General features: G+C 42.2%; 2 long non-coding RNA genes across 2 annotated transcripts; one reads left to right on the forward strand and one right to left on the reverse strand.

Moving 5' to 3' along the window:
• Nucleotides 1-13,329: 13,329 nt before the first annotated feature.
• Nucleotides 13,330-15,917, reverse strand: LOC141374017 (uncharacterized). The gene is made up of 2 exons (XR_012380561.1): nucleotides 15,788-15,917; nucleotides 13,330-13,481 (listed from the first exon to the last, which is right to left on the reverse strand). It is a non-coding gene; the product is annotated as an uncharacterized lncRNA (long non-coding RNA).
• Nucleotides 15,918-44,785: 28,868 nt separating this feature from the next.
• Nucleotides 44,786-45,769, forward strand: LOC141374018 (uncharacterized). Its single transcript, XR_012380562.1, has 2 exons — nucleotides 44,786-44,881; nucleotides 45,400-45,769. It is a non-coding gene; the product is annotated as an uncharacterized lncRNA (long non-coding RNA).
• Nucleotides 45,770-69,032: the final 23,263 nt, after the last annotated feature.

The following is a 69,032-nucleotide window of genomic DNA, read 5'->3' on the forward strand; positions in this document are numbered from 1 at the left end:
GCTTGGGCTGGTGTGACCTAGGGGCCCAGAGCTCACTGAGGCAGTAGGTCAGCTAGGGCACCTGAACCTGCTCCTATCCATGCTATCAAGGCAGAGGGGAAACATAATCTGTGCCCACCAGGCTCTCTGACCTGGAGAGCATTCCAACAGCTCCCCTGCCACTTGGTGAAGTTCTAGGGTGGGTCTTTTTGTATTCTATCTGGTTTTTGTTTGTTTGTTTGTTTGTTTTTTTCCTTTACCCAGTGTGTCCAGGCTGGCTGTAGCAATGGAACTTGCTCCTGTCTAGCAATTTGAATTTTAAAAAAGCCTCTTTTTTTTTTTACCCTTTTAGTCTCAGGTGATTGTGGGCTGTGTTTTCATTTCAGTGGCATGATAAGATGTATAACTTCAACAGACAGAGAAAGAATGTAAGTTCTAAGAAGGACTTTGGTTTTCTAAAACAACAATTTACAAGCCTTCTAAGATAAATAGGGGAAGTTTTGTGATAGGTACGGGAATAGCTAAAGTTTGAATTGCCTCCAGAGCTGACTTTTGTTTTACAAAAGATTTGTAAGATAAGGATAGTTGCTCTCAATTTCTCAGAGACTTGTAACTTAAATTACATCGTAAGTTGGTCCCCCTATCTAACTACATTATTTTTAATGTACTTCTTTTCCACTGGGTACATAATTTTAATTTAAAAATTTTTTGGCAGTATTGAATAACTACCCCCACCTTGGGTGTAAGATGGGTCCCCAAAGAGGGTGCAAAAGATAGTACCTTCTCAAGATCCAGAGTCACTCCCAATGATAGCCAAAGGAAAGAACCAACAACTTGCATGTACCAGGCAGGCAGAAAGCCAAGCCCAGTTATGTAAAATGAGACAAGCAAGAAGGCAATGACTATCTCTGAGAGAGAAAGGATTAATTAACCAGTGGGTTTGGATTTGGAAAGGAAAGGACAGTGTAAAATTTTATCTTTACCTCTTGCCTGGGTGCTACAGACAGAGATTCAGAAGAATTGATTCTGGTAAGAATTTTTACTCTTTGCTGGCTTCTGTCAGTTTTTCTAGGATCCCCTCTATAGGCTCTGGTATCTACCAGAGTTCCCCCTTGGCTATTTAAGGAATAATAGAATAGTTTACCAAAAAATCCCTCAGTGTCATCAATTTTGGCCGTATGAGGACTCTCCTGTCCTTCCATTAACTTGAAAGACATTTGTTTATGGTTGTATAGTCTTTCAGAGTGGACAAACAATTTAGAGTGAGCACTCAAGAGAGGAAAGAGGGCAATAGTAGGCATTACATCAGTTTTGTAGTCTTTTCTTAGGTACCTCTTACATCTTTAAATTTTCTTTAGCCTTTTGTAATCTTTCAATGAAACTATTTTGGAATTTTGAAACATTCTAGAGGCTTTTCCTTGCCAATTAAAATGGGTATCCCATTCTGTTTAATATAGGAACACTTGCTTTTACATACATTTTTTTTTAAAGATTGTATTTATTTATTTGTCAGAGAGAGAGCACAAGCAGGGGGGGTGGCAGAGGGAGAGGGAAAAGCAGGCTCCCTGCTGAGCAAGGAGCCCCATGCAGGACTCGATCCCAGGACCCTGGGATGGTGACCTGAGCTGAAGGCAGATGCTTAACCAACTGAGCCACCCAGGCGTCCCTTTTGTTTTCTTTTTAACACCACTGTGGAGTCAGGCCAGCTGGCCATCTTGGGTATTCTTCACTAAGAAACATCTGGGAGTCTTGATTACTGGTAAGCCTGGGACCCCATTATGCAGTCATCCAAATGGGGACTGTCACCAGTCTAAAGCTTTCACCTCAGAAAGATTTTCAAGGATGGGTTCCCTTCAATCTGGGGATGGGCCTCAGATGCCCAAGGCAGGATGACAGGGCTCATTCTATACATGCTCAAGTCACACAGGTCAGGTATGCCAGGGGCCTGGAACTGGGCAAGTGTCAGGAGAGGCTAGGTCTGAAGAATGGGTTCCAGAGTGTCCATGACATCTGCCTAATTCCAATCCCTGTGGGGGGTTACATTACACAATGTGCATATTCCCCCTGAAGGTAAAGATGGAGGATACTGGCCTCTTTTGCCTGAGCAGGGCCAAGAGGGCTAGCTGGGGTAAGCTTATGAATGTATCTAGTAAGTTCTGGTTGATGGAGAACTCCAGGACTCCTTGAGGCAGTAAGTCCAAATGCAGCTTTAGGGTGAATTTAGGGGGTGGTCCCCCTCCACACCAAAGCTTATGCAGGTGTTTGGGGCTAGGCCCTGCTCCATCAGCCTGGAGGGCCCTTGAGGCCTCAGGCCAGCTGAAGGGGTGCTAACTATGCATGCACGGTCAGAACAGTTCAGGGGAGCTAGGAATCTGGAAAAAAGGCACAGATCCAGGGAGGCTGAGTCATGGAACAAGATCTTTTGGACAAAAGGCATCTGCCTCAGTTCAAGCTCTCACCTATACCTTTGTGCATATTCCCTTTGACAAGAGGACTGGAGGATACTGGTCTGCCTTCCTAGGGCAGGGTGGGTGTGCTGGCTGGGGTATTAACTAGTAAGAGACATTTGGGATCCTGGTTGCTAAAGCCCAGGACTCCGTCAGGCAGCAAGTCCAAATTGGGACTGATAGTAGCCAATTTGCAGCTGTAGACTCTTGGTGAATTTTGGTGGTGAGCACCCTCCACTCTATAGCTTGTGCAGGGCTACCAACTGTGCATGCCCTGGCAGTGCAGTTCAGGGTAAACAGGAAATTGGAACCGCTCAAGACTTGGGAGAAGCCAGATCTCAACAGTGGAATGTTTGGGGTACCTGGCATCTGCCCAAGTCGAAGGCCTAACCTACACAAATGTACTTCTGTCTTCTGAAGGCAGAGCTGAAGGAATCTGGACCTCCTTGCCAGGAAGGGGCCAGTCATACTGGCCAGGGTATCCTTCAATAAGAGACTCTGGGAGCCCTGATTACTGGTAAGCCTGAGAAACCAGCCACAGTAAGTCCACATGGGGACTGACTGTCACCTGTTTCAATTGCTCCCTCAGAGTGATTTTTGGAGTGTGGGCTCCCTCCAACCTTGAGGCAATGCAGGGGTTTGGGGATGGGCTCTAGCTCCACGGGTCGGGAGGGCCTAGGCAGCCCAAAGTGGCTGAAGTGGCACTTACTGCATATGCATGGGCAGTGAAGTCAGGTTAGTCAGGGACCTGGAATGGGGCAAGTATCAGGAGAGGTCATGTCACTGGTGCAGGTTCCTGGGGTACAAGGTATGGACCTAATTATAAGGCCTACCTACCCATTATGCAATATTCCCCCTAAAGGCAGAGCTGAAGGTTTTTCAACTGCTCTGCCAAGGAGAGGCAGGGTGTGCAGGACAGAGTATCCCACCGTGAGGAGCCACGTGGGAGTCTTTGTTCCTTGTTCAGGCCAGGACCCCCTCAGGCAGCAAACCCACAAGATGACTGACTGTTGTACATTTGCAGCTTCTGCCTCAGAGCTTTTTCCCATAGGTGGGCTCCCTTTACCCCCAGAGGATCTGCAGGTGGTTGGGGCCTGGCTAGAGTTCCATAAGCTTGGAGGGCTGGGTCTGCACAAGCTGGCTTCTGGGTACAAACATGTGCAGTCCACACAGGCAGCGTAACCAGGAACTATTACAGGAAAAATATTGGCAGAAGCTGCTCATGAGAGCAGGCTGTTGGGTTTATGAGGCATCTGCCTGATTCCAAGTTATAACCTAAACAAGCGTGCTTATTTCCCCTGAAGGCAGATCAGCAGGAAGCTGGACCACCTTGCCAGGGTGGTGCCAGGCAGAGTGGCTAGGGTAGCTGCCTGTAAGAGACACTTAGGAGCCTTGATTGCTGGAAAAGCCCAGGACCTCATCGGCCAGCCAGTCCAAGTGTGGTCTCTTACCTATGTGAAGCTGCCACCTTGGGAAAGGGAAAGGATCCCTCCCCACAGGAGGCTGTGCAAGTAGTTAGGTACTGGCTTGAACTGGAGGGCCCTGGCAGCCCATGGCCAGATGATGGGGTACATACAGTGCGTATGTGGGCCATGTGGGTCAGTGTAGCCAAGGAACAGGGCAAGTGTCCAGATAGGCTGTGTCCTTCGTGAGGGCTTTTGTGGGTCAAAAGTACCTGCCTAATTTCAAGCCCTCACCTTTACAAATACACACATTTCCCCTGAAGTCAGGGCTGGAGGAAATTGGATGCCTTTCTAGGGGAAGGCTGGGCAGATGGGCAAGGGTATCTTTCAGTACGAGACACCTGGGAGACTTGGTTGCTGAAGGAGTCCAGAACCCCATCAGGCAGCCAGTCAAATGGGGACTGAGAGTTTCAAGATTAAAGTTGATGCCTCAGAAAGATTTTGGGAGTGGGCTCCTTCTACCCTGGAAGCTATGTCAGTAGTTGCAAACTGGCTCAAACTACACAGGTCTGGAGGGCCCAAGATGCCCAAGTCTGGCTGTCCCAGTGTGGGCTGCACAAGCCTAGGAAACCAGGGACCCGGAACTGGGCAGTGTCTGGAGAATCCAGGTCTCAAGAGTAGTCTCTTGGGGGTTCATGGCATCTGCCTTATTCCAAGCCCTAACCAATAAAGATGCACCTGTGGAGGCCAAGGATAGGCTACCCCAACATGTGCCACTTTGGTATATTATTTTGAATCAACATTACTTAAGAAATAGCCAGTGCAAAAGGTCACCCAGACCCCCCTTTGTCTCCAGATGGCAGGAAATAAATCTCACATGTGCAAGGTACCCTCCCTGAACCAAGATCTAAGAGACATCCTTATCACCAGAGGTAGGAAATTCGGAGTTGAGAAGGCTGTATAAACAAATCTTGTTACTTTTACTAATTTACTACCTCAGCCCAAATTCTGTTTAGAATTCCTTGCTAATTGAAGGTCCCAAACATAAGTGTTCTTTGTTCTGTCAACTTCTCACAGATTTATTATTTCTTTGTCTAAAAAGTATAAAAGCTGCCTGCCTTGGTCATTTCTTTGGGTCTCAATTTTATCATGTGCAGTTAAGTAAGCTTTGTTTTCTTCTCCCATGAATCTGCCTCCTGCCTCTTTAATTCTTAGACAAGTTAAAGGAACTTTGAGGGTGGAGGAAAATTTTTCCTCCTCAACAGTTGGCATAGTCAGCAGGATAAACTTCCATGCCTGGACAGTGTTTGCTATGAGGCTGCCGCCGCTGAGAAATCCTGGAACTTCTGAGAAACGGCTGGCAGAGGTAGGAATCCTTACATGTCAGCCCTTGACTCTCTGCCTGCAGGGTCTAATGGAATGAGAGGGGGAAGAGTCCATTTTCTCTCACTTTCTAAATCTAGATTAGGAAGATACATCATTTGTGGAACTAGTTTCTTGGGTTTAGTGACTCTGGCAAATTTGGTAGAGTACTCTTGGTGTGACTGATCCCTTTCCAGAGATGGTCACTATTTTTCTTTGTCTTTCATGTCATTTGTCATAAAAAGGAATTACCACAGGGAAAAGAGCACAAGTCTAAGCCCTTATAAGCCTGCTGTCCAAGCCAGCCTCACAGAGTGGTGAGTTCATAGTTCTCAGAAGACTGGTGTCTGTTTAGACAAACTTAGCTGTGGGTCCTCTCTGTAAAAACAAGATGTTTTCCCTTTCATCTTGTTCTATGTCCTAAGAGCTTGGCTTTGTGACCAGTGAGAATATCCTCTCTGGTCTGTATCCTCTCTGACGTACTTACTGGGGTGCACCAGGTGGCCAATGGAATAGAGTGTGGTTCTGGAACACAAGGCTACCAGCAGCACTCTCTGTCCAGCCATGCCAGCTCTCAGTGGAGTTTGTCAGAAGAGGTCCCCAGCCCATAAGGGACGTTTGTCTCCCAACCTTCATTGCTTGTTAATACTGGAAAGTCCCATTCTAGTAGTGCCTGCCTGGTGTCATGGATTAGCAGGTCTGTGACTGGAGGTGTCTCACATTTTTATGAGAGAACAGAGACACTGTCTTCACTACACCGTCCCTACTGCTTGTGCAATGAACACCTTTTGCTTTCTCAGAGTATTTCTGGGAGTAAACTTTTGGATCATGCACCCCTTCTCTAAGCATGCCTCTTGCATCCGTGGTCTAAGCCTGGAACATTGACTTTGGATCTTTCCATTAAAAGGTGTGTTATTTTGAGTAGTCATGGAGGTTAATAAGCTCCTACTTGTTAATGGCCAGATGATGGATCCTTTAAATTTATTATATTTGAAAGAAGAGAAATTTCTTGGTAGAGAGCTCTCAATTATCTTATTAGTTTAACAGTTAGCCTTAGGGACTCCCTTGATAAGACGAAAGAACAGAAATTAGACTTAAGACCAAATTTAATGTCCACATCCAGTTTAAATCCCCCTTCTCACAATTTGGCCCCATCTACATGTTTTAACTTCCTTTTCCCTATACGATTTACAGAGAGCACTCTGGCCTAATCTCTAGGTTCAAAGTACACAGATTACTGGGAGCGCCTGGATAGCTTAGTTGGGTAAGCGGCTGCCTTTGGCTCGGGTCATGAGCCCAGCGTCCTGGGATCGAGCCCCGCGTCAGGACCCCTGCTCAGCAGGGAGTCTGCTTCTTAAAAAAAAAAAAAAAGTACAGAGATGACTCATGTAAGTGCTGAAAGCTAGGAAATGAATTTCACACAAGCTCCTGAGACTGGTAGTAAGGCCGGATTTGCTCCTACTTTCCAGGGCTCTGTACTCAGGCTCTGCCAGTTTCAGGCATTCCTATGCGATGTCCTTTGCACATACATCCTAGATGTCCTCCAGCCACCAGCACCAAAAGGAAATTCTTGTCCCCTGAACAGCAGTAGGTCTTTTCAATCTTAAAGCTCTTTACCTCCATTTTCATAAGATCTTCCCAAATTTAGGGAGAAATTATATCAGTGGCCATTCACAACACCCCCTCACAGAGAAAACAGGTGACCAAAATATCTTCTAGGTCTGCCTAAAAATGATCAGCAGAAGGGCTGATGTTCAGGGACTGATAGAAGCCAATGCGGAATTGTGTACTCAGAAACAAGACTTGTTAAAATGCAGACAAAATGAAAGCAGGTGGAGCACAGAGAACTCCAGCTAGGGTCTGGTTATTGATAGATTAATTAGCTGGAATTTTCTGTTGACCCATTCAAGCAATGGGTCAGAGGAGTTGTCATGGCATTCTCTGAGAGGCTATGCTTCCTAGAGGGGTCTTTTCTAAACTCCTTGTAAAGAGGTATAAATCCATTTCTATTTCCCTTGGGTGCAGGGGAACAGATGGTATTTAGGTAAGAAAAAGAATGTGGGAACAGGAGTCACACAGTTGACAAAGGTGGAGGTATTTAGTTGAGCTAATAGGTTGCAACTGGGGAAAGGTTGAAACAAGTTATGAGAACACCTGGTCATAATAATCTAACCTGATAGGTAACATCCATAGGCTTATATTCAGCTGTGGCATTTGGGACTACAGAGAAATTAGTTACAAGACCAAGGGTTCTCTGACATTGTGAATAAATTGGAGTCTCTGGTGGCAGATCTAACACTCAGAGGTTTTCTCTTTTTGCAACAGACTGAGAAATGTCGAGAAGAGTATTACCTCTCGAAGTGAAAGAGAGGGGAAAAACTAGGTAAGAAGGAGCAATAAGAGGAAAAAGATTGAAAAGATTGCTCTACTAAAGCATGATTATTTTTAATAGAGAGCAACTGGGTTTTTTACAAAATTAAAGTATATTTCCTTTCATCCAAGTATATCTTACCTAGTTGTTGACAGCTTAAGAGAAAAGATTTCCTTAAATCTGGAAAAACAAAAGATTAAAAACCGATAATACTTTGGACAACAAGTCAGAAAATTCTAATTCTCTTCATCAGTTCATTCCTATGTAATTAATACTTGTTCTGCTTCAGTCCAGTTTTATTCCCATCTGTTTTGTTGACCTTACCTGATGATTGACAGTGATATTTTTAAGAAGTTTGTAAGGTTTTCATTAAGGCTCACATAATTTTCCCAGTGAAGTGGGTGCCTTGATTACTGGAAGTTATGCCTCATGGGAAACACATTTAAAAATATTTAGAATATTTGGAAGAATATTTAGAATTCTAAATATTAGAAATATTTAGAATAATTAGAACACTGCCCATTGTACATGGCAGTTGAATGAGGTCCAGCTGCGGGTGTTCAAAAAATCCAGAGGGACAAGATCTGAGGTCTCTAGGGACAAAAATAGTTTTTCTTAAATGCACGAAGGCAGGTGAAAGAACGCAGAAACAGAAAATGGGGTTTGCCAGGGAGATGGGAGAAGCCAGTTGGCTTATCTTGGGTTTCTCTTAGCCCCAAATATTTGTTTAATTTATAGCCCTTGTTTACCCTCCTTAATTTCACTGATTCAGGAACAGATTGTTGCTATGTTACAAGGATATTAGGATGGCAAAGTTTGGCAAGGGGTGCCTGGGTGGAGTAGTTGGTTAAGCATCGACTCTTGGTTTTGGTTCAGGTTGTGATGTCAGGGTCATGAGATTGAGCCTGCATTAGGCTCCATGCTCAGCGTGGGGTCTGCTTGAGATTCTCTCACCCTCTCCTTCTGCCCCTCCTGCTCAGCTCATGCCCTCTCTCTTTCTCTCTAAACTAACTAAATAAATATAAAAAAAAAAAAAAGAATGACAAAATTTGGCCATAAGGGGCCATTTTTTTTTTTTTTTTTTTTTTTTGCAGAAGTGGAATGAATGGACATTATCCACATGTACCACAATTTTTATGGATTCTGTTGCCTTTGCATAAGAGGCAGCTGGGGCATTTTCCTGATTCTCAAGCTTTGTCTTTTCAATGTGAGCCTCAATTTTGATGATAGCAATTGCAGAAGGCAAAAGAATTTCACATAATTTTTATAACACTTATATACCTATCTATACAAATACAACATAGAGAAAGCTTAGTATTCTTATTTGGCAATGATTCCCATGTAATTTAACATATCAAATAAGCCTAATAAGCTTAACTATCCTTCCGAATGTTCCAGAGAATCTTCTGGAAAAAAAAAAAAACAGAGTTTCTTCCAGGTCAAAAAACTTCATTTAGAATTTGATTTTGTAGTTTGTCAAAAGCATCCAAAAAGATTTTAAAGGTCTTGGTCACATAGGATCATATGTCACTGTGAAACAGTATTAGTTATCTATCTACTTAATCAAAGTGACAAAAGATTTTAAAGGCAAATACAAAAGATTACTTGGTGTTGTTAGCAAAACTTAGCTCTTTTAATATTGAGAAGATATAGTTTTCTTCAGTATACGAAGACCTGATAAACACAGGAAATTATTTTGGTCTTTTTTATAAAGGGACAACTTCCTATGTCTATTTTAGTTTGTCCTTTTTTTCTTTCCCATTCAGTAATAATCAGCTTTACTTTAGGACAAAGTTACCTTTTTTTCCATCAACAAAAATGCATCTCCATTTTTCAGTATTATATTTTCATGGCAATATACGTACTTGCATAAGTTCAAAAAGAATCTGTTCTCCTTGTAACAGGACACAATTAGAAACATTGGTTATATTACCAAGGCTTTGACTGAAATATCATCTTTGGGAGAAACACACATAGACTCAGATATGACCAGACAGCTTTAAGGAACCAAAGTTGACTTTTTGGAGCCAATAAAGCCCTTTGGAAAAACAAAATGATTCCTTGCTTACAGGTTCCCAGCAGCTTTACCAGATAAGTAAAGATCACTTCCTGGCAGGTCTGAGAACCTGAGGATATTTTGGAGACCTTGAGAAGAAAGGAAGGAACCCAAATGTATAGGTATTGCAGGGAAAGTCTGATGGCAAATATTGAGCTTCTTAGCCTCAAAAGACTGTTAAAAGTTCAATCTGGAGATTTCTTATGAAAAGTTTTAGCAAAGCAGATTCAAAAGAGCCTATATGATCAATTACTGTTCTTGCTGCATTTATGTAAATAATCAGGCCAAGTTTATTAAGACTAAACTTATTTTTACAAATAAATTAGTCTTAATTTGAGCAACTTTGAAAATGAGGGTGACTTCAGAGAGAAAAATTTTCTCAGTAACACACTTTCATGGATATTAGATTCTCACTCTATTAATTGACTTTGAGGTTTGTTTTCTACCTGTAAACTGGACCAGATCTTGAATTCTAGTTTCTATCAGTATCTGGCCTCAACTTTCCAAATAGAATTTCCAATTTTCTCACAACTTTTTTTTTTTTTTAAGATTTTTATTTATTTATTTGACAGAGATAGACACAGCAAGAGAGGGAACACAAGCAGGGGGAGTGGGAGAAGGAGAAGCAGGCTTCCCCCTGAGCAGGGAGCCCAGTGCGGGGCGGGGTTCGATCCCAGGACCCTGGGACCATGACCTGAGCCAAAGGCAGGCGCTTAACGACTGAGCCACCCAGGCACCCCTTCTCACACCTTTTTGACTTCAAATCATTGAGAACTAAAATTGCCCTCCCCCACCCTAACCCCTGCAAATTGAATATGAATGCCTTGCTGTAAACTTCAGGGAAATCCCCACAATAGCTCATGTATAGACAATCTTCATGCCTGTTATGCTGGGCCACTCAATAAGATCACTAGAGACAAACTGCCAACCAGGAAATTCTCTCAGATCGCTCCTGCCTGCCCTCATACTCTCTGACGATGCTTTGAACCTTACATTTATGCAGGTGATTGTAAATAGCCCCAAGTTCCACACTCCTAGAGGGCCCTAGCTCCCCAAGGCCAGCAAATTGGGTATATATTGCACTTGCATGAGTCATGCAGATCAAGCTAGGCAGAGATCCAAGTTCCACATGCCTAGAGGGCCCCAGCTCCCCAAGGCCAGCAAATTGGGTGTATATTGCCCTTGCATGAATCATACAGGTCAAGCTAGGCAGAGATCCAAGTTCCACATGCCTAGAGGGCCCCAGCTCCCCAAGGCCAGCAAATTGGGTGTATATTGCACTTGCTTGAGTCATGCAGGTCAAGCTAAGCAGAGACCCAAGTTCCACATGCCTAGAGGGCCCCAGCTACCCAAGGACAGCAAATTGGGTGTATATTGCACTTGCTTGAGTCATGCAGGTCAAGCTAAGCAGAGCCCTGGAACGGGGCAAGTGTTGGGAGAGTCTGGGTCATGGGAATGCAGTCTTGGAGGGCCATGAAGTTCTTGTTTAAGACAGTCATGGAGGCTCAATGGATATACCAGTGGGAGGCCACTGATTTGTTATGGATGTTGATAGGGACACTTAAATATCCCAATATGCATTGATCTCCCATTTACCAGCTATCTATTCATATGCCCACAGGAAATGCTGTCTACTGCAGACAAAAATGAAACCAGGTGGAGTGTAAGGGCCCTAGGTAAGGTCGGGTTGATTGATCCTTTCCAGCCATGAGTCAGAGGAGTTGGAGTGCTATTTTGTGAGAGGCTACTCCTTCCCAGAGGAGTCTTTTCTAAAGTTCTTGCAGGTAGGTGTAAACCTGTTGGTATTTCCCTTGGGTGCAGGGGAACAGAGATGGTACTTGGGTAAGGAAAAGAACAGGGGGAGCAAGGTTGTACAATTGACAAGTAGGGAGGTGTTTAGTTGAGCTAGTATGGTTATGACTGGGGAAAGGTTGAAACAAGCTATGGGAACCCCTGGTTGTAACAACTTCACCTGACAGGTAATATCCGTAGGCTTGCAGGTATAACTGGCAGTGGAATTTGGGACTAAAGGGAAGTTAGTTTTAAAGGACAGACCAAGGGGTCTCCAACATTATGAACAGATCAGAGTTTCTGGTGACAGATCTAATACTCAGAGAGGTTTCCCCCTTTTGCAACAGACTGAGAAATATAGATAAGAGCACTGTCTTTTCAAATGAAAGAAGGGGCAAAAAGCAGCAGCAGGGAGAAGAGGGTAGACAGGCCTGTTCTGATCATCTTGGGAAAGCTCTCTCCTTCAGCTGTCTGCTTGGGTTCCTGGAGATCTTTGCTTTGAGGTCACCAGTTGGTGTGCAGGTCTAGTCAGGGTTTGGTGCTTTCTTTAGATGTGACACATGAATCCAAGAGTCTATTCTTCGGAGTTTGGTGGCGCAAGAGTTGGTATAACAGTACCTGATTAAGGTCTTTCCAATGGGATTGAAGACACTCTTTCCGGAGATGTCTTTTCCAATAGATAAAGTCACTAATTTATAAAGGTGATGTTTGAGGTTTCTGTCTTCCAGAGTGTGCTGTGGAATGATTGCTCTACAAAAGCATGATTATTTTAATAGGAGGAATTAGACCTTTATAATAACGAGGTATATCTCCTTTTATCAACTGTGGGTCAAAGCAGGGGTTTGGAGTATCGGGTTCCTGTTTCAAAGAGGACAGATTCTTACTGAGAATTATGTAACTTATGAAAATGCATACATTGTCATAAATAATAAGAATACTTAATAAGAGTTTAATATTTAATATTAAATATTTAATATGAATTTAATAAGAGTTTCAGAATTCTGGAGAGATCAGGTAGGGAGAAAAAATTAAAGGCTTTAATTTTCATTTAAAGATATACTTTGGGGGCACCTGGGTGGCTCAGTCATTAAGCATCTGCCTTCTGCTCAGGTCATGATCCCAGGATCCTGGGATCGAGCCCCACATCGGGTTCCCTGCTCTGCGGGAAGCCTGCTTCTCCCTCTCCCACTCCCCCTGCTTGTGTTCCCTCTCTCACTGTGTCTCTCTCTGTCAAATAAATAAATAAATAAATCTTCAAAAAAAATTAAAAAAAAAAGATATACTTTACCAAATTGCTGTGAATTATAGATAGCTTATAGAAGAAATAAAACAGAGGTCCTTTAAATCTGGAAAATGACACATTAAAGCAATCTGTTTTCCATTAGAGTTTTAGAAATTCTTACCCAGTTCAGTGTTCATGTCTTGAACTTATTAAAACCTGTCAAATCTATCTCATAAATCTCCTTGAGGATGAAGTACTTAAGACAATAACTGTAAATGACAAAAGATTTAAAAATAGCAATGGTTAGAGATCTCATGAGAGTTTATTATGATGTAATTGGCAAGAGAATTTGGTTATTTCTGTGACATACTTTGAGATAATAACAGAAGAACATATCAGATTTTTAGTTTCATACAATTTATAGAACACTTATTTTAACATGTATCTATACAAATATAATCAAAGAAAGTTTAGCATCACTTCTTTCACACTACTTGTCATGTAATTTAACATATCAAATAAGCTTAATTAGTATAGTGTAACATTTCCCTTTTTATAAGGAGAGGGAACAAACCTTTTGAGAAGTTCTAAGGATCTTGTGGAAATACTCATAGTTACTTTTAAGATTTTATGTATAATTTGATTTTGGGAAGTTGGTCAAAAACATCAAAAGGTGTTGGATGATTGACCAAATAAGATTACAGATCACTATGAAGCAGTATTTAATTACCTATTTGGCCAAAGTGACAATAAAGGATTTCAAAGGCAAATACAGAGGGTCACAAAGTTGTAAGAAAAACTTAGCTTTTCTAATATCCAGAAGACTTGGTTTTCTTGAGTACTCAAAGGCCTGTTGAAGACACAATATAGAATCTTTGTTTTCTATGCAGATTACATTAAAGGTAAAGAAAGGCCTTATTGAGAAGAGACCTATAAGAAAACTTGGCTCTTTTATGCATGTGTATTTTTTTTTTAAGATTTTATTTATTTATTTGACAGAGAGAGACACAGCGAGAGATGGAACACAAGCAGGGGGAGTGGGAGAGGGAGAAGCAGGCTTCCCGCCAAGCAAGGAGCCTGACAGGGGGCTCAATCCCAGGACCCTGGGATCATGACCTGAGCCGAAGGCAGACACTTAACAACTGAGCCACCCAGGCACCCATGCACCAGTGTATTTTTGATATTAAAACTCTTTTTTTAACTTAAATAAATCCATTCTAATTTTAGGTTGACTACATATAGAATTCCTTCCTCAATATTTATTTTCCATAAACCTTCTACACACCTTTTTATATCTATTTAAAATTAAAAAAAAATTCCGGAGCAATCATTTTACTTTAGAACAAAATTATTTTTTTCTTTTAACTTTACTACCACCACCACCACCACCAACAACAACAAACCTCATGTCCTTCATACCTTTCCTTATCTAAAACACACATTCTACTTCTTTAAACCTATTTTTCATAGACAGTCATTTTTCTTTTACTTTTATCATTTCTAGTAGTTTTATTAAAAAAACATTTTTTGGTGACAGTTTTAACTTTGTCAGTTCAAATGTCATTTTCTCATTTTCAAAAACTTACAAAGCTTATCTAGAAAAGAAATGATACAAGGCAGTTGTTACAGAGTAATTGTGGGTTTACTCTTAGAGGATAGCATAATTGCTTGCATTACATTAAAAAATGTAAACTGCTCTTACATAATATATTTATAGTAAACCATATGCTTTTTGGAAATTATGGTATGAGGTTCACTCGTGTTTATAGGCTCATCCTCACTTTGCTTTGTTGCACCGGGAATGATAGAACAGGCAGGGGCAACAGGATCCCCACATTATTGTTGAAGAGGGTCCCTCGTCATTGAGTCGCAGAATCAAGATTTGGAAAAATAAGGCAACTTTTAAACTGATGGCAGAGCTATAAATATCTGGGAAGCCTTCACCAGAATTCCAAGCCTTGCCAGTAGTGATAAGAAATGGGGGAAAAGTCTTTTAAATAGATTGCTGCCTGGGTGCAAATCTGAAAAACCATGGCAACAAAGTGTGAGCCTACCGAAGAGTGAGACAATTTGCCACTGTGTCTGTACAGGGCAGAGAGGGGGTTTGTTTCTGCACTTCCCATTTCAGCTGGCGACGCAGACACTTTTGTTGCTCAACTGTGATATAAGAGCAGTGGTCTTCAAACACGCTGGATCATTCCACAGCAAGAATAAAGTGTATATTTTGGCCCATCATATACCTCCATATGTAAAACTATGTAAGTAACTGGGAACCCTGATTGCTAGAGAAGCCCAGGACCACATCAGGCAACCCATCTAAGTGGGGACTGACTATTGGCTGTTTAAAGCTGCAACCTCACGAAAATTTTCTGGAGGAGGGCTCTCTTCACCCTGAGGCCCCTCAAGGGCTGGGAGTCAGCTGGAGCTCCATTGGCCTGGAATGCACCCTGGAACCCAAGGCTGGCTGACAGGGGGTACTGCACAGGTGCCTGCCATGCAGGTCAGGGTAGCCAGGGACCTAAAACAAGATGCGTATGCCTCCAGTTAAACCTCCTACCAGTCCAACAAGGAACTGCAAGGGGTTCTTAATTTTTTTGTGAATCTGTTTCTTGGCATAGGTTGTAAATTGGGCATAAACAAAGATACATAAAACTGAGCACAATTTGGGGATCTGTATCTAGGCTTGAAAACCCTACATATTAAACTTCAAGGCATAGCCTATTATTGTAGGTTCCAATAAGACCATGACAAGTTTTACTAATAGAGGTTCCCATATTCTAGGGGTAGAAATATGTGGTATAAAATAGAAGCCTCATGTATTCCATGAAGGACAGTGATATGTGTTATATGCTAAGTTTCCTATACAAATTTTACTATACACCTTATAAGGTGTCCCTGTTCATTTAAAGTCTGGATGTGATGATATCCATGGATCTATTGTTCATAGGTGATTATGGATTAAACTGTGTTAACTGGGACTATAGCAAATTATCAATTTTTTGGCTTATTTATACTTAAAGATATAATTGCCCATTCTGCATCTTAAGCAGCTGCTCTCTTACAAAATGCTAGCACACAGAATAAGTCAGGAGTTCAATCTGGGTTATGTATCCGATGTTGAACTCAACAGTAAGGGAAAAGTAGAAAAGTCAGTACCTGGTTGTCTTGATATATACACTGGGTTATAATAACAAAGGCCAGTTAGTAATTCAGGTGAATCTTCAACCTCCAAGTCAATGTCTAGTAGAGAGTGTTGTTCAGGATCCTTATTGATTCTTGTGGAGATTTCCACTGCTTCATCAGCTTGCCTCATGTATTTGGTTTCTCCATTGATTGAAGCAGAGAGTTCAGACGCTTAACGACTGAGCCACCCAGGCACCCATGCACCCATGCATTTTGGGAAGTTGGTCAAAAACATCAGCTGCAATAAGGTGACCAGGATGGTGATCTGTAAAGAATGTAGAGGATGTCACAGACAATGGAGTATCTGGACCAGAAGGTCATATTCCGCTTTGGAACTGTGGCACAACTATTCTTGCTGGAGCTGTCAGAAGGGTATCCATAGCTGCAGTGAGTATGGGAACCAACAGTAAGCAATAGGCAGAATAGTATAGCCAGCAGGCAGCACGCTGCACTGACCAGCTTAGTTAAAGATGCATAATGGATTCATGCCTACAAAATAAAGGTAGGTGTCCTATAATTTTCTATTCTTCCTTGTTGCTCTTGCCACTCAAGGACATCTATAGTTATTATGGCCATTATTGTCAATATTCCTCCAAGTACAATCATCCTGCTCATGCTAGGCTAAATATTAGGCATCTAGTATAGATAAAATAAAAGATGTTCTTTCATCCTGAAATTGTTATAGAGATATCACATTATTTTCCTTAATTTCATATGATATTCTTTTTCCTTTGGTCACCCAGTAGGTTTTGCTTGTGGCCGGTGCTATTTTCCCCCCATACTGTATATATTAGTATGTTTTTAATTAATGCTTTTCATTTTAATTTAGATTCTGTGGAATTCTTAGCTAATTCTTAGCTCTGTGGATAACTGCAATATTCATTCAATAGTTTTTCCATCCTTTCTATAACTATGATTTAGAGATCTTGCCACCCCCAGATTATTTTAGTCCAAGCTTTCATATCTGGATTGTTAGCAAGTGCTCTATAAGCTTTTGCTTGAGTAAGCCATTCTACCTTTCAATTGATCCAGAGGCAATTGGATTGCAGGGTAAGTTGAAGTTCCAACTTCCTTAGTTCATTCTTATATTCACTTTCCCGTGAAGTGGGTGCTATAATCTGATTTTATAATGGTTGGAATACCATAGGAAGCATCAACATTTCTATCCTGATGGTGGATTTTTAAAAATAATTTTCCTGCAAGGATAGAGTGCTCCTGTTTGTGATCATATGTCTACAATGGTGTATGCATATATTCTTTGATATAGGCAAATGTCCTGTATTAATCAGTTTGTATAATTTTGAAGGGTCTGTCTGCTTTAACCTCATCTGGAGTATTCATTAATGACCCCCAAGCTTTAAACTTTCAGCAATTCTATTTCTTAATTTGAAATGGGAGGTATGTAGTAGGTATATACATATTTCTTTTCTCTAACCATATTCTAATGCCATGTGTGCCAGCATGACCTCTTTGGTGAATGTGCCCATGCAAGGACCCTACCATTTGGCATATTTGTGTATTTGGATTTTATATTTCAGTGTCTTTCTTGTTTATGGTTATGTTTTGAATTGGTTACCTCCTTAGCCATGAGTCATTTTTGTTTTTCTGTTTTAAGGTAAATTTTAGGATTCTTTGCTTTGTTAGTTCTCTGGATGAATTTGTCTGCCTGGTTATTAAATTTGGCTACTTCAGAGTTTTCCTGATGTGTAGAGACATGTATGATGAATAGGGAGATGTCAGCCAGTGATATTTTCTGCCACATGTCCTTACCGCATATGTTCTTATTTCCCATTTTCCAGTCATTTTCCTGCTGTGTTCTTGACCCAAGAGCTACTTTTAGCTCTATTAGCTACTGCCTATGGGTCTGATAAAACATATGTCTCATTCTAATTTTCCCTGAGTGTTCAATCATCAATTTTATAATTAGTTCAGTGTTTTGTGCTGATTTTCCAAAGCCTGATTCTGCCAGGGTTAGACCATCGCTGTCCTTAAGGTTACAGCCTGCCAGAATAATTCAGATGACATCATGAGGCTGATCCATCTGTAAACCATGCAATGTTGAGTGCCAAGGACCAGGGTGCCCCCTATCATCCAAGTGCTCATGCTTGGATAAGCTCACCCCTTGGAAATTCCAGCAACTCTACTATTGGCGTTGTAGATATTTCTTCAGTTCATGCAGGTGGTCAAAACTCCATCCATTAGTCCTGTTTGGAAATACACAATTCCCATGTTAGGATTTTATGGTCAGGAGCAGTTCCCCTCTGTTTGTCAGAGGTCTGCTTTACCCACTCCAGAATTGGCTATTGGAGTTTCAGTATAATTTGTTTTTCTGTTAGTGGTGCTGTGATTTGTAGGGTCTCATAGGGTTCAATTGGTTGGTATCTGGTCTTGGACTATGGGAACTTCTTAGTCCTAAATGCAATCTGGTAAGATTTGAGGTCTTGCAATGTTTTAGTTCACAGACACCATGTTGCAAACCCTTGTGAATATAGACACTTTAGATTATAGGAGTCCTCACTAGCTGATGCCAATGTGTTAAAAGTTTGAGAGCTTTTTGAAATAAGTTAAGGCTGTCTCTTGAGTCTCTGTCCATCCGAATTCCCTATCTTCCTTGTTATTTTTCAAGTGTGTTTTGATATTATCCCCATTTAGTGGCACATACTGTTTCCAATATCCAAACAGTCCTATCATTTTCTGAGCTTCTTTTGTGGTAGGAATTGGGGTGCAGTGTATCTTGTTTATGACTGGGTCAGTTATTTTTCTGCCTTCAGAGGACCAAATTGTACCTAGAAATTTTCCTGTAGTGTGGGGTCCTTGGACATTACTTGGGTCAGTTGTCCATCCTCTGAGTATAAGGAACTCTGTTGTAACCCTAGTCTGTTTTTCTAAGTTACCATAAATAAGCATGTCATCAATACAAGAAATGCTGGTTTGTGTGTGTATTGTGTTTTCCTGAAAGGCCTGGAATTCCCATGTTAGAAGGTTGTGGGCTATTACTGGGTTGTTCTTCTGTGAAAAGATCCACAACAGCCGTGTTTCATTTTCAAAAAGGAAGGAAAACTTTACTATTATTATTGTAGAAACCTAATAGAAAAAGAGGAAAGGAATCTGCACACAGATGAAGGTAATAGGCAATAAATGAGAAGGCAAAGTCACATCAGATCAGGTACTTCTAACATCCAATCTCATCAGCTGGAAAGCCCGGTGGAAACAGCCAGGCTGGAGTCCCGAGAGGCCTGGACAGAGTGTCCTCTCCTCAGGTGAGCCTTCCAACTGACCATCCCCATAGGGCCATATTCATAGGCCAATAACAGGGTTTGAAGTTAAACATTTGTTTGCCTATGTGCAGTATGGTAAGAGCTGCATTTCTACGTTTTCATGTTATTATATTTTTAAGGAGCCTCGGCTATGTGTGTCTGCCTCAGATTCCATTCCAGGGGGCCAGCCCAGCCTGGAGCAGGAGGGGATGTGAGGCAAGATTTATAACTTTTGGCACCCAGAACAGAAGGGCCAGTTCTGACCTGGAGGCCAGATAATATATTTTAAGTACCCAGGCTCCCAAGGTTATTCACATAGCATGAGTGTCACAAACAATTCTTAGCCTGCTTGCATACATGTAAGTCCAGATGATCAGTCATACAGGACAAATCATAGAAACATCCATCCACAGGGAACAGTTGTTAAGGTATTCTGTTGCTAACCTAGTAAATATATTTGCCTTCCCACGTGAATGCAGTCATGGGTTGGCTCTCCTTAGCTACTGGAATAGCAAAGAACACGTCAGATAAGTCTATCCCCATGCAATCAGTTCCAGATCCAGTGGTGATATTGCTTATGATAGCACCTCTATCTGGGAGTGCTCCCTCAGCTTGGGGAGATTCTCTGTTTAAATTCCTAAAATCTGTAAATCTATATGACCTGTCTGGCTTTTTGATAGGCCAGACTAAGCTATTTATATGGTGAGATAGTAGGCACAAGAATTTGTTCCTTTACAAGTTCCTGAATGTTTTCCTTATTATTTGTGTCCTATTATATCCATTCCAAGAATGTTTTCTAAATTGGGACTTATAAGGCATTTAGTTTTAAAATCTGTCCTCATTGTTAGGAATCTATGTACACATGTGTGTGGGGTCAATTTTCCTTCTCATCCTTCAATCGGTCCCTTTTTGTTTAAATTTCCTAAATTAGTAGGATATCTTTGTATCATTGTTATTAGGACCCTGTATCTAACGACATAGTGGTATATGTAGTATTTTTATTTGCAAAAGAGGTTTCTATTGATATGGCCGGTGTAACATATGAGCAATTGTCTCTGGCTTGAGCCAAGAGGAGAGACTGCTGAATCCCTATGGGGAGCTCATAGGATTTGCTCTCTTTGGCTAGCAGTGATTGTTAATGGGATTAGGTTTCATAAAGGGACAGTATTTACAGGAAATGGACTAGTGGGTATATGTGGGTTTATTTTCTGTAGGTCTATTTACTGTACAAGGTGGTTGTTTCTGTTTCTCTCTCCTATGTAGTTTGTGGGGTATCTATTTGAGTTTCTACTTTTATCATTTGTTTTCAAGGGTGGTGGTCTAAATAGTGTAGGTGGCCAAAAAGGCCTTGTAGATTTGGGTCTAGATGATCTATTTTGATTTGGTCTATTTTTATTAGGTGTAGGTCTGTTTTGTCTACATACGTAAGTGTTAAAGCTATAGCCTTTATCTTTTGCTCTTAAAGTTTATTTTTTTTTTTAGCAATCTGTACACCCAAAATGGAGCTCCAACAACTTCCAACCCCAAGATCGAGAGTCACATACTCTTCCAACTGAGGCAGCCAGGCGCCCCTCTAGCCTTTATCTTGACCTACTTCCTTAGCTGTTCTTAACAGTTTTCCTGTATTTCTGGTGCCTGCAAATACCGTAAATAATGCTCTTCTGTGGGCGTGCAGCTTTTAGACTTTTTAATTTGTTCTGTTGCTTCCACATCTAGCAGTGTGGGTGTCTATTCCTATCACAAATCACAGTTGATAGTCTTACTTTCATCATATTAGTAGCTTCCCCTGCTGTTTTCTGTGGAGATGTGGTAAGGGATGATTTATTTGGAATAGGCCATCTTAATCTCCAGGTTGCTGCTACCAAAGATTTTGTAAATTACTATTTTTTCCAGATGCTCTAAGGGGTTGATTCAATGTAGCATAACTAGTAAGGGGTTTGAGGTGCACAATCTCTGCTCCTGTGAGGACCAGGTTTTGTCCTCCTTTGGACCATAAATCTAATAGTCATTGACTTTTTGTGTCACAATCAGTATACTGGAATTCCATTTTAGTTTTTGTTATTTCTTCTCTGGTATAAGCTTTCTCTTTAGTGACTGATTGGTTCTATATTATCATTTGTTATAGTTTTATCTGTTTTCATAGGCCTAGCTTCTAGTTAGTTAAACAGGGTCAAAAGGGTTAAAATAATTGTTAGCTCTGGGTGTGGGTTGGTACCCCAAGGAGCAAAAGGGTCTCCCTCCCCTGGAGATAACTTTTTGTGCTAGCACTTTTCCTTTCTGCCTGTAGGCATCTGTGTAACTTAATGCTCCTAATAAGAGTGCTATAATGTCTTCTTTAATATAGGATATAACTCATTGGGTTGGGTGATCCAGACCAACATCTGGAGTCTCCTTAAGCTTTGTCCAGCCTGTTTTCAATAGGTCTCTATGCATCCTCTGAAGTTAATATATAATCTATTTTACCTCTAAACCACCTCTTGAGTAATTTTGGTGGGGTTAGTGACCAAGGCATATTTTCTATTTCCTCTTGCCCTTCACAACTGTGTTCAAAATAGAACACATATTATAGAAGCCTGCTGATGGGGAAGAAATAGGCAAGTCAGCTAGGGACCTGTTTCAGAAAAACTGTCAGGAGTAGCCGGGTCATGGGAGTGGGCTGCTGTGGGTACAGGGCATCTTCCCAATTCTAAGCCCTAACCTACACCAAGGTGCATATTCTTCCTGAAGACAAAGCTGAAAGAACTTAGACTGCCTTGCACAGTTTGCCTATGCAAACTGGCCTGAGTATCCTCCCATAAGGGGTACCTGGGTGCCTTGATTGCTGGGGAACCCCAGAACTCATCAGAAGACAAGTGAAAATATAGACTATCACCAGTTTAAAGCTGAGACCTCAGGAATATTTTGGGGGTTGGTCTCTCACTGCCGCAGAGGTGATATAGGGAAGATGGGGGACCAGCCAGAGCTCCACAGACCTGGAAGGCCCTTGCATATGCCAGGCAGGACAGTGTAGCCAGGGACCTGGAACATGGAAAGTATCCAGAGAGTCCAGGTGTCAGGAGCAGGCTCTTGGGCGTCCATGGCATCTGCCTATATCCAAGACCCAACTTACACTACTACATATATTCCCTCTGAGGGCAAAGCTGGAGGAATCTGAACTATCTTGCCCGGGTAGGGCCAGCTGGGGTGCCTTTCATTAAGAGGTACCTGGGAGACTTGATTGTTGGTTTGGGGGGAGGAAGAATTTTCTTCTACCCTTCAAGCTGGTCTAAGAATTAAACTGACATGAGATAGATTAACACAAGAAAAAAAGTTATTTTGTACACACAGATGCCCAATAATGAAACTGAGACCCCCCCCATGACCAAAACATGCAGCTTTTATAGGTTTAGGCAAAGAAACATAAATCTGTGAGGAATGAACAAAACAGAGAAAACTTAAATTAGCTTTAATTAGTACAAAATTATAAACAGAATTTGGGCTAAAGTAGTAAATTAGTAAAAGTAGCAAGACTTGCTTATTTATACAATCTTGGCTCTGAATACCTATTTCAGGTGATAAGGTCTTTCTATCTCCTGATGTAGGAAGGGTATCTTTCCTATTGGAGATTTATTTTCTGCTATCTGGAGATAAAGAGCGTCAGAGTGTTCTTCCTACACTGGCTGTTTCTTAAATAACTGTAATTCAAAATAACAGGACAAAATGGCATATTTTGGGGTGGCCTGTCCTGGGCCCCTAGAGTTCCCTAGAAACTTCCCTAGAGACTTCACATACTAAAATCTGAGCTGGTCGATTGTTCTATCTCATGGAACCAGTCTCTTAGTGTTGACAATAAGTCAGTTCTGTTAAACCCCTTTCAGGAGGTAGTGATGCATGTGTGTTCCCAAAGTTAGGCTTACAATTCAGTCAGGTATTAAGAGGCATTTCTGTGGAAAGAAGAAAAAAACAATGGTTAAGGATTGGAGCAAATTATAAGCCAGTTTCAGAGTGCCGAGAGTACCAAGTTGAGAAGAGTTTTAGATGTCAGAGTCAAAGTATCTTTAGATGAACTGAAAACAGGCAGAGGCAAGCTTAGAGATTTTCTTGGTTTTCAGTTTGAATGTCTCTGGTGATCCTTCGAGTGGCCACATAGCAACCTGCACAAAGATCATCCATACATGTGCTGTTGTGATGATTTCCCTGAAGTTTACAGCGAGTCATTCATACTCAGTTTGGAAGGCTTCAGGAAAAACGGCAGATTTAGGTAGGTTTCAATGATTTCAAGTCAAAAGGACGGGAAATTGTGAACGTTAGTTTTGAGAACTGTAGCCAGAGTTTGGATGAAACCAGAACAGTTCAGGATCTAGTTGAGTTTACAGGTAGAAATAGAATCTAATATCCAAAAATAAATATTGTTTTAAAGGAAGCATTTTTTTCTCTCTACAATGACCCCATTCCTCTCAATGATAATCACAGTTAAGTAATTTGTTCGCAGATTAAGCATAGTTTCAAAAAACTTGATTATTTACGTAAATGCAGCAAGAGTAGCAATTGGTCATATAAGCTCTTTTAAATCTGCTTTGGTATAAGGAATCTCTAGACTGAACTTTTAGTAGCCCCTTGAAGCTAAAAAGCCAAGCCAAACACTTGCCATCAGACTTTGCAATACCGATGGAGTTGAATTACTTTCTCTCTTTTCAAGATCCCCTAATCTCCTAAGGTTTCTGCATCTGTCAGGAAGTGACCTTTACTCACCTGATAAGGCTGCTGAGATCCTTGTAAGCAAGATATTGGGCTGATATTTCCAAGGGGATTTATTGGTTCCATAATGTCATCTTTAGGTTCATAAAGCCGTCTGGTCATATCAGAGTCTATGCATGTTTCTCTCAAATATGACATTCTAGTCAAAGCCTTGGTAATATAACGAATGTTTCCAATTATGTCTTGTCACAAAGAGAACAGATTCTTATTGAACTCAGGCAAATATTTCTATGAAACTATAAGAATACTCACTGAGAGAGATTCCAAATCCTGGAGAGATCAGGTAGGGGAAAAAGATAGATGTTTCAATTCTGCTTCCAAAGGTACAATTTATCAAACTGCTGTGAGTCATTAGCTTAAGAGGAAAGGCCTTCCTGTATCTTGAAAACAAAAGATGAAATAACAAGCTCTATTTCAAACAAAAAGTCATAAAAATTATAATCATTCTCAGTTTATTCAGAACCATGTGGTTATTTTTTGTTGATCTTGATCTTTTGTTGGTAGTTTTATGAAGCCTTCAGTTTCTCTGTTAGAGTTCTATAAATTCTTACCCAGTTCAGTGGTATGGTCTTAACGTTATTAGAGACCTGTATTCTAGAGTACTTGTCAGAGTCTTTTCCCTGAATCTCCGTAAATGAAGGACTTTTGCAAAAGCATCAGAGTAAATCTTTTGTCTGTAAATGCCAAAAGTCTTAAAAATTGCAGCGGTTAAGGATCTGATTAGAGTTCATTACAATGCAACCAACAAGGTAGTTTGGTTATTTCTGTGACACACAGCACTTCAAGATTAGAACTAGAATTGCAAGTGATAACATACCAGGACATATCAGATTTCTAGGAGTTCCATACAATTTCTAGAACACTAATCTTAACATATATTTAAATATAATCTAAGAAAGTTTATCATCACTTATTTGACAATGCTTCCCATGTGATTTAACAGAAATAAGACAAATTCTTTTATAAGGAGAACAAATCCTTCAAATATTCTAGGAATCCTCGAATATTTTAAAGTTAGTTTGTGGTCAAGACTTCATTTTAAAATTTGATTTTGGGAAGTTTGTCAAATATCAGAAGCTTTGCATATTTGATTAAATAGGATCACAGATCATTATGAAACCATACTTCGCTATCAATTTAACCAAAGTGCCTTAAAGACTTCACAGGCAAACACAGAAAGTTAAATAGCTGTAAAAAGCCTTAGCTCTTTTAATATTAAAAAGAGAAAAAAAAGTAACAAAGACCTGATAAAGACAACACACAGAATCTTTGTTTTTCTAGGTAGGTTGCATTAAAGGTAAAGAAAAACATTATTTAGGACACCTGGGTGGCTCAGTTGGTTAAGCGACTGCCTTTGGCTCGGGTCCTGATCCCGGAGTCCTGGGATTGAGTCCCTCATCGGGCTCCCTGCTCGGCAGGGAATCTGCTTCTCCCGCTGACTCTACCCTCTCTGTGCTCTCTCTCTCTCTCTCTCAAATAAATAAATAAAATCTTTAAAAAAAAGAAAAATTATTTACAATTTTTTATTAAAAGCAGACCAATAATTTAAGTTTATCCTTTTAACAGAAAAACCAAATTTTAATTTTGTACGAGCTTACTTTTGATATTAACTCATTTTAAATAAATTCATTTTAATCTTCCTCAGTTGAGCACACATTAAAGTCCCACTTTAAAAATTCCTGTTTCACAAGGCTTTTACAATGTTTGTTTTTCCTCTTTAAATAATAAGCCTCACTTTAGGACAAATTACATTTTTTTTTAAAAGATTTTATTTATTTATTTGACAGAGAGAGAGGGAGAGCAGGAACACAAGCAGGGGGCAGTGGGAGAGGGAGAAGCAGGCTTCCCTCCGAGCAGGGAGCCCGATGCGGGGCTCGATCCCAGGACCCTGGGTATCATGACCTGAGCGGAAGGCAGATGCTTAACGACTGAGCCACCCAGGTGCCCCACATTTTTTTTTCCTTAAAAAATAAAAGGTATGAGGAATAGAAATAAACTCTACCCCCTATGTGGGGCTCAAACTTATGACCCTAGATCAAGGGTCACATGCTTTACTGACTGAGCCAGCCAGGTGCTCCTACTCCTTATACCTTTTTTTTTTTTTTTTTAATACCAACAACACACATACTTTTCTTGCATATGGAGATATTTCCTTTAATTTTAGTAGATTTAACCACATATATTAGAATTTTTAACACTTAGATTTCACTAAAGTTTAGAGTCTAAGTGGTAAGAAATTATGAATTGTTGCACCAACATTCTTTAGATAGGTAAATTTATGAATACATTTCATAATTTCTAGAAACATGCTTTTTCATAGTACAAAATTCAGTAAAGCACAAAAAATGTTTACTAACAGACCAAATTTATCTTTAGTTTTTCTGTAATAAGGAAGGTAAAAGTAGATAAACCCAGGTTCAGTAATAAATGTTTCATTATTTAAAGAAGATCTAGATATTCAATGTAATTAATTTAACTCATTACCTAACCTGAAACCTTAAAGTTTTTGTTAGCAAAACATTTTGGAAGCTATTTAGAAAGTTTACCTAAAACTTTTAAATTTATTTTATTTTTTTTTAAAGATTTTATTTATCTGACAGAGAGCACAAGTAGGCAGAGCAGCAGGCAGAGGGAGAGGAAGAAGCAGGCTCTCTGCTGAGCAGGGAGACTGATGCGGGGCTCGATCCCAGGACCCTGAGATCATGACCTGAGCCAAAGGCAGACGCTTAACCCACTGAGCCACCCAGGCACCCCAATTTACTTGTTTTTAACAATTATGGTTAGATTACCCACAAGCACTTCATGATATACCCCACAAAGTCATCCATTCTTCCAAGCTATTCTGTTCTTGTTGAAAAATTTTGTAACCTAAACATGAACTTACTTGACTTTCAGTAAACCCAAGCAAAATAAGAATTTATTTTAAAGCTGATAAATTCATTCTATTGATTATTTTCCTAGATCATGTGAACCTGAAATTCGTTTGGACTGTCTCTATTTTGACAATTTTCATAATACTAAATTTTTATATTTTCATAATACTAAATTTTTATAAGCATTTAATTTTTAAGCCAATTAAATAGAGTTCTTTACAAATGAACTCTGGAAATAACATTGAGAGGTAGAAAAACACCCATTTATAACGCACATACATACACAATACAAAACTCACTAGTTTATAAACAGTTGCCATAAAGTTTACTTGCTCAGATGGCTGAAGTGTTTTTACTATTTGTGGAAAAGACTTTTAAGATTGGTATTTGTCGATGAGGAGCAAGATGGCGGAGGAGTAGGAGACCTAGATTTCGTCTGGTCTCAGGAATTCAGCTGAATAGGGATCAAACCATTCTGAACACCTACGAACTCAACAGGAGATCGAAGAGGAGAGTAGCAACAACTCTCTGAAGAGAGAAGCGACCACTTACTGGAAAGTAGGACGTGCGGAGAAGTGAATCCGCGGCGATATTCGGGAGGATAGACGGCGGGGGAGGGGCCTCCGTCGGCCGCTTCTGGCAAGTGCTAGAGCCGCGGAGCACAAAATCGGACCTTTTAGAAGTTGGCTCCGCTGAGGGACGTCGCTGCAGTGGCTAAGCGAGGGGTGGAACCCTCGCGGGACAGTGTGGTCTCAGGATCCTTGGGGTCACAGAAAGTCCGGGGGTGCCTGAGTGTGGCAGAGCTCCCAGGTATCGGAGCGGGGAAGCCGGCTGCAGAGACGGAGCCGAGGCGCGGGCTCTCAGCTTGGGGTGGCCATAAACTGTGATCCGCGGCCCAGTCGGGCCACTGCTCCTCCAGCAGGGACCCAACAAGCGGCAGATCCTGGGAGACTCCCCTTCCTCCCCCAGGGAGGAGCGGAGCGGGAGCGCACCGCAGGGATCTGCTGGGTTTGGAGACTCCACACGGGGTCGGGTGCCAGAGATAGAAACACTTGGTCACAGGCCCGGTGAGCACGGAGTGTGGCCGGAGACCGGGGAGACGGGAGTGACTGCTTTTCTCTGGGGGCGCACTGAGGAGCGGGGCCCCGAGTTCTCAGCTCCTCCAGGTGGAGATTGTGAGGCCACCATTTTCACCCTGGTCCTCCAAAGCTATACCGAGAGCTTGCAGGGAACAAAATCTCCTAAGAGCAAACCCGAGCAGCTTCCTTAGCCCGGACCGACAAGGGCGGGGCAATTCAGCCTCCGGCAAAGACATTTGGAAACCACAGCAACAGGCCCCTCCCCCAGAAGATCAGCACGAACAGCCAGCAAGCCAAGACCAAGTTTACCGATCAAGGAGAACGGGAGAACTCCAGCGCTAGGGGAATACTGCACAAAAAAATTTTGGGGTTTTTTTTTTTTTACCATGATTCATTAGTTCATCAAAGTTAATTTTTGTTAACTGTTTTTTTTTTCTTTCTTTTCCCCTTTTTCAACCAACATCTTATCAATCCCTTTTTAAAAAAAAAATTTTTTTTTTATTTTTCATTTTTAGAGTCATATTTTATCCCTTCATAGTAGTTACCCTTATTTTTGGCATATATATATAAGTTGTTCTCTCTTTAAAATTTTGAGATACGGTTTCTTCTAACAGATCAAAATATACCCTAAATCACTAGTGTATGGCTTTGTTCTAGTCTCCTGCCTGATCACATTCTCTCCTTCCTTTTTTTCTTTTCTTAAATCTTCTTTCTTTTTTCAAACAACTTCTTATCAAGTCCTTTTATAAAATCTTTTATAATTTTCATCCTTACAGTCATCTTCCATCCCTTCATTGTATCAACTCTTATTTTGTACATATATGTCTTTCTTCCTTTAAAATTTTAGGAGGCACTTTTTTCTAACAGACCAAAATACGCCCAAAATCTAGTGTGTGGCACTGATCTATGCACTAGCCTGATCATATTTGATCATATTCTGCTTTTTTTGTATTGTTCTGTTTTTGTTTTTATCTTTTTTTACTTTTTTTTTTCTCTTTCTTTTTTCTCTCTTTCCCTTTCTTTTCCCCTGGTTTCAGGTCTTTTCTGATTTGTATACAGTATATTTGATGGGGACGTTGTAAACCTGTTAGCATTTTGTTCTCTCATTCATCTATTCTCCTCTGGACAAAATGACAAGACGAAAAAAATCACCTCAGCAAAAAGAACAAGAAGTAGTACCGTCAGCCAGGGACCTACTCAATACGGACATTAGTACGATGTCGGACCTAGAGTTCAGAATCATGACTTTAAAGATACTAGCTGGGCTTGAAAAAAGCGGGGAAGTTATTAGAGAAACCCTTTCTGGAGAAATAAAAGAACTAAAATCTAACCAAGTCAAAATCAAAAAGGCTATTGATGAGGTGCAATCAAAAATGGGGGCACTAACTGCTAGGATAAATGAGGCAGAAGAGAGAATCAGCGATATAGAAGACCAAATGATGGAAAATAAAGAGGCTGAGAAAAAGAGAGATAAACAACTACAGGATCACGAGGGCAGAATTCGAGAGATAAGCGATACGATAAGACGAAACAACGTTAGAATAATTGGGATCCCAGAAGAAGGAGAGAGAGAGAGAGGGGCAGGAGGTATATTGGAGCAAATAATAGCAGAGAACTTCCCTAATGTGAGGAAGGAAACAGTCATCAAAATCCAGGAGGCACAGAGAACCCCTCTCAAAATCAATAATAATAGGTCAACACCCCGACATCTAACAGTAAAACTTACGAGTCTCAGAGACAAAGAGAAAATCCTGAAAGCAGCTCGGGAGAAGAGATGTGTAACCTACAATGGTAGAAACATTAGATTGGCAACAGACCTATCCACAGAGACCTGGCAGGCCAGAAAGGACTGGCAAGATATCTTCAGAGCACTAAACGAGAAAAATATGCAGCGAAGAATACTATATCCAGCTAGGCTGTCATTGAAAATAGAAGGAGAGATAAAAAGCTTCCAGGACAAACAAAAACTAAAGGAATTTGCAAACACGAAACCAGCCCTCCAAGAAATATTGAAAGGGGTCCTCTAAGCAAAGAGAGAGCCTAAAAGCAGCAAAGATCAGAAAGGAACACAGACAACATACAGTTAACAGTCACCTTACAGGCAATACAATGGCACTAAATTCATACCTTTCAATAGTTACCCTGAATGTAAATGGGCTAAATGCCCCAATCAAAAGACACAGGCTATCAGATTGGATTAAAAAACAAGACCCATCGATATGCTGTCTGCAAGAGACTCATTTTAGACCCAAACACCCCCACATTGAAAGTGAGGGGGTGGAAAACCATTTACCATGCTAATGGACACCAAAAGAAAGCTGGGGTGGCAATCCTTATATCAGACAAACTAGATTTTAAAACAAAGACTGTAATAAGAGATGAGGAAGGACACTATATCCTACTTAAAGGGTCTATCCAACAAGAAGATCTAACAATTGTAAATATCTATGCCCCGAACATGGGAGCAGCCGATTATATAAGGCAATTAATAACAAAAGCAAAGAAACACATTGACAACAATACAATAATAGTGGGGGACTTTAACACCCCCCTCACTGAAATGGACAGATCATCAAAGCAAAAGATCAACAAGGAAATAAAGACTTTAAATGACACACTGGACCAAATGGACTTCACAGACATATTCAGAACATTCCATCCCAAAGCAACGAAATACACATTCTTCTCTAGTGCCCATGGAACATTCTCCAGAATTGATCACATCCTAGGTCACAAATCAGGTCTCAACCGGTACCAAAAGATTGGGATCATTCCCTGCATATTTTCAGACCACAATGCTTTGAAACTAGAACTCAATCACAAGAGGAAAGTCGGAAAGAACTCAAATACATGGAGGCTAAAGAGCATCCTACTAAAGAATGAATGGGTCAACCAGGAAATTAAAGAAGAATTAAAAAAATTCATGGAAACCAATGAAAATGAAAACACAACTATTCAAATCTTTGGGATACAGCAAAGGCAGTCCTGAGAGGAAAGTATATAGCAATACAAGCCTTTCTCAAGAAACAAGAAAGGTCTCAAATACACAACCTAATCCTACACCTAAAGGAGCTGGAGAAGGAACAGCAAATAAAGCCTAAACCCAGCAGGAGAAGAGAAATAATAAAGATCAGAGCAGAAATCAATGAACTAGAAACCAAAAGAACAGTAGAACAGATCAACGAAACTAGGAGCTGGTTCTTTGAAATAATTAACAAGATTGATAAACCCCTGGCCAGACTTATCAAAAAGAAAAGAGAAATGACCCAAATCAACAAAATCATGAATGAAAGAGGAGAGATCACAACCAACACCAAAGAAATACAAACAATTATAAGAACATATTATGAGCAACTCTATGCCAGCAAATTAGATAACCTGGAAGAAATGGGTGCATTCCTAGAGATGTATCAACTACCAAAATTGAACCAGGAAGAAATAGAAAACCTGAACAGACCTATAACCACTAAGGAAATTTAAGCAGTCATCAAAAATCTCCTAAGAAACAAAAGCCCAGAGCCAGACGGCTTCCCGGGGGAATTCTATCAGACATTTAAAGAAGAATTAATACCTATTCTCCTGAAACTGTTCCAAAAAATAGAAATGGAAGGAAACCTTCTGAACCATTTTATGAGGCCACCATTACCTTGATCCCCAAACCAGACAAAGACCCCATCAAAAAGGAGATTTACAGACCAATATCCTTGATGAACATGGATGCAAAAATTCTCACCAAAATACTAACCAATAGGATCCAACAGTACATTAAAAGGATTATTCACCACGACCAAGTGGGATTTATCCCTGGGCTGCAAGGCTGGTTCAACATCCGCAAATCATCAACGTGATACAATACATTAACAAAAGAAAGAACAAGAATCATATGATCCTCTCAATAGATGCAGAAAAAGCATTTGACAAAGTACAGCATCCTTTCTTGATCAAAACTCTTCAGAGTATAGGGTTAGAGGGTACATACCTCAATATCATAAAAGCCATCTATGAAAAACCTACAGCGAATATCATTCTCAATGGGGAAAGGCTGAGAGCTTTTCCCCTAAGGTCAGGAACGTGGCAGGGATGTCCACTCTCACCACTGCTATTCAACATAGTATTAGAAGTCCTAGCCACAGCAATCAGACAACAAAAAGAAATCAAGGCATCCAAATCGGCAAAGAGGAAGTCAAACTCTCACTCTTTGCAGATGATATGATACTCTATGTGGAAAACCCAAAAGACTCCACCCCAAAACTGCTAGAACTCATACAGGAATTCAGTCAACTGGCAGGATATAAAATCAATGCACAGAAATCAGTGGCATTCCTATACACCAACAACAAGACAGAAGAGAGACAAATCAAGGAGTCGATCCCATTTACAATTGCACCCAAAACCATAAGATACCTAGGAATAAATTTAACCAAAGAGGCAAAGGATCTGTACTCAGAAAACTATAAAATACTCAGGAAAGAAACTGAAGAAGACACAAAGAAATGGAAAAACGTTCCATGCTCATGGATTGGGAGAACCGACATTGCGAAGATGTCAATGCTACCTAGAGCAATCTACACATTCAATGCAATCCCCATCAAAATACCATCCACTGTTTTCAAAGAAATGGAACAAATAATCCTAAAATTTGTATGGAACCAGAAGAGACCCCGAATAGCCAGAGGAATCTTGAAAAAGAAAAGCAAAGCTGGCGGCATCACAATTCCGGACTTCCAGCTCTATTACAAAGCTGTCATCATCAAGACAGTATGGTACTGGCACAAAAACAGACACAGAGATCAATGGAACAGGATCGAGAGCCCAGAAATGGACCCTCAACTCTATGGTCAACTTATCTTTGACAAAGCAGGAAAGAATGTCCAATGGCAAAAAGACAGTCTCTTCAACAAATGGTGTTGGGAAAACTGGACAGCCACATGCAGATGAATGAAACTGGACCATTTCCTTACACCACACACAAAAATAGACTCCAAATGGTTGAAAGACCTAAACGTGAGACAGGAGTCCATCAAAATCCTAAAGGAGAACACAGGTAGCAACCTCTTCGACCTCAGCCGCAGCAACTTCTTCCTAGAAACATCACCAAAGGCACGGGAAGCAAGGGCCAAAATGAACTATTGGGATTTCATCAAGATAAAAAGCTTTTGCACAGCAAAAGAAACAGTCCACAAAACCAAAAGACAACCGACGGAATGGGAGAAGATATTTGCAAATGACATATCAGATAAAGGGCTAGTATCCAAAATCTATAAAGAACTTATCCAACTCAACACCCAAAGAACAAATAATCCAATCAAGAAATGGGCAGAAGACATGAACAGACATTTTTCCAAAGAAGACATCCAAATGGCCAACAGACACATGAAAAAGTGCTCAACATCGCTCGTCATCAGGGAAATCCAAATCAAAACCTCAATGAGATACCACCTCACACCAGTCAGAATGGCTAAAATTAACAAGTCAGGGAACGACAGATGTTTGCGGGGATGTGGAGAAAGGGGAACCCTCCTACACTGCTGGTGGGAATGCAAGCTGGTGCAACCACTCTGGAAAACAGTATGGAGGTTCCTCAAACAGTTGAAATTAGAGCTACCATTCCATCCAGCAATTGTACTACTGGGTATTTACCACAAAGTAACAAATGTAGGGACCCGAAGGGGTACGTGCACCCCATTGTTTATAGCAGCAATGTCCACAAGAGCCAAACTGTGGAAAGAGCCAAGATGTCCATCGACAGATGAATGGATAAAGAAGAGGTGGTATATATACACAATGGAATATTATGCAGCCATCAAAAGGAATGAGATCTTGCCATTTGCAACGACGTGGATGGAACTGGAGGGTCTTATGCTTAGTGAAATAAGTCAATCAGAGAAAGACATGTATCATATGACCTCACTGATATGAGGAATTCTTAATCTCAGGAAACAAACTGAGTGTTACTGGAGTGGTTGGGGGTGGGAGGGATGGGGTGGCTGGGTGATAGACATTGGGTAGGGTATGTGCTACGGTGAGCACTGTGAATTGTGCAAGACTGTTGAATCACAGATCTGTACTTCTGAAACAAATAACGCAACATATTTTAAGAAAAAAGAAAAAGAAGAAGATAACAGGAGAGGAAGAATGAAGGGGAGTAAGTCAGAGGGGGAGATGAACCATGACAGATGATGGACTCTGAAAAACAAACTGAGGGTTCTAGAGGGGAGGAGGGTAGGGGGATGGGTTGGCCTGGTGATGGGTATTAAAGAGGGCACATACTGCAATGGAGCACTGGGTGTTATGAACAAACAATGAATCATGGAACACTACATCAAAAACTAATGATGTAATATATGGTGATTAACATAACAATAAAAAAATAAAAAAAAAAGATTGGTATTTGTCCTGGGAATTAATCTTACAGAGGTTGTGCTAGAGTTCGTGCATGAGAGCTATTTTAGCAGTTTTCATTTTAGAAAGTGCTCTTCCCTTTTTGCCCCTTCAGTCTCAGGTGACTGGGCGCTGTGTTTACATTGCAAAGCCATAAGGTTTATAACTTTAAAGGACAGAGAAAGAATGCCAGTTGTTGTTGTTTTAAAGAGATTCAGTGTAATTGTTATCTTTTTGAAGCACGGGGCAATTTTGTTCTAATATCCTGATCTTTTGTAATATCTACAAGCATTTTGAGAGAAATAGACCAAGTTTGGGGTTATTAAAGACCAGCATTTCTGGTGTTGTAAAGATCTGCAAGGCAGAGGCTGTTTTTACTTCCCTCCCAGGAACTGGATTACAGCCTGAATACTAAGTGACTGAGTCACCTTTTTAAATTAAACTAGATACTTCATATCAGGGAGATTTTACCTAAAATGGGAATCAAGAGACTTAGGACTTTGTAAAGTCTGTATAAAGTATTTTAACAAAAGCCTTCTTTCTGAGTACACAATTCAAACTTGGCTTCTATTAGTCCCTGAACATCAATCTTCTGCTGATCATTTTTAGGCAGACCTAGGAGATGTTTTGGTCACCTGTTTTCTGTGTGTGGGGGGTGAGGGGCGGTGTTGTGAATGGCCACTAATCTTCCTAATTCCTCTCTAAGTTTGTGAAGGAGGAGGATGGAGGTAAACGGGCTTTAGGATTGGAAAGATCTGCTGTTGTCCAGGGGACATTAATTCTTTTGTGTTGGGGGGGGCGGGTCTAGGATGGCAGAGCCTGAGTACAGAGCCCTGGAAAGTAGGAGCAAATCCGGCCTTACTACCAGTCTCTGGAGCTTGTGTGAAATTCATTTCGTGACTTTCAGCACTTACATGAGTCATCTGTGTACTCTGAGCCTAGACATTAGGCCAGAGTGCTCTCTGTAAATCATATAGGGAAAAGGAAGTTAAAACAGGGAGGTGACACCAGAGGGTGAGAAAGATAATTTGTTAGATGTAGATCCTAATTTTTGTGTTAAGTCTAATTTCTGTTCTTTCATCTTGTCAAGGGAATCCCTAAGGCTGTTATACCAATAAAACAATTGAGAGATCTCTGTAAAGAATTTTTTCTTTCAGATATAGCCACTTTAAAGAACTCATCTTCGGGCCATTGATACGTAGGATCCTACTAATCCTCAATTGCTACTCAGACCAATACAAATTTTTTATGGAAAAACATGGAAGCAACGTTCCAGACCATGGACATAAGAGGTAGCCCTAGGAAGGGCACAGATGATGCAGGCCCTGTGATACACAAGGTATACTCCCCAAAGTAGTTTACAAAGCAAAAACATTTTTTTTTTGCATAGGCAGTAAGGATGGTGTAGTAAGGCAGCATCTCAGAGGTCTCCTGAAATTGTGAGACACCCGTAGTCACAGACCCACTCATCTGTGACACTGGGCAAGCGCTAGTGGAATGGAACTTTCCAGTACTAACAAGCAACAAAGATTAAGATGATAAAGGTCCCTTAGGGGCTGGGACTTCTTATCACAAATTCCCCTGACAGCTGACACAGCCAAACAAAGAAAATGCTGCCTGTCATTTTGTGTCTCAGAACCCCATTCTATTCACCTGGCCACCAAGGCAAACCTAGGTCAGTGCACCCTCTGGATTGTGGAGACCAGAGGGAATAATCTTCCTGGTGATAAAGGCAAGCTCTAAGGACACAGGAGACAAAGGAAGAACTTCATTTTGTTTTCACATAGAGGACCCAAACAGCAAATCTTGTCCAAACAGATGCCAGTCTTATAAGAACCACGAACACACCATTTTCTGAGGCTGGCTTGAACAGTAGTCTTCTAAGGGCATAAGACCTGTGTTCTTTCTCTATGGTAATTCCTTCTTATAACAAATGACTCCAAAGACAGAGACAAAGAAAAACCATGACCATCTCTGTGAGGAAATGGATCAGTCATACCAAGAGTACTTTACCAAATTTACCAGAATCACTAAGCCCAGGAAACTAGTTTCACAAATATTTTCTCCTTCTGATCTAAATTTAGAAAGAAAGAGAAGATAGACACTCACCAATCTCACTCCATGAGACCAGGCAAGCTGAGATCAGGAGACTGATGTGATAATGATTTCTACCTTCTGCCAAGGATTCTTACTTTCTGCTGGCTGTTCATCAGATGTTCTAGGATTTCTCAGCTGCAAAAGCCTCAAAGCAAATAGTATCCAGTGAGGGAAGTTTATCCTACTGACTATGCCAAATGTTGGGGAGGAAAACTTTTATTCTACCCTTTGAGATTCTTCTAGGTGGCCTAAGAATTAAATTGATATGAGACATTAATAGAATTAAAAACCCCAAAGTTTATTACATATGCACAGAGGCCCAATATTAAAATTGAGACCCAAAGAAATGGTCAAGTCATGCAGCATTTTTTTTTTTTTAAGATTTTATTTATTTATTTGACAGAGAGAGACACAGCGAGAGAGGGAACACAAGCAGGGGGAGAAGGAGAGGCAGAGGGAGAAGCAGGCTTCCCACTGAGCAGGGAGCCGATGCGGGGCTCGATCCCAGGATCCTGGGATCATGACCTGAGCTGAAGGCAGATGCTTAACCGACTGAGCCACCCAGGCACGCCACGTGCAGCTTTTGGGTGTTTTAGTCAAAGAAATCTAAATCTATGAGGAAGTGACAGAATAAAGAAAACTTATGTTCAGGAGCTTTGATTAGTAAGGAATTCTAAACAGAATTTGGGCTGTGGTAGTAAATCAGTAAAAGTAACAAGGGTCATTCACATAGGCTTCCTTGGTCCTGAATTATGATAAAGATGTTTCCAAACCTCCTGGTACAAGGAGGGTCCTTCATGTGAGAGATTTACTCATTGGTTTCTGGGGAAAAGGAGTATCAGAGTGTTCTTCCTGCACTGGCTGTTTCTTAAGTAACTTTAAATTATTAATATGCAGTTGTTGAACATTTTGGGGTGGGCTGCCTTGGAACCCTGCTCTGGTAAACCTGTGACCCCACCAGGCAGATCAAATGAAGACTGTCCAGTTTAAAGCTCCCTTCCCAGAAAGATTTTCTTGGTGTGGATTTTCTCTATGCTGGAGAGTAAGCAGGTGGTTTGGAAAGGTTGCAGCTCCACAGCGCAGAGGTCCTAGGCTGCCCATTGCCAGCTAATAGGTAGGTACTCTGCATGCGTAGACTACACGGATCTGTTAAGGTGTCAGGCAATGCCAGTCACAGAAGTGGGCTATTAGGGGTATAAAGTATCTTCCTAATTCCAAACTCTGACCTACACCAATATGCATATTCTCTCAACAGCAGAGCTGTGGGAAACTGGACCACCCTGCTTGGGTATAGCCTGGCAGACTGATGGAATATCCTCCAACAAGAGATAACTGGGAGCCTTGGTAACTGGTCCCATTCTGGCAAGGCAGACTGGTTTCCTCCAGTGATGCCTTCAGGCGGAATATGGGCATTTGTTTAGGTTAGAACTTGGAATTAGGCAGATGCCATGGACCTCCAAGAGCCTGCTCTTGACACCTAGACTCTCTCAACATTTGCCCCATTCCAGGTACCTGGCTTCCCTGGCCTGTGTGGCTGGGACATGTGCAGTATATACCCTGTCAGCCAGCCATGGGTAGCCAGGCCCCCAGCCGTGTGGAGCTGGGGCCAGTAGCCAACCATTTACATAGCTTCCAGAGCAAAAGAGAATCCACTCCCAGAAAAATCTTTCGGAGGTGGCAGCTTTAAAATGGCTACACTCAGTACATATTTGGACTGGTTGCCTAACAGGGTCCGAGGCTTCTTCCATGTGTCTATTATTGGAGGATACCTGGTCCAGTCTGCTCAGCCCCATCTGGCAAGGCAGTCCAGTTTTCATCAGTTCTGCTGTCAGGGGGATTCTTCACATTTATGTAGGTTATGGCTTGGAATTAGGTGATGCCTTGTACCCCCAAAAGCCCTCTTCAGTGACCTGGCCTCTCAAGACCTGTGCTCTATTCCAGTTGTCTACCCTGAAGTGAACTGCACCACATGCTCAGGGCACATCCTGTTGGCCAGCCTTGGGGAGCTGAGGCCCTCCAGGCCTGAGGAGCTGAGGCCCGTGCCTAATCATCTGTATAGTCTCCAGGGCAGAGGAAGCCCACTGGTCATAAATCTTTTTGAGACAGCAACCAATTCCCATTTGGATTGGTTGCCTAATGAAGTTCTGGGTTTACCACTGATTGAGGCTCCCAGGTGTTTTTTAGTGAACGATCCCCTGGCCGGCCAGCCAGCCAATTGGCCTCATCCTAGAAAGGCAGTCAGATTCCTCCGTTGCTGTGTATTGGTCTGATACAATTTCAAATCTACTTGTTTATGACAGACAAAAAGTGTTTTCAGAGGTAAAGTTGTTTTGATATAAGAATAAAGTGAAATGTGTCAGGAAGTCAACATCTCATCTGTTCTCACTGATAAGAACTAGTAGCTCAGCAGCTGAGGGGCCCCACCGAGGGCTTATCAATAAAAACACATGAAGAAGTAAGTATGGCAAGGGTACATTAGTCTATGAATACTGAGAGTTTGTGAGCTTGATCTGCACAAGGGTATACTTTGCTGATCTAAAATAGCTCTCAGAAAACACTGGGGCAATTAGTTCTTGCCATGATCAAGGGTATTCCTTTACTGATGGTGGCAAAAACCATGCAGAGGCCTTGCTAAGGACATCATCTTGCCCATCAACACTCTGGCCATCAATCCCTAGCAACCTGCTCTAGCAACACAGGACTCTCTCCGCTGCGGCGGCAGCTGGATGTCAGCTCTCAGTCGACTAACCTGTCTCTCTCCAGTATCAACTCCTATCAAGTGTTAAAAAAAAGAAACAAGTAGTCCAAAATGGAGTCCTTTGCCCTCAACCACAGTAAACCAAGACTTAATGAATTTTCACCATATCCCAGGAGTGTGATCTTCAATTTGAAATTTCCTGATCAGCACCAGTGAGGTGACATGGTAACAAACCCCGCGGGTCCCTTTCCCCTTAAAAGAAGATGTCTTGGCCTGAAACACAATCCTTTCTTTTGCTAATGACTTCCTTGCTCTCCCCTCCTTCTTATAAAAACCTTTCATTTTGTACAACTCCTTGGAGCAGCTCTTTGCTAGATGGGAGGATGCCTTATTCATGAATTGCTTAATAAAGCTAATTAGATATTCTAATTTGCTAGGTTGAATTTAGTTTAACAAAATGTTCACTTCGCCTAAATTTAGACTATTCCTTTCATTGCCCTTTGCCAGGAACAATAGTATGATTAATCTATCATTGATTTGGAATATATTTCTTTGTTGGCTTATTAAAAGACATTATTGTATATGCTATTGGCTTGTAAAATTCCACATTGAAATATAGAACACTTAAAATTTGGTGCTAATGTTGCCCACAATAGTTCCTTTTTTTTTTTTTTTAAGATTTATTTGGGGGGTGGACAGAGGAAGAGGAAAGAACGAATCCTCAGGCAGACTCCCCACTGAGCACAGAACCTGACATGGGGCTGAATCCCAGGACCCTGAGATCATGACCTGAGCTGAAATCAAGATTTGGCTACTTAACCGACTAGCCACTCAGGCACCCCCACCCAATAGTTATCTTAATACTGATTAACCATATTAAAAACCATTTGGAATGCTCTATTAAGCAACTTGATAAAATATCATAGATCTTTGTGACTGGCAGGAGTAAATAGTAAATGTGTCTTACTCACAAACCCTACCAAAATTACTCAAGAGGTGGTTTAGGCATAGAATAGGTTGTGTGTTAACTTCTGAAGATCCCTAGAAACCTATTGAAGACAGTCTGGGCAAAACTTTAAGGAAGCTCCAGATGTTGGTCTGATCATCCAACCCAGTTATATCCTGTATTAAAAAGAAAGAGCAACTGGAAAAAAAAAAAAAAAGAAGAAGATAGCAGGAGGGGAAGAATGAAGGGGGGTAAATCAGAGGGGGAGATGAACCATGAGAGATGATGGACCCTGAAAAACAAACTGAGGGTTCTAGAGGGGAGGGGGTGGGGGGATGGGTTAGCCTGGTGATGGGTATTAAGGAGGGCACGTTCCGCGTGGAGCACTGGGTGTTATGCACAATGAATTGTGGAACACTACATCAAAAACTAATGATGTAATGTATGGTGATTAACATAACAATAAAAAATTTAAAGAAAAGAAGAGCAACTAAGGAAGACCTTATAGAGCTCTTCTTAGGAGCATTAAGATACATAGACACCTACAGGTAGAAAAGAAGAGTGCTAGTGAGATAGGGAAACTGAAGGACTCTATAAAAATCTGTTTTTCCTCCTTCTCCTGCTTCTATTCTTGCTAGAACATTCACCCCCACTTCACACATGCCTCATAATGCAGATAGTATAGGTCTTCTTTATAAGGGACAAGCAGTTAATGATTTCTCTAGAATAGATAACATCTAAAGAAGGACAAGATAAAGCCATCGTGCACATATTCTAGAACACCAGCACTACACATCTCAATGCCAAGACCTCCTGGCTCCAAGGAATAACATATATGCCCTCGTCTTTGTTCTAACCAGTTCCTGGATGCCTGAGAGGACACATATAACAAACTCACAATCCTCAGTAAAAACCCCAGATCCCAAGCAAAGATGAGACTCTCTTTTGCTTTCTGAGTCTCCCAGATACTTCGTCTGTATCTTTATTCTCTATATACCTTTGGTTAACTCTGTTTTCACTCTTGTAGCTCACATGTCAATTCTATCCCGTGTGCAGTCATCACTGGCACAAAAAGGTATCTCCAGGGTAGACAGAAACACAGATCCTTTTGCCTCTAAGGGCACTAATCCACATCCTGAGGATGATAATTATTTTAACTCTTTTGACACCAGTAACATTAACTAGAAGCTAAGCCCATGGTAATAGACAAAATGATAAATTTGATAATATGGAACCAATCAGAGTCACTGGAGAGCTTATACCAGACAAGAAATGGTAACAATTAAAATAGAATTCTAACAGACTGATTTGGTCACAGAAATTCAGTGGCTATTAGATTTATGTTTCAAAGGAGGACAAAACTTGATCCTCACAGAAACAGAGGTTGTATACCTCAAACCCATGACCACTAATGCTAAATTGAATTAACATTTTAGAGCATCTGGAGAGGATATTAATCTACAAAGATCTTCATTTGGGTAGCAGCAACCTGGAGATTAAGATGGCCTATACCTAATATATTATCCCTTAAAACATCTCCATGGAAAACAGCAGGGGAAGCTACTAATATGATGAAAGTAAGACTATTAACTGTGATTTATGATAGGAACAGACACCCACACTGCTAGATGTGGAAGCAACAGAACAAATTAAGAGGTCATCTTCTAAGCTGCATCCTCATAGGATGGATCCACATTATTTGCAGGCACCAGAAACACAGGAAAACTGATTAGTATGAACAGCTCAAGAAGTAGGTCAAGATAAAGGCTAGAGGAGCACCTGGCTGCCTCAGTCGGAAGAGTGTGCGACTCTTGATCTCGGGGTTGGGAGTTGGAGCCCCACTTTGGGTGTAGAGACTGCTAAAAAAATAAACTTTAAAAGCAAAAGATAAAGGCTGTAGCTTTAACCCTCATGTATGTAGACAAAACAGGCCTACACCTAATAAAAATAGACCGAATCAAAATAGATCTAGACCCAAATCTACAAGGCCTTTTTGGCCACCTACACCATTTAGACCACCACCCTTGAAAACAAGTGATAAAAGTAGAACCTCAGATACCCCACATACTACATACGAGAGGCAGAGAAACAGAAACAACCAGCTCATACTAACAGACCTACAGAAAATAAACCCACATATACCCACTAGTCCATTTCCTGTAAATACCGTCCCTTTATAAAACCTAATCCCATTAACAGACAATCACTGCTAGCCAAAGAGAGCAAACCCTATGAGCTCCCCATAGGGATTCAGCAGTCTCTCCTCTTGGCTCAAGCCAGAGACAATTGCTCATATCAACAGAAACCTCTTCTGCAAATAAAAACACTACATATACCACTGTGTTGTTAGATACAGGGTCCTAATAACAATGACACAAGGATATCCTACTAATTTAGAAAACTTAAGCAATAAAAAGGGACCGATTGAAGGATGAGAAGGAAAATTGACCCCACACACATGCATACATAGATTCCTAACAATGAGGACAGACTTTAAAACTAAATGCCTTATAAGTCACAATTTAGAAAACATTCTTGGAATGGATATAATAGGACACACAAATAATAAGGAAAACATTCAGGAACTTGTAAAGGAACAAATTCTTGTGCCTACTATCTCACCATATAAATAACTTAATTTGGCCTATCAAAAAGCCAGACAGGTGATATAGATTTACAGATTTTAGGAATTTAAACAGATAATCTCCCCAAGCTAAGGGAGCACTCCCAAATATAGGTGCTATCATAAGCAATATCACCACTGGATCTGGAACTGATTGCATGGGGATAGACTTATCTGACGTGTTCTTTGCTATTCCAGTTGCTAAGGAGAGCCAACCCATGACTGCATTCACATAGGAAGGCAGATGATATCAGTTTTCTAGGTTACCAACAGGATATCTTAACAACCCAGTAATAGCCCACAATCTTCTAACACAAGAATTCCAAGCCTTTCAGGAAAACACAACACACACACAAATTAGCATTTCTTGTACTGATAACATGCTTATTTATGGTGATAACTTGAAACACCTGGGTTACAACAGAGTTAATTCAATTCTCTACACTCAGAGGAAGGACAACTGACCCAAGTAATGTCCAAGGACCCCATACTACAGGAAAATTTCTAAGTATAATTTGGTCCTCTGAAGGCAGAAAAATAACAGACCCAGTCATAAACAAGATACATTGCATCCCTATTCCTACCACAAAAGCAGCAGCTCAGAAACTGATAGGACTGTTTGGTTGCTGGAAATAGCACATGCCACTAAATGGGGATAATATCAAAACACATTTATAATAGCAAAAAAGATAGGAAATTCAGACAGACAGAGACTCAAGAGACAGCCTTAACTTATTTTAAAATGCTCTCAAACTTTTAATATATTGGTATCAGCTATTGAGGACTCCTAATATAAACTAAAGCGCCTAGGGGTGCCTGGGTAGCTCAGTGAGCATCTGCCTTTGGCTCCAGTCATGATCTCAGGGTCCTGGGAGGGATCCCCCTGTTGGGTTCCCTGCTCAGTGGGGAGTCTGCTTCTCCCTCTCCCTCTGCCCCTCCCCTCAGCTCATGCTCCCTCACACTCTTTCTCAAATAAATAAAATCTTTTAAAAAACCAAGAAACTAAAGTGCCTATATTCACAAGGGTTTGCAACATGGTGTCTATGGACTAAGACATCGCAGGAACTCAATTTTACTAGATTGAATTTTGGACTAAGATTTTCCCATGGTTCAACAGGTATCAGTGAATTGTAAGACTCAACTGGCACAGTATGAGGCCCTGAAAACTACAGAGCCACTAACAGAAAGTAAGTTAATTATACTTAAATTCCAATAGCCTGTTCTGGAGTTAAGCAGACCCCTGAAAAACAGAGGGGAATTATTCCTGACCATAAAGTCCTAACATAGAGAATGTCTGTTTCCAAGCAGGACTAAATGACAGAGGGTCAGCCCTCTGCATGAACTGAGGAAACCTCCAAAATTCCGGAAGTGGACTTTACAGAATTTCTGAGGGATGAACCTATTTAAGCTTGAGCAGTTGGGCAATGGAGACAACTCTGGTCCATGGCACTCAATGATGAATGGGTTTTAGATGGATCGGCTTCCATCACACCATCTAAAGAAGGCTGGCACACTGTGGCCTTGAGGACTAATGATGGTCTTGACAGAATCAGGTTCTGGAGAACACAGTATGATGAACAAATAGCCACAAATTGATGAATGAATAATCTGTTAAGGGAAGTGAGTGAGGTATATCTTTTCTCAGACTCATGGACAGTAGCTAATGGAATAGGAATTTTGGACATGAACATGGTGGGAAAATTACTATAAAATACCAAATAAGAACATAATGAGGTAAGGACATAGGGCAGAAAATAGCACTATCTCCTTATTTATCACAGATGTCTCTACACCTCAGAACTCTGAAGTAACCAAATTTAATAACCAGGTAAACAAACTCAGTAGGTAAAGAGGTAGAAATGTGTCAGAGTTTAACTTAATTAACCCAATAATTTATGGTTAGTGAGGAAACCAATTCAAAGCATAACTTTATATAAGCAAGAAGGACAATGGGCTTACAACCTGAACACACAGCTATGCCAAATAACAGAATCATTCTATGGGCACAGCATCAAATAGGTCATGCTGGCAAACATTGCACTAGAATATGGTTAGAGGAAAAAGACATGTATGTACCATTAAATACCTCCAATTTCAAATTAAATATGAGAATTGCTAAAAGTTTAAAGCATGGAGGTCATTAATAAATACTTCAGATAAATAAGACTATTCGAAATTATACAAATGATTATATAGGACACCTGCCTATATTAGAGAATAAACTGTATGCATGCATCATTGTAGACACATGGTGAGTACGATTACCCTATTCTTTCAGGAAAATAAATAAAAAATCTACAATCTGAGCATTAGAAATATGGATGCTTGCTCTGGTATCCCAACCATCATAAAATCAGAGCACCACTTTATAAGAACGTGAATATAAGACTGGGCAAAGAAATAAGGCACAATGTGGAACTTCCACTTATCCTATAATCCTACATCCTCTGGGTCAACTGAAAAGTATAATGATTTGTTCAAGCAAAAGCTTAGGTTGCTTCCTAACAATCTAGATGTGAAAGCTTGGACTAAAACAAAATGGGAGGTGACAAGATCTCTAAAGCATAGATATACAAAGGATGGAAAAACTCCTATTGAATGTAAATACACACACACACACACACACACGTTCCCTAGAACTTTAGGCCTACACAATAAAAGCCACTATGCATCTTCAACTCTAACAATATTATGAAGTGGATCAGTGCACCATTCTGCTTGCTGGCCATACTATTTTACCTATTGCTTAGTATTGGATATCATACTTATTATATGTATGGGTTTCTCTTCTAACAGTTTCAGCAATAGTAGTTATGCTATCATTCCAAAGTGGAAGGCACCTTCCAGTCCCAATACAACTCCACTGTCTGTGATATCCTCTACTTCCTTCGCAGATCACCATCCTGGGTCACCTTATTTTAAATGAGGACTCGACAGCATCACTAGCATCATCTATACTACCAAGCCCAACCTCTCCATCTCACCTGTCAGGATCAGCACTATCTGCTCACTGAGAAACCTTTAATCAATGGAAAAACCAAAGACTCAGGGAATCTGATGAAGCAGTGGAAGTCTCCAAAGAATCTCTTAAATGATATCCCCTACTAGAGACTGACTTGAAGGATGAAGACTGGCCTAAACTACTAATTGGCCCTTGTTATAACCCAGCTTATATACCAAGACAATCAGATATTGACTTTTCTATGTTCCTTATCATATCTTACTGAATTGAGTACGCAGATACATGGCAGACTGTGAAAATAACCTCAATTTCATTTCTGAGATACTTTCTGTGCCAGTATTTTGTAAAACAGTAGCTGCTGAATAAGCAGAATGAGCAATTGTATCTTTAAATATTAATAGGCCAGAAATTGATCAGTTACTACACTCAATTAACTGAATCCATATTAATCTATTAGAAAACAATCAATCAATCCATGGATACCATGTTCAGTCTTTACAAGAATAGGGACAACCTGTTAGGTGTATAGCAACATGTAGAAAACTTAGCATATAACACATATCATTATCCTTTATGGTGTACATCAGGCTTCTCTCTCACACCACAAGTTTCTACCCTCAAGAACATGGGAATTGAAGTTAGTAAAACCTATCCTGGTCATATTGGAACGTACAATAGTAGGCTATGCTTTGAAATTTAGTATGCAGAACTTTCAAGCCAGATACAAATCCTGAAATTATGTTCAATTTTATCCATATGCCCAATTTATAACCTATGTCAGAAACAAATTCACTAAAGGAAGGAAATTCTTGCAGTTCCTTGTTGGACTTGCAGGAGGTTTACCTGGAGGAACGATGGCAGTCACTTTTTTATTAACATACTTAATTGTGAAAAACTGAATACTTTTCTATTAAGATCAGGAATAAGACAAGGAAGTCCACTCTGTATTTTTACTCACATAGTGCTGGAAGTCCTGCTGCACCAATCAGATATGAAAAAGAAATAAAGGGCATACACAATGGTAAGGGAGAAGTAAAACTGTCACTATTTGCAAATGACATGATTCTATACATATAGAAAACCCCAAGGACTCCAACAAAAAATTATTAGAATAAATGAATTCTGTAACGTTGCAAGATAAAAAAATAACATACAGAGCCCTGTTATATTTCTATGCACCAATAGCAAAGTAGAAGAAATAGAAATTAAGAAAACAACTTCCCTTACAATTATACCAAAAAAGGATAAAATACCTAGGAGTAAATTTAACCAAGAAGGTAAAAGACCTATAGTCTAACACCATAAAACACTGACCAAAAAAACTGAAGACACAAACAAATGGGAAGATATACCATGTTCACAGATTGGAAGAATATTGTTAAAATATTTGTATTACCCAAAGCAAAATCTATAGATTCAATACAGACCTATCAAAATACCAATTTTTTATAAATAATCCTAAAATTTGTATGGAACCACAAAATACCCAAATAGAGAAAGCAATCTTGAGAAATAACAAAACTGAAGATATCACATTCCCAGATTTCAAGATACACTACAAAGCTACGGTAATCCAAACAGTGCGGTACTGGCACAAAAACAGACACATCTATGGAACAGAGGAGACCTGAGAAACCCATGCTTGTATGATTAATTACTCTATCAGAAAGAAGGCAAGAATATACAATGGGTAAATATAGTTTCTTTAATAAATGGTGTTGGGAACACTGGACAGCTACATGCAAAAAAATGAAACTGCTTTCTTACACTATACATAAAAATAAACTCAAAATGGATTAAAGACCTAACTGTGAGACCTGAAATCATAAAACTCCTAAAAGAAAACATAAGTAGTAATCTCTTGGACATCAGCCTTAGCGACATTTTTCTAGATATCTCCTCAGGCAATGGAAACAAAGCAAAAATAAACAATTGGGACTACTACACAAAAATAAAACCTTTGCATAGCAAAGGAAAACATCAACAAAACTAAAGTCAGCTTACTGAATGGAAGAAGATATTTGCCAATGATATATCCAATAGGGGATTAATAGCCAAAATAAATAAAGAACTTATGCAACTCAATACCAAAAAAAAATTGATTAAAAAATCCTAAGACGACATACAGATGGCCAACAGACACATGAAAAGATGCTCAACAACACTAATCATTTAGAAAATGCAAATCAGGTGCACCTGGCTGCCTCAGTCCATACAGCATGTGATTCTTGATCTGAGGGTCATGAGTTCAAGCCTCATGTTGGGCATAGAGCCAATTAAAAAAAAGAAAATGCAAATCAAAATCACAATGAGGTATCACCTTACACCTGTCAGAATGTCTAGTATCCAAAAGACAAGAAACAACAAGAATTAGGATATGGAAAAAGGGAACACTTGTGCACTGTTGATAAGATGTAAATTGGTGCAACCACTATGGAAAACAGTATGGAGTTTCCTAAAATACCAAATGGTCCAGTAATTTCACTACTGGGTGTTTACCCAAAGAAAATAAAAACAATAATTTGAAAAGATATATGCACCCCTATGTTTATTGCAGCATTATTGATAATAACCAAGATATGGAAGTAACCTAAGGATATGTTGATAGGTGAATGTATAAAAAAGTTGGTATACGTACATAATGATGGAATACTACTCAGCTATAAACACTGAGATCTTGCCATTTGTGACAACATGGATGCACCTAGAGGGTATGATGCTAAGGGAAGTAGAGAGAAAAAGTAATACACCATTTGATTTCACTTTTTATGTGGAATCAAAAAAACAAAACAAATGAACAAACAAAACAGAAATAGAACCATAAATACAGAGAATAAACAGGGGATGGGCAAAATAGGTGAAGGAGATTAATAGGTACAAACTTCCAGTTATTAAATAAGGCATAGAGATGGAAAGTACAGCATAGGGAATATAGTCAATAATATTGTAATAACATTGTATGACTGTGGTGGCATAATGTATAGAACTGTTGAATCACTACGTTGTACACCTGAAACTAATATAACATTGTATGTCAACTATAATAAAGACGGACATAAAATATGTTCCTCTAACTATAGATTGCCAGTTGTTACAATAAAGATATGTTGATGTGTGGAATACTCTTAGAATAGCTATCATCTTGGGGTAATACTGGTTGCCTGAGATAACAGACAGCCCAACAAGAAGTAAAGTAGATACCACATACCCTAATGGCTATGATTCCTTGGGCAACTGAAAATTAAAATATTGGCACTTAAAGGAAAAAAAACATGACATTGGGGTGCACACTTTTACAATATCAACAGGGAGAGTAGAGCCTACAGGCCACAGAAAGCTCCCTTAGGGTAAAAGGAAAACATGTTCCTAAGTACATGTTGTTGGAATGGAACCATAGTACCTTTCTTACTGCTGGACTGTGGATATACCTATGGTGTAAGGACCTACAAATATGGCCTTGAAGCTTTCTCAACCAGTTATGTACAATATGGAACACTGGACCAGGATAGAATGTTCTAAGCCAACGCTCACCCTAACCTATTGGCGTTCAAGGGAAAAATAAGGAACACAACATGATGGGATGTGTAAAACTATAACAGGTAATGAATCTCACAATAGAAAGAGACTATCCCAGATCGGTAGAAGATGAAGCAACTATTAAAATAACTGTAGACATATTTCACATTAGACCTCCTCAAATCAATCTGATAAATGTAAATATATTAGAAAACTTAGGATAAGTAAAGGCACGTTTAGAAGAGACTAATAAAGTCAAAATAACTTTGCAGGAATTGAAAAGGGAACAAAAACATGCAGCCCTAAAATAATGACAGGCTTGAATTCTGATGTTATGACAACTAAGTACGTATTTAATAGTGCTATGCAAGCTTGTAACCCTGGAGCTTTATAAAAATGGTCTCCACTTGGGTACATATTTGTCAAGGAAGTTCAACAGAGTGGTTTAAGGTTAAGTTTTTGTTCTTTGGTCTCTCAATACGGTACCATGCTAAAGAATTCTTTATTATGTTTATATTGATAGTATTAGGAATATGGTCATTAAACTCTGGTGTAAAAGAATGTGCATCAAAGGAAAAATACTCCCCAAATATGATTAACATTATGTAATACAGAATCACAGGGTGGATTAATATTTTGGTGAACTTAGATTTGGAAATCACAGGGTTCAGTGTTGTATATATGATTTCCTATACACTTGTTTATGACAAAGACAAAAAATGCTTTTGGAAGCAAAGTTGTTTCAATATAAGAATAAAGTACGTTGTGTCAGGATGTCATCATCTCAACTGTTCCCACTGATAAGAACTCAATAATAGCTCAGCTGCTGAGGGGGCCCAGTGTTTATAAAAACATATAAAGAAGCAATTATGGCAAGGGGGCATTAAGACTATAAACACTAAGAGTTTGTGAAGATGATCTGAGAGTGCTTGGTCCGAGCAAGATGACACTTTGCTGAACTGACAGCTCTTAAAGACCTTGGGGCAATTAGCTCCTGCTTGGGAAAAGCCACTCTTTCACAAGCAGTGGAGAAAGTTCTACAGAGGCCTCACAAAGATGATCACCTTGCCTGTTAACACTAGCGTGGTCGTTCGCTAGCAGTCTGCTCTAGCAACACAGGAATCTTACTTTTGTACTGGCAGGTGGACTTCAGCTCTTGGTTGGCTTAGCCGTCTCTCCCAGATACCAACTCTGATAAAGATACACCTCAACTAAATTTCGACTTTACTACTTTCATCTCTCCTTGCCTAGAACCATAGTGTGATTCATCTAACATCGGTTTGGAGTATATTTCTTTATGGGCTTATTTATTTTTATTATTTTTGAGAGCAAGAGAGAAAGAGAAGGAGAGCCCAAGCAGGTGTAGGGGTAGAGAGAGCAGATTCCCTGCTGGGCAGGGAACCCGACGTGGGACTTGACCCCAGGACCCTGGGATCATGACCCGAGCCAAAGGCAGACACCCAACCGACTGAGGCATCCAGGCACCCTCTTTACTGGCTTATTAAAAGACATTATTCTGTACGCTATTGGCATGTGAAATTTGCAGTGAATCAGTATTAAATACATTGTTGGCAAAGACAAAATCAGTCTTTGAGCATTATTTGCTTCCCTAAACAAAACAGCCTTCAGCGGGTATATGTGCATTTGTGTAGGTTGGGGTTTGAAATTAGGCAGATGCCTGGTACCTGCTGTACCTACTTCTGTACCACAGCCTCAACCAACATTGCCCTGTTCCTGGTCCCTGGCTACCCTAACCTGCCTCACCTGCCATGTGCAGTCTACACCCTGTCAGCTGCCCAGAGCCAGCTGGGGCCCTCCAGGACTGTGGAGCTCAGATAGGTCCCCAACTACCTGCATTGCTTCAAGGGCGGAGAAAATCCATCTCCTGAAAATCACTGAGGTGGCCACTGAATGGGCAACAGTCAGTCCCCATGCGGACTTAACTCTTCACTGGGTCCCAGCCTTCTGCAGCAATCAAGGCTCCCAGCAGTCTAGCATTGGAAAGTATGTCAGCCAGCCTACCTAATCCAGCCCCAGCAAGGTGGTCCATATTCCTCTGCTCTGCTTTCAGGGGGAATATATACATTTGTATAGGTTAGGCTGGTATCCCCAGTAGCCTTACCCTATGACCTGGCTTCCCCGTACATTGCCCTGTTCCATATCCCTGTCTACCCTGACTTGTGCATTCCATGCACGTACAGCCCACACCTTGTCAGTAGGCTTTTGGTTGCAGGAGCCCAGCAGGCCTGTGGAACTGAGACCATGCACAACTACCTACTTGCCCTCCACAGTAGAAAGAAGCCAACCCCCCCAAATTTGAGGTAGCCGGTTTAGTGACTGTCAATCTCCATTTTGGACTGGTTTCCTGATAGGGTCCAGGCTTCTCCAGAAATCAAGGTTCCTCAGAGTCTCTTACTGGGGGATACCTTGGCCAGCTGTCCAGTCCCCACCTGGCAAAGCAGTCCTCCTCCAGCTCTGCTTTAGCGTGAATACACACAGTTGTGCGGGTAAAAGCTTGGAAGTAGGAGGACACCATGTATCCCCAATAGCATGCTCTGTGACCTGACCTCACCCAATGGTGCCCCGTTCCAGGTCCCTAGCTACCCCAACCTTCATGCTGTGCACATGTACAGTCATTCCCATGTCACCTGGTTCTGGGATTCAAGGGAAGCTCCAGGCCTGTGGGGCTCTGGCTGAACTCCAAGCTCCTAAATGACCTCAGGGTGACCTCATAATCTTTCTGAGGCAGCAGCTTTAAAGTGGTGGCAATTAGTCCCCTTTTGTGCTGGCTGCCTGATGAGGTCCAGAACTTCTCCAGCAATCTCCAGGCTTCAAGGTGTCTGTTATTGGCCCAGCCCTCCCAGCGTAATCCTGTTAAGGCTGTTGAGAATCCTCCAGCTTTAACTTCAGAGGGAATATGTGTATTTGTGTAGGTTAGGCCTTGCAATTAAGCAGCTACCATGGACTCCCAGCAGCCAGTTCCTGTTACCCAGCCTCTCTCAACACTTGCCCTATTCCAGGTCTCTGCCTAACCTGACCTGCATGGCCTGCTCTTGTGCAATATGCACCTGGCTAGCCAGGGCCTCTAGGCCTGTGGAACTTGGACTTCTCCACAAATAACAGCATAGAAGTCAGGCTCAAAACAACTTCAGATCGAGGGCAGGCACTCTCAATCTTACAGATTTCCCTATAGTTTCTATGTCTCTGGTGATCTTTTTGAGGCTCAGAGAACAACAGGCATGAAGATTATCTATATATGAGCTATTGGGGTGACCTCCCTGAAGTTTTTATCAAGACATTCATATTCAGTTTGCAGGGCTTCAGGAAAAAGAGCTGTTTTAGTTCTCAATGATTCCAAGTTGAAAGGATGGAGAAAATTGAAAATGTTATTTTTGAGAGGTATAGCCAGACACAGGAGGAAAATAGAATTCAGAATCTGATTTACAGATGAAAAACAAAACCTCAAAGATGATTAACAGAAATAGAATCTAATATCCACAAAGGTGTGTTACTGAAATATAACTTTTCTCTCTTAAGTGATCACATTTTTAGAGTTGGCCAAATTAACATTAGTTGTAAAATAAATTTAGTTTTAATAAACCAGACCTGATCATTTACATAAGTACAAAATAACAATTGATGATATAGCCTCTTTTTATATCTGCTTTGCTGGAACTTTTCATAAGGAATCTGCAGATTGAACTTTTAACCTCTCAAGGGTAAAAAGCCAAATACTTGCCATCAGACTTGCCTGTAATACACACAGATTTAGGCTACTTCCTCTCTTCTCAAGGTGCTTAAAATATCCAGAGGTTCTAACACGTGCTTGGAAGTCATCTTATTTACTTACCTAGTAAGAACCCTGTAAACGAAGTATCAGGCTGTTTTTCTAAGGGGCTTTATTGGCTCCCTAAAGTCAACCTTGGTTCTTTAAAACTGCCTGTTTATAACTGAGTTTGCATTTTTTTCCCCTCAAATATGATATTCTAGTCAAAGCTTTGGGGACTTAAACAATGTTTCCAATTATATCCTGTTATAAGGAGATTTTTTTTTTTTTGATCATATGCTTTTTAAACTTCTGCAAATCAATATATGGCCCCAAAAAGTGGTTCCTGCCCCACACCTGGCAAGCAGTCCTAGCCTGGTCAGGTATCAGTCCAAAGTGACTCTTGTCCTGGGGTCAGAGGGGTGGTGGGAGGTAACCACACACACCAGCACACACAGTTTCTGTGGCCAGATCTCTTGGCTGGCTGCACAGGGAGCAAGCCCTCCCCTTTGGTGTAGCTGCAGCTGCACCAGACAGGCTAACTGCAAGACAGCTACGTGGACTGCTAGCCCCATCCACCAATAAGCTTACAGTGGCCACAGCCAGGCCTCTGAATGGAACAGGGAGCAAACCCTGTCCTGTGTGCCCACAGAAGGCAGAGTGGGTTATTATAGCTGGCTGGACTGAAGGCAACTGAGGCTCATCCACAACAAGAAGACATACCCACCCCAGACAGGGGACACCCTGGAGTGCCTGGAGCTGGTGAGCTGGGGACGGGGGAGGGGGGGCAGGAATTGTGCTATAAGGCACCACAGGAGTTGTTCTATACAAGGCCACTATTTTCAAGACCAGAAGACATAGCAGATCTATCTAATACATAGAAACAGAGAACTAGACAAATGAGGAAACAGAGGAATATGTCCAAAATGAATGAACAAGGCAAAAATCACAGAAAAAGAACTACATGAAATGGAGATCAGCATATGTCTGATAAAGAACTTGAATTGTCATAAAACTAATTGACTTGAGAAAAAAGTGGATGACTCAGTAAGAATTTCAACAAAGAGATAGAAAAAAACAATTTGAAAGGACCAGTCAATAACAGAAATGAAAAATCTATTAGAGAGAATCAACAGCAGATTAGGGGATGCAGAACAGATCAGTGATCTGAAAGACAGGGTAGTGGAAAGCAAACAAACTGAAACAGCAAAAAGAAAACAATAATAAAAATGAGAGTAGGTTAAGGGAACTTGGTGACATCATCAAGCATTATAACATTCACATTATAGGGATACTAGAAGTAGAAGAGAGAGAGAAGGGGACAGAAAACTTATTTAAAGAAGTAATGGCTGAAAACTTTTCTAATCTGGGGAATGAAACAGACACCCAGGTCCAGAAATCATAGAGAGTTTCTAACAAAATGAACCCAAGGAGGACCACACCAAGACACATAATAATTAAAATGGCAAAATGTAACGATAAAGAATTTTAAAGCATCAGGAGAAAAGAAAACAGTTACACACAATGGAAACCCCAGAAGGCTATTAGCTGACTTTTCAGCAGAGACTTTGCAGGCCAGAAAAAAGTGGCATGATATATTCAAAGTGCTAAAAAAAAAAAAGGAAATACAACCAAGAGTACACTACCTGGAAAGATTATCATTCAGAATGAAAAGAGAGTTTCCCAAACAGAAGTTAAAGGAGTTCATCATTCCTAACCCAGCCTTTCAAGAAATATTAAAGGGAATTCTTAAATGGAAAGAAAAGGCCATAACTAGAAGGAAAAATTACAGTTAAAAGCATAAAGATAGATTAATCATTTATAAAGTCAGTGTGGACTCATTTTAATTTACTCCCATCTTAGCCAGTATTGGCCAGACATAAATTTCCTTTTCAAAGATTCTTTTTCCATAAACCTTTATTTTAAAGATTTATTTATTTGAGGGAGACAGACAGACAATGGTGTGGGGCTCCATACCACAACCCATGAGATCATGACCTGAGTGGAAACCAAGAGTTGGATGCTCAACAGACTGAGCCACCCAGGCACCCCTCCGCAAACCTTTTACAACTTTCTTTTTTACACTCAGATTTTGTCTTATGCTGTCCCTCTTTTCCAGCCTTTGAACAAAATTACTCTCTTTTTCCCTTAACAAAAATGCATTTCCATTTTTCATACCTTCCTTTAATCGAAAGCATACATCCTATTTTTTTTTCATATGGAGATGTTTCCTTTCTTATTTCTAGTAGCTTTAAGCACATATATTAATTAGAATTCTTAAACCTTAGAAATTAATGTCTAGTTAGATTTAAGTAGTAAGCAATTATGAAATGTTACACCTGTTTTTTTTAGATTGACAAATTTGTGAATACGTTTTATTCTGGACATATGTGTGTCCATTTGTTTAAATAAACACAAAACATGTATACTCCCAAACCCAAATTTTATCGTTAGTTTAATTGGGAAGACAGAAGTAGATAAACCTATATTCAGTCATTAATGTTTCATTATTTTATCTTATTTGGAAATATAGATATTCAATGAATTTAAATTAACTCATCACCCAACTTAGCAAAATTGTAAAGTTTCAAGTGACCAAAAATTTTTGGAAGCTATTTTTAAGTATGCATACTGTAAAATATAATTGTTGTTGCTAAAAGTTAATTTATAAATATTTTACTTACATCTATCTAAATCCTTTGCTCCCAAGAATTGTTTAGATTACCCACAAGAACTTCCTGAGAGATTAAAGTCAATTATTATTCTAAGATATTTGCTCAAAAATTTTATAACAGGGATAACATGAGCTTACTTGATTAATAAACCTGTACAGAAGTATACTTAATGCTGATAACTTTAAAGATATGTCTACTTTTTTTTTCCAGTCAGCTCCACACCCAAAATCAGGGCTTGAACTCAAGAGCCTGAGATCAAGACATGAGCTGAGCTCAAGAGTCAGAGCTTAACTGACTGAGCCACCCAGGCACCCCAACACATCCATTTTTTTTAAAGGCTTGTCTAATTTAATTAAACCGACTTAAACAGTTTTAACACCAAAAATTTTCCCAGATCACATAACCTGAAATTCATTTATAGGGTTTTATTTTTGAGAATTTTATGTGCTTAAATTTAAGCCAATTCAAGTTTCTTTACAAATTAATTTTGGCAATACCATCCACAGGTAGAAAAATACTAAATAATGTACATACATACATATATGGAGATGACCTTTAAGATTTGTATTTGTCCCTGGAAGTAATCTTAAACTGTGCTAGAGTTTGGGCACAAGGGCCCTTTTAGCTGTCTGTATTTTAAAAAGGCCTCTTCCCTTTTTTTCTCCTTCAGGCTCACATGATTGTGGCCTGTGTTTACATTTCAAAGACGTAAGATTTGTAACTTTAAGGAACAGAGAAAGAATGTAATTTTTCTTTTCCTAAGAGTTTCAGGGTAATTGCAATATATCTTTTTGAAGTACAGGACGATTTTGTTCCAATATCCTGGCCTTTATCTGCAAGCACTTCGACAGAAATAGGCAAGCTTTGGAGGTTAGTAAAGATAGGTGGGCTTTGACTTGTTTCTAGACTTGCATTTCTGGTTTTGTAGAGATTTGCAAGATGAAGTTGTTTTTAATTCCCCCAAAAGAAATGGATTACAGCCTAAGTATGGAACTTTCCAGTACTAACAAGCAACAAAGATTAAGATGATAAAGTTCCTTAAGGGCTGGGACTTCCTATGACAAACTCTTCTGAGAGCTGGTATGGCTGGCAAAGAGACTACTGCTTGCAACCCCAGGCAATTTCACTGGCCACTAAGGTACATCCAAGTAAGTATACACTCCAGATGGTGGAGACCAGAGAGAATATTGTCACTGGTCAGAAATCCATGCTCTTAGGACATAGAACACAGTGAAAATGAAAAACCTCATTCAATTTTTACATATAGGACCCACAGCAAAATTTGTCTAAACAGACGCCAGCCAGTTTTATGAGAATCATGAACTCTCTGCTTTGTGAACCTGGCTCAGACAGTGGGCTGATAGATCCTATGCCTGCCTTTCTCTATGGCAATTCCTTTTTATGACAAATGACACAAACAGAAGAAGAAAAACTGTGACCATCTCTGGGAAAAAATGGATCAGTCAAACCAAGAGTATGCTACCAAATTTACCAGAATTGCTAAGCCCAAGAAACTAGTTCCACGAATATTTTCTTCCACTGATCTAAATTTAGAGAGAAAGAGGACTTTCCCCAGGGCTGCTGTGATAAGAATTCCTTCTGCTGGCTTTTGTCAGATGTCCCAGGATCTCTCAGCTTCAGCAATGTCCAGCCAGAATTTTATCCTGCTAACTATGCCAACTATTGGGGAGGAAAGATTTTCCTTTATTATTCAAAATTCTTCTAGCTGGCCTAAGAATTAAATGGACAGGAGCCCTATTAACAGGAGAAAAAACCCAAAACTTAACTGTGTATATAGGCCCAATATTGAGACCCAAAGAAATGACCAACGCAGGTAGCTTTCATACTTTTTAGACAAAAACAATAAACTTGTGAGGAATTGACAGTAAAAAGAAAAACTAACGTTTGAGGGCTACAATTAGTAAGGAATTCTAAATGGAATTTGGGCTAGGGTAGTAAATTAGTAAAAGTAACAATATTTATTTAAATAGACTTCTCTGAATTCTCTATCTCTGGTGATAAGGATGTCTTTCTACCTCCTGTACAGAAAGGGTATCTTTCATATGAGACATCTATTTCCTGCTTTCTCAAGATAAATGTTGAGGGGGGGGGTCTGGGTATTCTTGCATTGGCTATTAAATAACTTCTAATTCAAAATAATCAATATGCTGAAGTGGCACATTTTGGGGCAGACTACCCTTGACCCCCACATGCACGTTTGTGTAGGTTAGGGCTTCGAATGAGGCAGATGCTGTGGACCCCCGAGAGACCGCTCTCGAGACCAGAATACTCCAGACACCCCCCAGTTCCAGGTCTTTGGCTTCTCAGCATGTGCAGCATGCATGTGCACAGTATGCACTTTAACAGCCATACTTTGGCAGCTGGGGCCCTCCCGTGTGGAGCTTGGGCCAGTCTACAACCACCTGCCTAGCCTCCAGGGCAGAAAAAGCCTACCTCCAAAATCTTTCTGAGGCATCAACATTAAACAGTCAGTCTACATCTGACTAGCTGCCTGATGAGGACCCAAGTTTTTCCAGCAATCACAGTACCCAGGTCTCCTACTGAGGGATACCCCTGCTAGACTGCTCAGCTTCACCCTGGAAGGGCATCTAGTTTCCTCCAACCGTAACTTCAGGGGAAATATGCACATTAACGATCGTTAAGGCTTGGACTTAGGCAGATGCTTTTGAACCACAAAAGCTCGCACAGTAACATGGCATCTTCCAATACTTGGTCTGTTCCAGGTCTCTGGCTGTCCTGACCTGCATGGCCTACACATATGCTATATGCCCCCACCCCCAACATCTAGCCACAGGCAGCCAGGGCCCTCCAGGCATGTGGAGCTCAGGCTCATCTCCAACCACTTGCATAGCTTCCTGGGTAGAAGGATCCCTTACCCAAAAATCTTTCTGAGGAGGCAGCTTTAGACAGGCAAGTCAGTCCACACTTGGACTGGCTGCCTGATGAGGTTCCAGGTTTCTCTAGAAATCTAAGGTAACAGGTGTCTCCTATTAGAGGGTATCTGGCCATCTGTCAGACACCACCCTGGCAAGGCAGTACATCTTACTTCTGATCTGCCTTCATGGGAAACATGAACATCTGTTTAAGTTAGGGCTTGGAAATAGGCAGATGACTTATACCCTAAACAGCCCCATCATATGACCAGGCTTCTGCTGACATTATTCCTGTAATAGATCCTGTCTAACCCGACATGTACAGCCTGCAAATGTGAAGTATGCACCCACATACCAGCCTTGGGCAGTTGGGCACTGCAGGCCTCTGCAGCTCCAACTGGTCCTCATCCACCTGCATACCCACAGGGTACAGGGTGCAGAATCCCAAAAAATCTTTCTAAGGCATTAGCTTTAAGATACAAAGAGCTCCCATTTGGACCGGCTACCTAATGGGGATCTGGGCTTACCAATAACCAAGGCTCCCAGGTGTCTTTAATAAAGGTTTCCCAGTCAGGTCACCTGGCTCAGTCTTGGCAGTCCAGATTAATAGTTTTATCTTCAAGGAAAATATGCAAATTTGTGTAGGTTAGGATTTGCAATTAGGCAGATGCCATGAACATCCAAAAGCCCAATCATGTGAACTGGATCCTCCGACATTGCCCAGGTCCTTGTGCTTGGCTTCCCTGACCTGAGCATTCCATGTATGCTCAGTATGCCTTCTGTCATCTAGCCTTGGTTAGCCAGAACCATCCAGTCCTGTGGAGCTTTGATCAGTGCCCCACCAGCTGGCATTCAGTTTGGTGACAGCCCACCCCCCAAAAGTATTTCTGAGGCTCTATCCTAAACTGGCAATTGTCAGTCCTCCTTTGGGCTGGCTACCTGATGGGATCCTGAGCTTCTCCAACAGTCAAGGCTCCCAAGTATATCTTTTCAGAGGGCACCCCAGAAATCCCACCTGATGCCTCCAGCTCTGCCTTTAGTGCCAATATGCACATTTGTGTAGCTTAATGCTTGGAATTAGATGCCAGGAACTCCCTGTAACCCACTCCTATGGCCCAGTGTCTCCAGACACTTACCTTGTTTTAGATCCCTGGCAAGCCTGACCTGCATGTCCCACACATGTGCAGTATGCATCCTGTCAGCTGCCCATGGGCAACCCAGGCCCTCCAGACCTGTGGAGCTCGGGCCGCTCTATAACTACTGCATAGCCTTAATGTTGGAGGGAAACCATTTCATGAAAATCACTGAGGTGGCTGCTAAAATGAGAGATGGTCAGTTCCCATGTGGACTTAATGTCTGCTGGGGTCCCAGGTTTTTGCACCAACAAGGCTCCTAGGTATCTCTTATTGGAGAGAATCCTATAGCACCCCACTTGGTTCTATTCTGGCAAGGCAGGCTAGATTCTTCATCTCGGTCTTCAGCGGGAATATGCACATTTGTATAGGTTTGGGTTTAGAATTAGGCAGATGCCAGGTACCCCAACAGCACGCTCTTGTGACCTGCTCTCTCCCAAATCTTGCCCTATTTCAGTTTCTTGGCTGCCATGATCTACATGGTCCACACATGCAACAGTATATGCCCTGAAAATAACCTTTGGGTCGTCGGGGACCTCCAGGCCTGTGGAACTAAAATTCATTTCCTAACATTGCATTTCAAACATTGGTGGAGGCCTCCCTTCCTGAAAATTGCTCTGAGGTGGCTGCTAAGATGGGCAATAGTTAGTTCAGTCCCCATTTAGCCTTACTGTCTGAGGTCCCAGATTTTTATAGCAATCAAGCCTCTCAGAGGAGTCTTATTGGAGGATACCCCACCCAGCTAGCCTTATCCAGCCATGGCAAGGTAATCCAGATTACTCTAGCCTTGCATTCACTGCACTTGTGTGGGTTCGGGCTGGTAATTAGACAGATGCCATGTAACCCAACAGTATGAACTTAAGAGCTGCCCTCCCTGGATGCTTACCCCGTCCCAAATACTTGGCTACCCTGACTTGGAGATGCACACATGCACAGTTGTACCCTGTAAGCCAGCCTTGAGCAGACCGGACTCTCCAAGCTTGTGAAACTCTGGCCAGCCCCAACCACCTGTAGAGCTTCCAGTGTGGAGGAATCCCACCTTTTGAAAATCACTGTAATTAGAAAGCTGCAGGGCTCCTGGGTGGCTCAGTTGGTTGAGTGACTGCCTTTGGCTCAGGTCATGGTCCCAGGGTCTCTGGAATCGAGTCCTGCATCAGGCTCCCCCTGCTCTGTGGGGAGCCTGCTTCTCCCTCTCCCTCTGCTGCTCCCCCTGCTTGTGCATGTGCTCTCTCTCTGTCGAATAAAATCTTAAAAAAAAAAATTAGAAAGCTGCAATGGGTGGCAGTCCCCATGTAGACTTGCTGCTTGTTGGAATCAGGGCTTCTCTAGGAACCAGGACTTCCAGGTGCTTCCCAAAGGAAGATACCCTATCCTGCCAGCATGGCTGCTCCATGGCAAGGCAGTTGGAAAACTGCCCTGAAGGCGGGGGGGGGGGGGTGTGTATTCCAGAATGGGTAGGTTGTCATTGCACATTGGGCCCATGCCTTGTAACCCCAAAAATGCCTCCTCTGGTGACCCAGCCCCTCCTGACACTGCCCAGTTCAGGTAGCTGGCTACCTTGACTTGCATAGCCTGTGAACTTCATACCCTGTCAGTGAACTTTGGGCTGTAAAGGGCTCTCCAGGCCTAGAGAACTCTGGCTGGAATGCAACCACCCGAATGGCCTCAGGATGGAAGGAACCTTGAAAATCTGTCTGAGGTGGTAGCTTTAACCTGGGGATGGTCTGTCCCCATGTGGACTTGCTGCCTGATGTGGTCCCAGGCTTCTCTAGGAAGCAGGACTCCCAGCTGGCTCCCAGTGGAGGATACCTTTTCCGCAGGCATGGCCTTTCCCCAGCAAGGCAGTTGGAAAACCTCCAGCTCTGCCTTCAGGGGAACTATGAAACAATGGGTGGGTAGGCCCTGTACCCCCAATAGCACCCCACCTATGACCCAACCTTGCCAGTTTTTGCCCAGTTCCAGGTCCCTGGCTATTTTAGTTTGTGGGGCTCATCCCAGGGCACTTCTTACCTTGTCACCTGGCCTTGGGATGCAGGGAGCACTCCAGGCCTGTGGAGCTTTGGCCATGACTCAACCCCCTGAATGGCTTCAGTGTGGTTTAGATTATGTGACAGTCTGTCCCTATTTGGACTGGCTGCCTGATGAGGTCCCAGGCTTCTCCAGCAATCAAGACTCCCAGCCATCCCAACCAGCCATGCCCTGGCAAGGCAGTCCAGATTTCTCCAGCTGTATCTTCAGGGCAACTATGTACATTTGTGTCAGTTGAGCTTTGGAATAAGGTGGAATCCAGGTACCTCCTCCCCCCATTCAGCTCAGGTGACCCTGACACTTACCCAGTTATCGGTCCCTGTCTGTGGGGTTTGCACATGTGCAATAAATCCAAAATGTCCTCTCTGTGCAACCAGGGCTCTCCAGGCCTGTGGAGCTAGGAGCCATCCCTCACCACCTGCATTGCTCAAGGGTGAAGGGGGCCTACCACTTCAAAATCACTACGAGGCGATTGCTAAAATGGGTGACAGTCAGACCCCATAGACACTTAATGTCTGCTGCTATCCTGGGCTTTTGCACCAACCAGTCCTCCTAGGTGTCTCTTATGGAAGGATACCCCAGCCAGCACCCCCATCCCCCATCCAACCCTAGCACAACATTCAAGATTCCTCCAGCTCTGCCTTCAGGGGGATTATTTGCATTTGTGGAAGCTAAGGCTTGGAATTAGGCAGAATCCTGCTACCCCTATGAAACCGAGTAAAGGAAACCCTATTAAAAATTGAATGGGGGAAGCCCTGAAAAGGGAGCGGTCATACTCCTACCACTCCTCGCAGCCTGCATATCCGGCAAGGGGAAGGAAGAGAATTCTTACCTTGACAAGGGAGGACATTTTTCATATAGGAATTTACCTCCTGCTTTTAAGGAAGGAAGAGCTCTCCTTATCCCAGCAACAGTGCACTGACCACCTCTTATAGCCAATGAGAAACCACCACAACTTCACACTTTTCTCCAATGAACTTTTGTTCAAAAACCCTCCCCACTGGGCACCTGGGTGGCTCAGTCGTTAAGCGTCTGCCTTTGGCTCGGGTCATGACCCCAGGGTCCTGGGATTGAGCCCCACATTGGGCTCCCTGCTCGTGGGAAGTCTGCCTCTCCCTCTGGCCTTCCTTACGTGTGCTCTGTTTCAAAAAATAAAATCTTAAAAAAACCCTCCCCACTTTCCTAAAAACCTAATAAAAGCTGACCTTCCCTTTCTTCCAGCTCGCCTATGATTTGCCATAGTTTGCTTGTCCCGAATCACAATTCCTCTATTCCCCACCCCCCGCAAAACTCGCTTTGCTAGTAAAAATAACTGGCACTTTTATTTTGAGGTTGACACCCCCCCACCCCCAGCCCTCTCCCATAACCCTGCTGTGTTGGATATTGCTCTGTTCCAGGTGCTGGGCTACTCTGACCTGTTGGCCCGTGCATGTGCCGTCCCTACCCCGTCACCCATCTTGGGCTGCAGAGGGCACTCCAGGCCTGTGGAGTTCTGGCATGATCAAAACCACCTGAATGGCCTCAGGGTTCAGGAGCCCAACACCTCCCTCCCCACAGCCAATTTTTCTGAGGCAACAGCTTTATCAACAGTCTGCCCCAGTTGGACTGTCTGCATGAGGGGGTCTGGGGATTCCCCAGCAATCAAGGCTGCACGCTGTCCCCTGACCTTGAACTACACGGGGTGGGGGGTGGGAAGCACTCCAGGCCTATAGAGTGGAGGCTAATCCCCAAATGCTTGAATGGCCTCAGGGTAAAGGGAGCCCACCCCGAAATTCTTTCGGAGGCCCCAGCTGTAATCTGGCCACAGTCAGTTCCCAACTGGACTGGCTGCCGATGTGCTCTGGTGTCTCCTACAGGAGGCTAGGCAGGCTAGGCTCCAGGTCCCACCCTAGCAAGGCATTCAGGATTCCTCCAGCTCTGCTTCCAGGGAAAATACACACATTCTTGTAGGTTCAACGGTGGAATTAGGCAGATGCCAGGTCTCCCCAATAAGCCCTACCCATGACTCGGCCTCACTGACATTGCCCTGTTCCAGGTCCCTGGCCACCATAACCTGCTCACCCTGCAATGCATTCTGCACGTCAGTTCTCCGTTTGCTTTCAGGGTCCTCCAGGCTTGTGGAGCTCATGCCAGTGAACAAAAACTTGAGAGACTTCAAGGGGGTAAAGAGCCCCACACCTTCCCTTCTCTGGAAATATGAGGTTAAACTGGTAACTCAGTTCCTATTTGAACAGGCTGCTGCTCAGTGGGTTCTCAGGCTCCTCCAGCCACCAAGGCTCCCAGGTGTCTCTTACTGGGAGCAGTACCCCAGCCATTCTGTCTGGCAACCGTCCTTAGGGCCGTCTAGGGCTGTGGGACTAGGACCCATCCTCAACTACCTGCATAGTCTTATGTGTGGAGGAGGCCGACCCCTGCCCCCAAATTGCTCTGAGGTAGTTGCTAAAATGGATGACAGTCCCCAGTATGCTTACCATCTGCTATTGTCCCAGGCTTTAGCAGCCATGAAGGCATCCAGTTGTTGCTTATTGGCCATCCCACCTGACCCAGCCCTGTCAAGGCAGTACAGATTACTCCAGCTCTCCCCTCAGGAGAAATATGCACATGTGTGGAGGTTAACGCTTGGAATGTGGGAGATGCCAGTTTCTCCAATAACCCCTCCTGGGACCTGGCCTAGACCTGGCCCTGTTCTAGGTCCCTGGCTAGCCTGATCCACATAGCCCACATGTGCACAGTACCCACCTTGTCAGGCTGCCTTTGTGCTGGGGTCTTCCAGATCTGTGGAGCTCATGCTGGTACAAAACCCCCTGCTAACTTCGAGGGTAGGGAGACCCCACAACTGAACACTTTTCAGAGACTCTTGCTTAAGCTGGCCATTGTCTGTCTGCATTTGAACCAGCTAGCCAATGGGGTCTGGGGCTTCTCCCCTGACCAAAGCTCCTAAGTATCTCTTATTGAATGGTACCCAGACCGATCTGCCCAAGCCCACCCTGCCAAGGTAGTCCAGATTCCTCCTGCTCTGCCCTCAGGGGGAAAATGAGCCTTTATGCAGGTTAAGCCTTGATATTAGACAGATGCCAGGTACCCACATCATCCCCCTCCTGTGACAGGGCCTCTACAGGTGCTTTCCCAGTTCCAAGGACCGGCTACCCTGACTTGGGAGGCCCACACGTGTGCAGGACCCACCTCCTAAGCCAGCTTTAGGCAGCCGGGCCCTCTGAAATGGGTGAGTCAAACTCCATGTAGACTTACTACCAGCTTGGGTGCTGGGCTTCTGCAGCAATCTAAGCTCCCAGGGGTCTGCTATTGAAGCTATCCCAGCCAGCCCACTGATCCAAACCTGGCAAGGCAGTCCAGATCACTGAAGGTCTACCGCTAGTGGGAAATGTGGATTTGGGTAGGTAAAGTCTTGGAATCAGTCAGATGCCAAGTACCTTCAAAAGCCCCTGCGGGTGTCCAGGACTTGCCCAACTCTGCCCTGTTCCGTGTCTCTGGCCGTCCTGACTTGTATGGCCTGCACATGCCCTACACCCCCCTGAAACCAGCCTCAAGCAGACCCAGCCCTCCAAGCTTATGGGAGTCTGGCCAGGCCCCAAACACCTGCATAGCCTTCAGCCTGGAGGGAGCCCATCTCCCCAAAATTGCTCTGAGCTGAAAGCTGCCGATTGGTGACAATCAGTCCCTATATGGATTTGCTGCCTGATGGGGTCCTGGGCTTCTCTAGGGACCAGGACTTCTCGGTGCCTCCAAATGGGGGATGAGCTGTCTTGCCAGCAGGTTCCCTCCCTGGCAAAGCAGTTGAAAAACATCCAGTTCTACCTTCGGAGGAAACAATTCCACAATGCGTAGGTAGGCCTTGTGCATTAAGTCGATGCCTTGGTAGCCTTGACATCCCCTCCTGGGACCTGGTCGTACCCGATATTGCCCTGTTCCAGGATCCGGGCAATCCTCGGGGCCTGCAATGCACATTCTGCACCTTGTCTGCCAGCTTTCGGCTGCTGGAGTCCTTCAGGCCTGTGAAGCTCAAACCAGTTGCCTACCCCCTGCTAGGCCTCCGTGGGGAAAGAGCCCACATCCCCACAATCTTTCTGAGGCTCTAAGTTAAACTAGGAACTGTCAGTCCCCATTTGAACTGGCTGTCTGATGGGCTCCCAACCCCTGAGCCATTAAGGATTCCAGGTGTATCCTATAAGGGGGCATCCCACCTGGTCCTAGTAAGGCAGGCCGGATTTCTCCAGCTCTGCTTGATGGAGAATATACGCATTTGGGTAGGTTAAGCCCTAGAATTAGGCAGATGCCTGGTACTTCCAATAGCCTGCTCTTGTGACCTAGCCTCACACGACACTCATCTTTTCTCAGGTCCACGGCTATGTTAACCTGTATGGCGTTTGCCAGGAGTATGTGCCCCATTAGCTATCCTTTTGGCAGCTGAGTGCACCAGGCCTCTGGAGATAGGACTCATCCTCAGCCACCTGCACAACCTCAAGGGTGCAGGGACCCAACACCCTGAAAATCGCTCTGAAACAACCAATGGGAGTCGTTCAGAGCCCAAAGAGACTTACCGTCAGCTGGGGTCCCGGGACTTCTACAGCGATCAAGATTCCTAGGTGTCCTTATTGGAGGATACCCCAGCCAGCTCGCTGATCTAACTCTGGCAAGGCACTCGCTCCATATTACTCCAGGTCTGCCTTCAGTGGGAATGTTTATTTGCGTAGGTGAAGGTTTGGGATTAGGCAGACGTCGGGTACCTCTAAAAGCCTCCTCAGGTAACTGGGCCTTGCCCAACTTTGCCCTGTTCTGTGTTCTGGCTTTACCTGTGTAGCCTGCACATGCGCAGTATGCACTCGGAGGCTGAACTCGGGCAGACCCCGCCCTTTACACTAGTCGACCTCCCACCAGGCCCCAATCACCTGCGTAGCCTCCAGCATGGGGGGAGCCAATCTTCTGAAAAATCATTCTGAGCCGAAAGCTGCAAATAGGCGACAGCCCCCATGTGAACTTGCAGCCAGTGGAGTCCTAGGCGTCTCTAGGGACCAGGACTCCCAAATGTGTCTAAATGGAGGCTCCCCTATCCTGCCAGTGTGGCCCCTCCCTGGCAAAGCAGATAGAAAACCCCCAGCCTTGCCTTGTGGGGAAAACTCCACAATGGGTAGGTAGGCCTTGCAGATGTAGGCTGTTGACCTGTACTCCTAAGAGCTCCGTCCTGTGACCTGCCCTCGCTCCACATTGCTTTGTTCCAGGCCCCTAGCTATCCCGACCTGCGCAGTGGGCACATGCAGTCCAGGCCTTGTCAGCGGGACTAGGGCTGCTGGGGACACCCCAGGCCTGTGAAATTCTGATCAGAACCCAGTCACCCGAATTGCCTCCGGCTGTAGGGAACCGCCACATGAAAATCTTTGTTGGGAGGGTGGGGGGCGGGGCAGCTTTAAATTGGCGACAGGCTGTCCTCATTTGGATTGGCTGCCCGTTGGGGGTCCTGGGCTTCTCCAGCAATCGAGCCTCCCAGGTGTCTCTTATCCAAGAATACAATGGACAGCCCTCCCCGCCCCCGAGGGCCAGGCAGTCTGCGTTCCTCCAGCTCTGCCTATGTTGTCTTTTGGTTTGGTAGGATTTCAAGTCCACTTGTTTATGACAAAGACAAACTGTTTTTAGAGGTGAAGTTGTTTCGGTGTAACAGTGAAGTAAGTTGTTTCAGGACATTGTCATCTCATCTGTTCTCGCCCATCAGAACTCAGCAGCTGGCGGGACCTGGCTGCCGGCTTATCGGTGAAAACATACGACGGAACCGTCAAGGAGACGTTAGAACACTAAAACTGAGAGCTGTGCGGGGCTACTGGAGAATGCTTGCTCTGAGCAATCAAAAACTTCGCTGATTTAAAATAGCTCTCAAAGAACTCAGGACAGTTACCTTCCGCCCCAGTAAAGGCAAGTCTCTTTTAAGCAGGGGCACAGCCAGGTAGTGTCCCTGTGAACATCATCTTGCCAAACAACGCCACTGCCCTTGTTGCCTAGCAACAGAGGACTTTTTTTTGCGCTGGCTGCTGGATGTTAGCTCTCACTTGGCTAAGCCTCTCTTGATTTCAACTCCTCTAAAGTGTTTAAAAAGAGAAATCCAGGGTGCCTGGGTGGCGCCCTCAGTTAAGTGTCCCAGCCTTGTTTCAGCGCAGGCGGTGATCTCAGGATGGTGAGATGGAGCCCCGGCTGTGGAGCTTTGCACTCAGCATGGAGTCCGCTTGGGATTCTCTCTCGTCTGCTCCTTCTGCCCCTCCTGCTTGTGCGCACGTTCTCGCTCTCAAATTAAAAAACTATATATAAATTTTAAAGAGAAATCCAAAATGGAGTCCTTTGCTCTAACTCACGATCCTGAGATCAAGAGATGCACACTCTTCTAACCAAGCCGGCCATGCACCCAGCAATGTGACCTTTTATTTATTTTATTATTTATTTATTTTTCTTTAAATTTTCTATTGTTATGTTAATCACCACACATTACATCATTAGTTTTTGATGTAGTGTTCCATGATTCATTGTTTGTGCATAACACCCAGTGCTCCACGCAGAACATGCCCTCTTTAATACCCATCACCAGGCTAACCCATCCCTCCACCCCCCTCCCCTCTAGAACCCTCAGTTTGTTTTTCAGAGTCCATCGTCTCTCATGGTTCGTCTCCCCCTCCGATTTATTCCCCTTCATTCTTCCCTTCCTGCTATCTTCTTCTTCTTTTTTTTTTCTTAACATATATTGCATTATTTGTTTCAGAGGTACAGATCTGTGATTCAACAGTCTTGCACAATTCACAGCACTCACCATAGCACATACCCTCTCCAATGTCTATCACCCAGCCACCCCATCCCTCCCACCCTCCCACCACTCCAACAAGCCTCAGTTTGTTTCCTGAGATTAAGAATTCCTCATATCAGTGAGGTCATATGATACATGTCTTTCTCTGATTGACTTATTTCACTAAGCATAAGACCCTCCAGTTCCATCCACGTCGTTGCAAATGGCAAGATCTCATTCCTTTTGATGGCTGCATAATATTCCATTGTGTATATATACCACCTCTTCTTTATCCATTCATCTGTTGATGGACATCTTGGCTCTTTCCACAGTTTGGCTATTGTGGACATTGCTGCTATAAACATTGGGGTGCACATACCCCTTCGGATCCCTACATTTGTATTTTTGTGGTAAATACCCAGTAGTGCAATTGCTGGGTCATATGGTAGCTCTATTTTCAACTGTTTGAGGAACCTCCATACTGTTTTCCAGAGTGGTTGCACCAGCTTGCATTCCCACCAGCAGTGTAGGAGGGTTCCCCTTTCTCCACATCCCCGCCAACATCTGTCGTTCCCTGACTTGTTAATTTTAGCCATTCTGACTGGTGTGAGGTGGTATCTCATTGAGGTTTTGATTTGGATTTCCCTGATGATGAGCGATGTTGAGCACTTTTTCATATGTCTGTTGGCCATTTGGATGTCTTCTTTGGAAAAATGTCTGTTCATGTCTTCTGCCCATTTCTTGATTGGATTATTTGTTCTTTGGGTGTTGAGTT

Source organism: Callorhinus ursinus, unplaced genomic scaffold (assembly GCF_003265705.2).
Source record: "Callorhinus ursinus isolate GAN/ISIS: 27379988/994484 unplaced genomic scaffold, GSC_fseal_2.0 scaffold13, whole genome shotgun sequence".
NCBI lineage: Eukaryota > Metazoa > Chordata > Mammalia > Carnivora > Otariidae > Callorhinus > Callorhinus ursinus.